Source organism: Ursus arctos, unplaced genomic scaffold (genome assembly GCF_023065955.2).
Source record: "Ursus arctos isolate Adak ecotype North America unplaced genomic scaffold, UrsArc2.0 scaffold_16, whole genome shotgun sequence".
Classification (NCBI taxonomy): domain Eukaryota; kingdom Metazoa; phylum Chordata; class Mammalia; order Carnivora; family Ursidae; genus Ursus; species Ursus arctos.
In genome coordinates, this window is record NW_026622830.1 from 46,158,156 (window position 1) to 46,230,244 (window position 72,089).

Here is a 72,089-nt window from a genome sequence, read left to right on the forward strand (position 1 = left end):
AGGAACAATGTAAGAAAGAATTTCCAGAGTTTCTTCCTAAAATAGATGGGCATGATCTCCAAGAACAGATCAAAACATAATTCATTTTTTTTTTAAAAACCACTTCAGCAAGTATTAGTTTCGGGAATCTGGAATGGCATATGGTATTTGATTACAGAATACATCGAGAATTTTGATTATCAGCTTGTGTGTGTGTGTGGACAAATGCCACAATCCACACAGACACGAGCAATAGGTTTTGCAGCCAGACAGGGACAGATGTTTTCAGGGATCATATCTCAGATTCCCATGCTAAATCTATTGTTTAAGGTGATGGAAATATGGAGGGGACATTACGCCATTTTGCAGCTGCTAGAAAGCCATGCTTTCCTGTTTTCCTGATTCAGACAATGGAGAAGCGAAGGAGAAAAATAATAGGAAAAGGCTGTCCTATATTTGCTTTTAAAATCTGCATTATTTTGAATTAGTACTTTTTTTGGGTCAAATCTCCCCTCTGTTCTTTTAGTTTTCACAGGAATATTTGTGAGAGAGAGGGTTGGATAAAATTAGTTAATGATCACATCCGTATTCTCCATAGGTCGTTCTGTGGTAAAACTCCAGGTTCCATCAGGATGTGTTCAAACTGGGGCTGCTGATTGGAAGGTAAAAACAGCAACACGCACGTGTGTGTTTCAGGGAGAGAGACTGATTTCCAACTTAGTTCTTCCTGTACCATGTACATAAACACACTCACATACATGTTTAACTCTTATTCCACCTTTTTGCCTAATCACAAGGAGGATGTCAGCCTGCATCCCTCAAGAACCCACTTGAGTCACCCACTTTATGCTGCTGGGAAAACACCACGCAGCTGTGTAGCACCAGATGTCATGATTATGATAATCAGGCATGTGGGTGAACCATAGGGACCCCAGCCTCGAGGTCACAATGCTGAGCAGGGGTGGGTTCACCCTACAAAAGGCCCCACCGGGTCCACCACTTCCAAGGCCTTTTCAGATAACTGCCCCACCTTTGCTTGATACACTCCTCAGATGCCAAGATGGGGCTTGTCCTGCATCACGCGTGCAAATGAATAAAAAAGAGCAGGGAGCATCCTTGAATTCAGGAAGGAGCATAGTGGGCTGCATGTTTTAGGAGACATCCTCCCCTTAAATGATCTGCCATGGAAGACAGAGAGAGGGGACAGGGTGGGTTTGTTCTGAATATAGTTTTTCCAGGAGCATCCTAGAATTATTGAATATGGGAAATTCTATTTGGACACAAGTCTCCATTGTCTTTGAGATTGTTGACAAGTGAAACTGTCTCCCTTTCACATTGCCCTGGCCATTCTGCTACTTGGCAGCTCACAGACAGAACAGTGCCCAGTCTTCCCCTGCCCAGCTCAGGGACACAGCTGGAGGAGTCTGTACATGGCAGAGCCTACCTCTCCCATGCTCCACCCCTTCCATTTCTCAGGCGTGTCATGGCCGAGGCACCTGGGGAGATTCTGGATAAAAGTACTGTTGGCCAATGGGCATTTAGTTAATGGCCACACGGACAGTGAGCATTTGTTTAACCACAGCTGTGGGCCCCCATCTCCCCAAACAGAGATTCCCATCCCCCAGACAAAATGACAGAGATATCAAATAGGAGAACAGCATCTGTTTGAGGTCAGTGGTTTTCATCAGATTCACTGCCTAATGTCATCCAGTTCTGAGACCTTGGCCGCTGGTCGGAGCGGCTGGGAAACAAGGTAGGGCTCGTCTACCCAAGAAGGGGCAGATTCTGCTGGAGGGGATATTGAGAAATTATTTACCAGACCATTTCTCCCCTTGCGTGTTTCATGGTGGGGATCTGCGGTCTTCATGCTGTCGGGGATAGGGCTTCTTACCCACAGAGAGATTCGAACACAGAAGCCAGAATCGGGGATGCACTGCAGAAGAAATCAGACTCTAAAAATGAGAAGGCACATTTGGGACCTCAGCCGGTACAAGGTCCCACAGATCCCCAGAGGGGCTTAGGGGAAGCCTAGAATAGGGATGCCTCCTTCCTTCTAGTTACAAGATGGAATTGTAAAAGCCTGGAGGAAAAGCTGTTGAATTTGCATTTATTTCATCTAAGTGCAGATATTGTCAGCAATGCATCCAGCCAACTCTTTAAAATCGTCCGAATAGTGGCATGGTTGGTTCCCACACAACAGACAACCAAGGGTCCTGTGGCCAGTGGATACAACCTTTGTCTCCTTGGGTGTTAAGCATCAGTATTTAAACTGAAATCTAAATAATATTAGATGTCTTTAAAAAGCAAAAGTTCCAAATACCTTGCTAAGTCCTCCAAAACCTTCATCTTTCCTTACACCCACCCATTCCATCAGTTACCCATTTTCTTAAAACAAAACAAAAAGACCCTAAAATATAGCATCTACGTTTCAAACTTAGCTGAAGGATTTACTCAACTCTGAGGGCCATGCACCTGGCAGCTCTTCCTGCCCCAGGTGTCTGCCTCTGGGGCAGATGTGTTTCTAACACAAAACCAGAAACAATAGGGCACCCTGGTTCTCAGAGGCAGATTTTGGAATCCCTAGAAGGAGACACACTCCCATTCTGTTCTACAAGGTGACTCAACAAGCCTGCAGATGACCTGAGGTCTCCCGGTGCTAGTCAGGCAGTTTTTAACAGCTCTGACCATTGATGAATCTCTGAGCTGCTTTCCAGTGACACAGGCAGAACTGTGTGGGGAGAGAGTACTCTCCACCACTACATAGGGAAGGGAAACCTTTGCAAGGGAGCATTTAAAAATAAATTAAAACTGCTTTGAGTGGTTTTTGTGGTTGCAAAAGATTTGAGCCATTCTCTTTTTCTCTCTCCCTCCCATCTCCCCCGCTTTTTTAAGAAATAGAGAAAAATGTGACAAACGTTCTTCAAACAGAATGGGGACAGTGTACTGACTGCCGGTCCCTGTGGTCCCTGACTTGCAAGCTACAGGCACAAGTCAGGATCATGTTCTTAAGAAGCAATACAGCTGTGAGCTATGTTAAAATTCCTTATGATGCCAACCTTTAAAACTCAGCATCTTATCCCGCTCACACAGCCTTAATAATCAGAATGAAAGACTTCTCAGGACTTCGTTCATTTGCGATCAGAACGTTTAAATTCGGAGCAGCATGCAGAGAAGGCAGGTGGCATGGGAGGTGTCTCGGGGCTGCACTAGCCCAGAGACAAGACCTCCAGCTTTTTTCCTTGTGTGCGTTCACCTCATCAATAGTATGTGTTAACGCAAGTGCATTTAGATGGATTCATTCAAGTATTTGTGAAACAAACCCCGGGGTTCTCTCTCAAGCTCTTCGGAGTACTTGCTTTCAAAAACACTTTCGACTCACTTCATACTTCTCCCACACTTTCCAGACTTCATTTACAAATAAATCCAAGACCATTAGAGACACTAAGAACTAGGAAATGTAATTTCTAAACTTCCAGCGTCCTTGCTACCTAAGCAGATCAGTGTACTCTGGTCATTCTGCAGGATTCCAACTATAAAGCTCAGCAGGGCTTATGATGAGAAAATGCATGAATGCAAATGTTAAGAAAGGTTTCCAGTCCTGAATATGTTCCTTTTGACAAAAAGGAAAAAAAAGTTTCTTATATAATTAAACAATTGATTTAGTCTCTGTTCTACCAAGAGGAACAAATCATTCCAATCCTAATTAGCATTAGCAGACCACCTTTTCTTCTTAGATGATTCCAGTGAGCAGAGAAGCAGTTCAAAAGGAGCCCTGTTAGCACCTGATTTGTAAGCCCCTAACCCAGAATCAGTGGGAGACTTGAAATCAGTCACATTTGCATTTGACAAGATAAGGGAGTGAGAATTGTTAATATTCACAAAATTCCCGAAATGACATCCCAACCCATTGCTTCCACTTCAGGAATACCACGCACATGTAGAAAATACCTGTATATTCCAAATGGCCAGGCTTTTAAGAAGGTTTACAACTGTTTGCTAAGATTCCAGTCCAGTCTTTTGGAAGGATGTGAGTCCCCCCTTCTGATGGGGTGCGTAAACTCTGAGGGAGGTGGTGGCCGATTGTCAGTGTCTCTGGGGCCGTCTCACCTTCAGCAGTCCGTCCCTGGCGTCGGACTACGGAAAACAACCACAACAGCATTGGAAGCTGCTGTGACCCGCCGAGCACATTGAGACCCTGGGAGAGACCCACGTTTTCCGCACCCCAGGCAGGGCCACTGGCTAGTGAACGCCTGTGGGCTGACAGCCTGCTCAATGCCTGCCCCTTGTACTCCACCTGCTTTGTGTGCTGGTCCCTGCCCTCCCGCCTCCCCGTCATGCCCACCCTCCCACCCCCTCTGGGTGACCTGTGTCCTCCTTTACCTGTACTGATTCTCCAAAGCCCTGCTCTCTGCTCGCTCTGGAGCCCAGGAGTAGCTGTCAGCCGCGTTCTGGGGCTTTTTTTCCTTCTCCTCTTCCCTCTTTGCTCTCCGCTTCCGATAGACCAGCAGCCCCAGAGCCAGAGCCAGTAAGAGTAAGATGGCCACCACAGTGCCCAGGATATAGAACAACAGCAGCTTTTGCCCATCGGTGCCCTCATCGCTTTGTTTGGCCACGGAATCCTCATCAGTATTCTCCGCTCTGCCAGTGGTAGCCATGGCTTGATGGGTGCTGGGCTCCATCCAAACACCAGGGGGCCCACTGGGAGCCAGCACGTCAGGTGCGGCCAGGGTGATGGGGGCATTGCGTGGGAGGGAGGGTCCCTTTGTGGTGGGTGCCTCCTTGGAGGTGCCCTCAGGGCCCCTGGTGGGCCTGGACACTGTGGCAGAATACACAAGCTTCCCCTCTCTATCTCCCGCATCCTCCCCCTGGGGAGACCCAGACGGTGGTGCCAGAGACATGGGGCCAGGGGTGCACGAGACCCCATCCGGGCCCAGCTCCCAGCCCGGCAGGCAGCCGCAGCGGAAGGACCCCTGTGTGTTGAGGCACAAGCTGTCACAAAGGCCGTTCTCCATGTCCGCACACTCGTCCACGTCCTGGCACTGGGTGCTGTCCTCGCCAGCCAGAACATAGCCCTTCTCACAGGAGCAGTAGAAGGAGCCCTCGGTGTTGGTGCACTCCTGGGCGCAGGGCGAGCGGCCAGGCGCACACTCGTCCACATCTTGACAGGCCCCCTCTCCAGGGCCGCCGGGCTCATAGCCCACCCAGCACTCACAGCGGAAGCTCCCAGGGGTGTTGACACACTCCTGTGGGCAGGGGGAGTCCTGGCACTCGTCCACGTCCAGACAGTCCCGCTGACTTGAGTCCAGCTGGTAGCCTCGGGGGCAGTGGCACATGTAGCTCTTCCCATGGGGTCCCTGCTCACAGGTGGCTGCCCCTCTGCATGGGTTGGAGCTGCAAGGGTTCCGGGAGGCACAGGTCACCAGGTCGTCGAGCAGCCGGAAGCCCGGCCGGCAGCCGCAGCGGAAGGAGCCGTCGCCCCCCTCAAAGCAGTCCTGCTGGCAGCCCCCGTTGTTGAAGCTGCAGCCATACTGGGCGCTGATGCAGAGGGGGCCCGAGTTGCCCCAGTCAAACACATCAGGGGCCTTCTCCCTGCACATGAAGTAATGCTCCTGACCATCTTCCCTGTCCCCACAGGCCACGGTAGCCGCAGAGGCGAAGGGTACGGCCTCCAGGGAAGAGCTGGTGGCATTGAACGGGGTCGTGTAGTTCACCCAGCCTGGGCCCCCCAGAGCCAGAGGCTGGCACATGCCTTTGAAACTGAACTTGCACACGAAGCCCTCGATTTTGCTTCCCGGAGAGGTCGGGCTCCCGCAGGGGCTCTCAGACCACTTGGGCAGATGGCTGGCATGGGATGGCTGGGACAGATACAGCAGCAGGGACACGCAGCGCCTGGAGATACAAGAGCTCCTGACCTCCTTGTTCCAGTTGGTGTAAAGCGTGTCCTCCCCGCCGCCCACCCAGCTGAAGCCTTTCAGCGGCAAGCTGGGGTCTAAGCACTTGCCCTTCTCACGCTGGAGCCCGATCCAGAACTTGCCCACCCAAGTTGCCAGGGTCACCTCTGACTCCAGGAGTTGGGTGAGGGCTCGCTGGATGTGCCAGGCCTCCTCCTCACTCCTCACCGTGGCCAGGTTGCCCCCGTTCTTGCTGCAGTGAAGCTGGGCCTCGGCAGCGCTCAGCCTGCCCCAGTGGGCCGTGTAGCAGGCGTTCCCCGCGCACACCACGGCTTCCCTGTGAGCGCCAGCCCCCGCTCGGGGCTGGCCCAGCAGTAGCAGCAGCAGCGACAGCAGCAGCGGCAGCCCAGCAGAGGTGGCCATCATGGCCCCGTGTTCCTCTTGGCAGGAGGCTGGTGGCCCTGCAGTGACAGCAGCAGGCGCAGCTGAGCTCCAAGGAGAACTGAGGGCTGGGACGCAGACGCTCTGGCACAGGGAAGAGGACAAAGACTGAGGGCTTTTCACATCCCCCTAACCCAAGGCGCATCCTGTACTGTTGTTCTTCTTATTTCTTACCGGATACTGGGGCTTCCTGCAGTGAATAGTTTTCTGACTCCTGTTGCCTTCATCACGGTTTTGTTGTTCATAGAAGAGGTCAGACGGCTGTGTTGGGTCTCTGGCTAATCGCTGGGGAAATGCAGCAGCGTAGGGGGGCAGGCGGTTCCAGCTCAGAGACGCCCGCTGCTTTATTTGGGCTCCCTTGTCTTTCCCATCTGCAAGAGGAACTTAAATGGCATGCTACGGAATGAGTGGAGACTTTTGGGGACTAGGAACTTGAAAAAGCTCACTTAGTAACCCATAATAAAATTCCACTTTGGTTTGCAAACAACCAGAAGAGGAAAAAAAAAATCTCAGACTTGAGACATGAGGACACGGATGGTTATAATTTTCAGCCTTTTTTAGAAGCAAACTGGATTTTTCTTCTGCCTATCTCATGTTCCCTTTGGCTTTGGAAGTCTTTTTTCTTTTATCCCCCCATCGTGAACTTTAAATAGATGGGCAGTTTTTAAATAGGAACTGGGCCGTGGGAATGACTGATTGTCTAACACAATGCCAAGCTCCTAAAGAACATTAAGCCAAATGGGATGAAATTTGGCAGTTTTCTGGGTTTCACAGTGCAAATATTGTGTTGTGAGGTAGCAGTGTCACAAAAAGCATCAGAAAGAAAAGAGAAAAATGTTTCTGGCCTCATGGCCCCGGACTTGCATTCTTGCCTCCCCCAGCTCAGGGTTAGCAGGAAGGGCTGGAGTTCTGAGAATCCTGACCACAGCAGGCCCCTTTCTCCCAGCAGCTCATCAAAGGCTCCTGAAGCAAAGGGTGCTTTTCCTGAAGTTACAGATGTGTTACTCACTGGGGCTATCCTCCCCCAGAAGTAGACCCTGAGACAAAGATTGGGACAAGTCATTTATTTGAGAGGGGAAGTCAGATGGGAACGGGGGGAAACCAACAGAGGGTGCCTGAGCATGCAGGTGACACTGGGTCTACTAGAGCATGGTCTCCAGAACCCTTAGGGTGATATCATCAGCTTTCCAAGCCAAGGAGATGGGGCTGTGGCAGCTCTCTTCCAGCTACCCTCCTCATTGGAAACAACAAATTCTTGGCACTCTGGGCTGACAGAGAGAACCTAGTTCACCAGAAGGAACACTCAGGAGGAGAATGGCTGGGGGCTGCCAAGGGGTTATGGGCATGGCACCCATGTCTGCTACATCGACCCTCCACAGAGATTTGAGTTAGGGTGTCATGGGGGTTATGAACTCACTGGCTTTCAACCTCCCCAAGGCATAAGGTGCCTCTCTCAAACTCTGGTTGGATACCCTGCAGAAGTGTCCCTTATGTTCTTCTTATTTTAATAAGATATTTGAGATAGTCCAGAAATCCTTTCTCAGAACCCCTAGAATCTCCCTGTGCTTTTTGGTGCCATCAGTCCACCTACTCACCTATCCAGCCAGCCAGCCAGCCAGCCAGCCACCCACTCATCCATCCATCCATCCATCCATCCATCCATCCATCCATCCATCCATCCATCTATCGATCTAACCACTCACTTATCCTTTCATCCATCCATCCATCCATCCATCCATCCATCCATCCATCCAACCACCCACTTATTTATCTATCTACACATTTAGCCAGCCAGCCAGCCAGCCAGCCAGTCAGCCAGACAGTCATTGTTATTTAAGCCTCTACCTTGCTGGGTTAGTAGGCACTGGGCTTAAAGGAGGGAACCCCTGCCTTCATGACCCTTGAAGTCTGTTAGAGTGGACAGATTTGAACATGTTGAACAGTTGTAGCTATGATTGGTACCACATGGAGAAGTTGAGGGTGTCAGCATTTGTACTACCCTGGTTGGGATGTGGGCAGTAGGACTGGCTCCTCTTATCGAGAATGCCAATGAAGCTGGAATCTAAAGGAGGAATAGTTAAGAGGGGGAATGATATCCATATGAGGGAACAGCACAGACAGAGGCCCTGTGGTGTGAGGGTTGTGACCTTCACAAGGATGTGAAGGATGGGCCATGAGACTGGAGCCTGAAAAATGGGAAGAAGGACCCAGGGGAAGAGGAGTTCTGTGAGCCCAAACAATGAAGATTTGGGGTTTTGTTCTGAAATCCATGGGGAAACTACCCAGGGGCCAACTTGCTGAGATCACATGTAAAGGATTGGAGAGTAGGCTAATGGACCCCAGTGGTATAGGGGAGAGAGTCAGCAGGCAACTGCAGGTTTGAAGGCATGGATGGCAGTGACTTGAGCTGGGCTGGTCCCCTAGATTAGGGACAGCAGATTCAGGAAATGATACAGGTCTAGAACAGGCTGTTCTTGGCATGAGTGGAGTAGGAGCGGATGACAGGGGAGGTATCCAGAAGGACTTCATCGCTTTCTGCTTATACCACCAAGGGTTGGAGATCCTGGAAGCCTGTGTCCACTGGATGTGGAGAAATGGGGCCTGGACCAGAAAACAATTGGAGGGAGTCTGCCTTTTGGGGTTGAGGATCTCCCTGCCTCATTAGGACTCTGCATTCTCTCCCTTGGGCAACTTGGGAAGTAGCCAGGTTCAAGGGGGCCTGGGAAGCCTGGAGTCCCTGGCTGCAGGCCACTGTAGCTAGGTGAATATTTAGCCTTAGTGAGAGGGTCAGTGTTGACTTCTGCCTGGGAGAAGAAGCTGCATTTCTAAAGCTTTATTTATAGGCAGGCAACTTCTTAACATTTTAGAAAATCAACCTGATGATGTTGGCCTTGGGTTGCAATAATGCCTGGCATACAGTCGTAGCAAAGAATCTTTCTCCTGATTTAGACTTCTGTCTGTGTAGCCCAGAACTAGATTCCTCAATTAACTGTTGCGATCATGCACATTTCACCTAGCATACTGCTTGGTTGGTGCTTAAGGACATGGGTTGAAGGAGTGACTTACAGCTTATGAACCAGTCTGACCCCCCAGATCTTTGTCAGGGTACTCTTTTGCTGGCAGTTCTTCATCTTTCACATGGGAACTTACAAATCAACCGCTCTTCACTTAGCCAAATGTTGACATCATAAAGAAGAAAATGGAGCAAGGACATGTGCTCAGTTTATTCATTCATTAACCCAGGGAATATTGTAAAGCACCGACTGTGAGAAAGACCATGTACAGTGCAAGAAGCTCCCTGCTCTTAAATTTGTGGATTCCACTTCATTATCTCCAGTAACCTGGTTATCTAAGCCTTGCTCTTGCTCCCCCTCGTCTGTAAGTAAGGACATGGGAACCAGGGCCTCTGGATGCCTTTCTTAATCTAGTGTCAACAACAGTGAACTCATGTAATTATATATCCTTCTCTCTTCTGGAACTGGGGAGAAAACAGACTAGTGAGAAAGCAGGGATGGAGACCACTGCTGCCCTCACTGTGTGGCACAAGGAACCAAATCATCTATCTAACCACATGGGTGCAGTTGGCCTCATGCTGACCCAATGACTGTTAAATACAGTGCAGTTGCTCTATTGATTATCTCCCCTCCCCTTGTGCTTCACAACTTCTGACTTGAACCTTCAGTCACCGCCTGCTGAGCTTGGCTGAGTTAACTCTCCTGGGACCCGATGGCCTGAGGTCTCTAGCTCCAGGTGTCCTGCTGTGCTCTTTCACCTATAAGGATCTGGTGGGAATATTTGGGGGGTTGGGTTGAGGGCACGATGCCTTGTGAGCTCAGCGGAAGAAGGAGAGCTTACTTTTACTGGGTAGGATTTAGGTAAGCTCACGAAGTATTGAGGATTGTTTGGATGCTGACTTGGAGGAAATTCTGAACCTCATGTACTGAATTCCTCCATGGATGACAAGTTATCACCTTTTACTTAGAATGTAGATTTTATCAAACCTCTCTGAAGATTGATAGTTAAAAAACAGGAATCAGCAGCAGGCAGACCAGAGAGCTTTCCTTGGCAGATTTTTGAGTGCAAGCCACATTAAATATTCTAGAACAATCATGATCCTATTAGCATGGTGTAAGCCTTGAGCCATAACCCCAAACTGTCTACTTTTATTCTGCAGTCTCAATGAGTATTGAGCTTTCTTTTTAAGTTGTCTAAAAATTTACTTCATACAAAAGAACAAATACTGTTAAAATATCTACACTACACAAAGCAATCTACACATTCAATTCAATCCCTATCAAAATAACACCAACATTTTTCACAGAGCTGGAACAAACAATTCTAAAATTCGTATGGAATCAGAAAAGACTCCAAATAACCAAAGTAATGTTGAAACAGAAAAGCAAAGTGGGAAACATCACAATATCGGACTTCAAGCTGTATTGCAAAGCTGTAATCATCAAGACAGTATGGTTCTGGCACAAAAACAGACACATAGATCAATGGAACAGAATAGAGAACCTAGTAATGGACCCTCGATCAATTAATGGTCCACAGAGCAGGAAAGACTATCCAATGGAAAAAAAGACAATCTCTTCAATAAATGGTGCTGGGAAAACTGGACAGCTACATGCAGAAGAATGAAACTGGACCACTTTCTTACACCACACACAAAAATAAATTCAAAATGGGTGAAAAACCTAAATGTAAGACAGGAATCCATCAAAATCCTAGAGGAAAACACGGGCAACAATCTCTTGACCTCAGCCGTAGCAACTTCTTACTAGACGCGTCACCAGAGGCGAGGGAAACAAAGGCAAAAATGAACTATTGGGACTTCATCAGGATAAAAAACTTCTGCACAGTAAAGGAAACAACAAAACTAAAAAGCAGTCTACAGAATGGAAGAAAATATTTGCAAATGACATATCAGATAAAGGGTTAGTATCCTTGGGGCGCCTGGGTGGCTTAGTCGTTAAGCGTCTTCCTTTGGCTCAGGGTATGATCCTGGCATTCTAGGATCGATCCCCACATCAGGCTCCTCTGCTGGAAGCTTGCTTCTTTCTCTCCACTCTCCCTGCTTATGTTCCCTCTCTCTATCTCTCTATCTCTGTCAAGTGAATAAATAAAATCTTAAAAAAAAAGAAGGTTAGTATCCAAAATCTATAAAGAACTTATCAATCTCAAAACCCAAAACCCAAAAAATCCAATCAAAAAGTGGGCAGAAGACATGAATAGACATTTTTCCAAAGAAGACATCCAAATGGCCAACAGACAAATGAAAAGATGCTCCAGATTCCTTGGCATCAGGAAAATACAAATCAAAACCACAATGAGATACCACCTCACACAGTCAGAATGGCTAAAATTAACAAGTCAGGAAACAACAGATGTTGGTGAGGATGCGGAGAAAGGGGAACCCTTTTGCACTGTTGATAGGAATGCAAACTGGTGCAGCCACTCTGGAAAACAGTATGTAGTTTCCTCAAGAAGCGAAAAATAGAGCTACCCTACAATACAGCAATCGCACTACTAGCTATTAATTGAAAGGACACAAAAATGCTGATTCCAAGGGGCACATGCACCCCAATGTTTATAGCAGGACTATCAACAATAGCCGCCTTATGGAAAGAGCCCAAATGTCCATCGACTGATGAATGGATGAAAAAGATGTGGTATATATATGCAATGGAGTATTTCTCAACGATCAGGAAGAATGAAATCTTGCTATTCGCAACAATGTGGATGAAGCTAGAGTGTATTATGCTAAGCAAAGTAAGTCAGTCAGAGAAAGATAAGTACCATATGATTGCACTCATACGTGGAATTTAAGAAACAAAACAGAAGAACATAGGGGAAGGGAAGGAAAAACAAAATAAAAGAGAGAGGGAGACAAACCATGAGACTCTTAACTGTAGGGAAAAAACTGAGGGTTGCTGGAGGGAAGGTGGGTGGGGGATGGGTAAGTGGGTGATGGACATTAAGGAGGGCACTTGTTGAGGTGAGCCAGGGGGTGGCTTATAGATCTTTCAACTTTCTTTGCTTTGAAGAGATAGAACACATCCATCCTCTGTTCAAATCCCACTCTGTCACTTAGTAGCTGTGTGACCTTAGGCAAGCTGCTGAACCACTCTGTTCCTCATTGTGTAACTCAACGATCCATGACTGTTTCCTCAACTGCAGTTCGAGACAATCAACTTCAGGTCTCCAGGGGCTTTGTGGAGATTAAATGGGTTCATACCTCCAGCTCCCAGAACAGCGCCTGGCAGGAGGTGAGCTACCATCACACCGGGAGGCTGAGGAGCTGAAACCACCCAGACTCTCCCTCTACAACTAGAGTTAGAGCCTTGGTTTGGGCATTTTCTGGCTCTGGGATTGGATCGATCTAACCTCCAGAGATGTTGGGTTCCTCGTCTGTGAAACGGGGAAAATAAGAGTCACGATTCCATCACGTTGTGAGCATTAAATTTAAGGAGACAATAGCTGTATGCACTTCCCTTGGGGGCTGAGGCAGAGCAGACCCTCAGGAGGCAAGAGTCCCTGTTACTGGAATTGCAAGGAAACAGAGAAAAGTCAGGCACCACACCTCCACACCCATCCCCACTGAAGAAAAGCTGAAGAGGACAAAAACACCCCATTGCATTTGGCAGACACTTGGAGCTTTTCTTTTTTTTCAAAGACTCCCCTGCCTTCAAGTCTTGTTTGGCTCCTTGGCTGATTAAACATTCTTCTTTAGAGCATTATTGATTTTTCCACATTTTGTAAATAGTCTCCTAACGTAATTTATCATGCACAATATTTATAGAAAACTTGACTGGGCTGCATGTTGTTTTTAAGGTTAACTGGTGTTTACCTCTTGGCAACTGGCTTTGAGGAGCAAAGGCCACTTGTCAGCATTTGGAAAGAGATAAATCACAAAGAGTAATAGTGCTTTTCGGCAGGGTCTTTTTACACTTTTCATCTCTAGCAACAGCTCTGTGCATGAAATAAAAGGTTGTAAATCACGCTTCCGTGGCTGAGCTGGGCGATTTGCGGGGTCCGTTTGGCATTTACAGCTTTCTTGGTGGTTCCAATAAGCTGTCATAACAATTTGGCCCTATTTAGACAATATAATTTTATAGAAATACAAATGATCTATTTGGCCTTACTTGCCAAGTTTTGATTCTCCATGAAATGAGAACAGTAACACAATGGCTGTTTGAAAGGAGGTCATGTAGGTTGAACAGATAGAATTTTATTGCTTTCGGGAAGCTGAGTGGGGAATCTTGGGGGCTTCCTAGAAGGATAGACTAGATCTACAGAAGCAGATGACTCAAGCATCCATTGAGAACCTGCCAGGTACCAGGTAGGTCCAGGCCCGTGCCCAGGACCTGGCAGGCGGGTGCCAGACCATCCTCTGCAGCTGGGAGCATGGGCTGCACAGGAACCGTATGCCCGGCTCCAGGAGCACACAGAAAAGCCGGGCCCTATCTTCCTAGGTCAGAGCTGCTGCCTGGCTGCAGTTGGCATCCTCAAACTCAAGCAATTTAGTACATACGGGAATAATAATTCCCACCTTATGATTGGCTGTGATTGCTAGCAAATGTGACACTTCCTAACCATGTGACTTTGCAGTTATCTGTCCTCTCTGGGCCTCAGTTTCTTAATGATGAGGCATGTGGATTAAATGAGATGACTTTGGGCAGTCGGTGCTTCCCCAACAATTACCATCATCAGCCACATGGATAGAGTCTCACATTCCCTGCGTGACAGTTTTAGGATTATTTCTGCTCTAGTTGGTTTCGGAAGCAGCCTCTGCATACACGGCAGTGGTAGCGTCATGCTCCATAGCACCGCACCGGACCCAGGGACGCCCGACAGCCTGCTGCAAGGGCCCTGGGGGGGAAGCGCAGGAGAAGGGCCGCCGCGGAGGGCACGGCCAGAGGTGTCCCTAACCCGGGAACCTGGGCAGATGTGTGTAGGGCAGCAGGGCAGTGGGTGTGTTTTCAAAGGCAGCCCTGTGACCTGAGATCACATCATGTGCCCTGCGAGCCCTGGGATGGCAGCATCCAAAGTTTTCCACTCTGTGTGGTCCAGGGTGCGCTTTATGCCAATCCATCATCACTCCTGCCCCTGGGGACACAAGCTGCTGTGGACACCTGGGACCTGCCACGTCCATATGTGTGCTGGGGGCTGCTTCTCTTCAAGGGCACTTTCGCTTCAAGGGCCCAGGCCCCTCTGGCTGGGGTGGAGAGAGAGGAGGCGGCAGGGGCGGGGGCTCTGGTGTAACTGCTCCTCCGCACCCCTGGCTTCTGGAGCAGAGCCGCGCTTGTCTCTCCTGGAGGTGAGCTAGGAGCCAGCCTGCCGGCTGTGCAGCATTCAGATCCTGCAGTCAACTGCTGGGTGTTCTACTCCACAGCCAGGGATTATGCAGCTCCCTGAGTGTCCTGGGGGCTCCCTAGAATCTGGTCTTCCTGATTGACCCAGACTATTCCGTGGAAACGTGGACTCCTTCCCATCCTCCTTAAGTATGAGGTGAGAGGTCAGAGCCCCATTCTAGATAAAGGTACCCTGTGAATACTCTGCTCCCTGGTCCAAGCTCCCTGACTTCAGGGGACTGACGCAACTCTCCTGTGCCCTTTATTTTTCATCTACAAAAGGCCACGGTGACACTCTGACCTTTTCCCACACAGTGGGGGGAGGTGAGGATAGGAGAGGGCAGACCATGAAGGAGGCCAGCAAGATGTGCCTGGCGGTCAGCCCGCGTTCGTCCCCTCTGTCATAGCATTTACTGGGCAAACAGATGAAGAAGACTCCTGTTTTCACATCTCATAAAAAACAGCTGAGTGAATTTAGTTCTACTAAGTTATTTTAAAAATAAACCAGGTTGCTTTTTAATATCCCTTTTTAAAAAGCATAACAAATAACTGACCTTTTTACAAGCTGCTTTGTTTCCCTCAGTGTCTGCTTGGGAAGGGGATGGGTGTAAGGAGAGGAAAGCAGGGCAAACAGGACAGGGTAGGGACACAGCTGTCCCATGGCCTCAGTGGCCAGGGGGTGCCTCCAGGTAACACAAGCAGGTGCTGGCCATTGAGGTCAGTGACATGATGAGGCTGTGGGTGTGGGTGGGCACCCCTGGCATGATGACAGAGAAAAGTCCTTATTAATCAGGCATTCCATCCTCGACTACATTGTCCTGGACAAGAAGGCCTGGTTGATATCCCAATACCAGCACCAAATCCTGTTAAAACTGACAGGGGTCAAAGCAGAGATGGCCCGTGGTGTGCAGAGAATTCTGCCATCGTGCCTGCCCATAACGTAGTTAGCTGCCCACGCTTGCGCTCATTTGTCTAATTTTATTTCACCTGTGGCGAAGTTTCATCACCCTGCTGCTTTTCCCATAAATGTTCTGGATTGTGTCTAGTTTCCAGCTGAAACTATGAATCACATGGTCCACGCCCTACCTTTCTCCAACACGGCAAGGGAAACATTCCTGTTGGCAGGACCCATCCCAGCCTATTTCCTATGAGCATCCTGGTTCGTCTCATCTCCTTTTCCCAGTTCTTTCTAGAAGATAAAAGTCGGAAAGTGGCCGGATCCCCAGGCCCAGGAGAATAAAACAGTGCTGTAATACTCGGTGTCTCTCAAGCCGGAGGTGCCACTCCCAGCCGGTGACAACTAGTCATGGCAAAGCCTCCTAACAACTTCTAGACGTGAACCTCGTTACCAGAATGAGAACTGTTGGTCCCAGGCTAGGTCCAGCTCTTGGACATTTATTACAGTCACAGTGTTCTTAAAATTTTGAATTAATTATCAATATTTAAGAAGTGTAAGATTTGTATAAAGATTTGGATTTCTGGCTGCACCTGACAAATCCGAGTGTGTAGCAATGCAGGCCTCATGCCAACGTGGCAATCAGTGGCCACACCAGGCTCACAGGGGCTGCTGTGCTGTCTCTCATAGCTCTGGGCCTCAGCGCCACTAAATAGCATCCCCGTAGCACACCTGTCTTGCACCTAAAGCTGGGATCATTCCTCAGCTGGAAGTTACCTGGGTTCTACCTAGAATTTCATGTGTCTTTTTCTCTCTCTCAAGTAGGGTGTAGGAAGTCCTTCTACTCATAGCATCTTATGACTCCTTGATGCCTAACAGGCGCTCTCTCTTACTTTTCCAGAGAGGAACTCAGCTGCGTATCTTTTGGCAGTAAGCTTCAGGAGATGCTAGGAGATTCCTTTGTCTAGTGGGTAAACCTGGACAGATCTGAGCTGATGATGACATGCCCATCCCCCTGGCCAACACCAGAACCTGGGCCGACACATGACACGGGCTGCCCATGCAGTGTGAGGGAGAGTGCTAGGCGCTTGCCCTCAAACAGAGATGGGAAAATGGTCACCCTGTCCTTTTGAATGATTGTCCGAGTGCTGGTTTTCGGGGCTCTGGGGTCAGGGCAAGCTGGCATGCCTGGGAAAGCAGAAAACAAGAGATGACAAGGAACCTGGAACCTCAAACGCAGCAAAGAATTGCTGCATTAGCCAAACCTGAAATCACCCCATCTGAGACTTCTTAAATGGAATGATCAGCATTTTTGATTGTTTGAACAAGTTATACTTTGGCTATCACTTGCAGCCAAAAGCATTCATTCTAGATTTTTGAGTCCTAAAGACTTTAACCTGTGGGACAAGAGCTAACCCGGAAGCCTTTCAAATTCTTCCCGGGTCTGCAGAGCTTTGGTCTGTTTGCCAAAGCACATCCCCACACAACAGTTCTAGGAGTCAAACTATTTCCCCAACCATATTGGAAGAGAGAAAAGTCATCTTGTTGGGCTATTTCTCATGAAAAGTAAGCCCTCCCCTGCCAGGCCCTGACAGTGAGGGAGGCAGCTGCTTATACCAGCAGATAATCCAGATGGTGGCGTGGAACACCCGGCAAAGACACATTTGGAAAGACCAGCTGTGGTCTGGTTGTCCATGCTCCAACCACCTGCCCGTACCTTGGGGTCGAGTGACAGCAGGGAGCAGTGGATGGCACAGAGGGAGCCGTGACACACATGCCTGAGCTGGCCAGAGACCTGGTGCCTGCACCTGCCATCACCTTCCTGTTTGGCAGGGGAATTAAGTGGGTGGCAGAGAGGAAGGTGAGACACCAGGCTGCTGCAGTTTCCAACATGATGGGAAGCAGGATTGGAGCCTGTTTGGGATGAAACACAATGATGTCACATCACACAAAGCTGGACAGTTCTTCCTGATTTCCTAAAAAAGTTAAATACAGAATGCCCAGGGGCTACTGGCACCTCACCTGAGGGGGGGATTCAGCAAATGTGTGTTGCTTCCTTTAGATCTTGTGTTGAAAAGGCAGAAGTGACTGGTGTGTTAGTGATTCATCTCAGAGCCCCCCAGACGAATGATAATTTTAAATGGTGACCACTTTGCTGGAGTTCAGTTGTCACATTGCAAAACCAGTTGGATCCATAGAATTCAATGCAACAAATGTATTTCCATTCAACTCAACATTTCAAGCTAGAGGTGGTAGGGGTGCAGAATGACACTAATTTGCTTTATTAGGAAACTGCATCATTCAAAAGATCAATATAGGGTCATAAAGGATGTGGGTCACCTGCTCTGATGGAGGTTTACTGTTGATTTTTTCTCCCTGTAATGCAGCAAACTGATTTGTAAAGACACAGAGTGATAGTAGACATCTCAGCTCCATGGAACGCCCTGCTCTGCCTGGGAAGGCTGAGTCAGCAGCAGTCAAGGCTGGCTTCACCAGGTCCTTGCACCTGCCTGGGACTTGCTGTGAAAATGTGCCTGCAGGACAGTGCATCCCTGCCCTAGCCAATGCCATTCTCGTCTCCTGCCACCACCATGCTCCTCACAGTGGTGCCTGTCACCTCTGCCTTCCCACCCTTCTCTCTTCTCTCTTTTCTGCCTCTTTGATGTCCTGAAGCTGCTCTCACAAAGGTCGGAACTCTATGGGTGACCACAAACCCATGTCAGTCCACAGTTACTAGACCTTCTGATTTTCCTTCTGGAATCCTCTTGACAAGGACATCAGGTAGTCCACATCCTCTAAGATTCTTCCCGTGGTGGCCATCCTCCTGGGTCCTTGTCCCTCCATGTTTCGCTCTCCCCTGCATGACCTCACCCACATCCAAACACTCCCATTATTGACCCAGCTACTTACTTCTCACCTGGACTGCTCCAAGTCACCAAGAGCAAAGTCATGTTCTCTTTCTGCTTGTCCCCATGAAGCACAGTTACACAGGACATGCAGGGAGCATCCTTACCTCCCACCTCCCCTGGCCTCTTACAGATGTCATTGAGCCCAAATTGGCCTTCTTCTCCCTCCCCTGTCACTTCCTGTGCTGCATATCCACCACTGCTCGTAGGGACCTCTGCACTGGGCTCCTGGTGGGACGCCTGCTTTGGCTCCTGCCTCTTCACTCTTGTGCTGGAAGGTGAAATCACTTTAAACTGTGAACTTGATCCTTTCTTCCCCTGCCACACACATATGCCACAATGAAATGCTGCTGAGGCTTCCCACTGCTCTTGGGAGAAAAACCAAAATCCTAACATGGTCTGGTTAGGTCTGGTACTTTTCTCCTTTCTATTCCCATCTCTGCGTTCTCCAGCTGCAGCCCTGTGGGCTGCAGGGCCCTCCCACAGGGCATTTGCAAGCTATATACACTGGCTTGCTTACACACACACACTCATACATGCACACATCCATACACGCTTACACGCGTGCCCCCACACTCCTATACTATACCTATAAACACGCCTATACACATACATGTGCATACACCCGCACACTCATATACACGCTTACAGATTCCTATACACACCCACACATCTACAACATGCTTACGCACACTCCTATACACATACCCACACACATCTACACACATACATGCATGCACACCTACACACCCTCCTATACCATACCTACACACACCTACACATACATACATGCGCACCTGCACATACACTCCTATACATGCATTCGCCCCTATATACACATACCCACACACCTATACACACTTACACATGTTCACATACACATTCTCCTATACATGCACTTACAAACACACCTACATACATTTCTATACACACACACAAATATGCACTCCTATACACACATTTATACAGACACATTCCTATATACACACACGCCTATGCACATACACACACACTCTTATGCACACATATACACACACGCCTACTCACAATACACACATGCCTATAGACACACTTGCACACACACACTCCTATACACACACATACACACACATACACATACTCCGATACACATATAGACATGCCCACACATACATAAACTAGGTAACTAGTTAACCCTTGTAACTTCTTTAGGTGTTGGTGAAGCTGTGCCCATCTTCCCAGAGTAGATCCAAACTCCCTGTTATTTGCTTTCAGAGCAAGCCTCCCCACATTGCACCTCTTCTTCCTGGAACCTCATACATTTGTAACTTCACTTAGGCATGGGGGACACGGTGTCTCCCGCCAGTAACTGTAAACCCATCAGAGCTGGAAACTTGTCTTTCTTGTCATCACTGGTCTCTGGTGCCTGCTACAAGGAGACGTGGTCAGTAACTATTTGTTGAATGAACTGACAAATCCCCAGGGTCAGTGTGGAAGGAAGGAAGATCAAGCAGGGGATGGCCTGTTCAGCTGGGAAATCCAATGGACATTTAGGATGCACATTGCCAGCTTGTCTGAGGTATTTACATTTCAGAAAGAGGAATGTTCAAACTTAAAAACAATGGAGGAGGGTTTGCTGGGCTGGTCCCTGGCCCCTTCTGCTTGCAGTCCCTCCATTCGTGAAAGGGAATGAAAGAGAATTCATGCCCGCCTTACACTGGCTTTCTCCATTGCTCACCAGACCCCTTCTGTTTGTGTCAAGCCCGCTTTCTCCATCTCCACCATCCTGTGGGCATGGCTATGTGAATCCTGGAGGACACGTCAAGGATCCCATTATGCTTTCCTTCTTTTGTTAACAACAGGGTTCTTAGATTTCTCAAGTAGGGTTGACATTGAGATATTATTTTCAGGGCCCACCACTTAAGTGTTCCTTCTTGACTTTCCTTCTCTTATGTGTCTTTTTGTAAAACATTAAAGCCCACTGTCTGAAATACACTATGAAATATTTTTAAAGGAATGACATCAACACAAAGGTGATGATTAGAACAAATGCAGAAGAAGGAACAGCAAGAGGAAAACAATCTGGTCATGCTCAGTTTTCATCATCCTTTAAGGCATCCCCATTTGGAGCAAAGTCGCTCTGATGTGACGTGTTCAGCTTGAATAGCCTTACCTTCAAAAGCAGGAAGGGCAGGGCAGAGACAAAGTGCATCCCTAAGGCTATCAATGAATCTGCACCAGGAGGAAGACTAGGGACTGGAAAGCACTTTTCATGGCTCCTGTGGTGACACTGGACATGAGGCTCATTTTCAGTCATTCATGATTATCACCATGGGAGTGTGACAACCTGCAGTGCCAAACCCCAGGCTGGGCCAAGTAAATCGGACTCACTGGGCCAATCGGCCTGGGCTGGGGGTCCCCCCTGTCTCTCTCCCTCTCTTTCTTCCACATGCACTCTCTCTCTCTCTCTCTCTCTCTCTCTCACCCAGACCCACCCACACAACATTGAGAAACATAAGGCTGGAAGAGTCCAAGTATTCAACATACACTCACTGAACAAAACTGTGGTCTCCCCTTCAGAGAAGAACATAACTGTAGCTCCAGTGGAAATGTCTTTACTACCAGCTAACATTTGCCTGGATACGTGTGTGCACTGTCATGCACAGGGCCCTTAGGCTGAGCCACAGGACATCTGAGCAGAGCACACATCTATGATAACTGGAAGTTCAAAGGACTTTCTTACACTTTGTCTCATTAATCCTCTTACTCACCTGCAAGGGAGGTCCTCCCAGGATCACATGTTGAGATGAGTAATGGCAATCCTCTCTGAGCTGGAATGCTGCACCCAAGATCAACTTGGAGGAGCCGGAAATCAGAAACAGTGGAGGATCCAAGATAGATGAAGGAGTAAAAGTGATGATGCAGCCAGGGGTGATGATGCACCCAAGAGTGACCAAGGAGCCAGGAGTGATGATGGCACCAGGTGTAATGATGCACCCAGGAATGATGATGCACTCAGGAATGATAATAAGACCAGGAGTGATGTTGGGACCAGGAGTGGTGGTGGAACCAAGAGTGATGGAGGAACTGAGAATAACAGAGGACCCAAGAATGATGATGGGAGCAGGAGTGATGGTGAGACCAGGGGTGATGATGGGACCAGGAGTGATAATGGGATCTGGGGACCAGGAGTGATGGTACAACCAGAAATGAAGGAAGAGCTGTAAGTGATGGTGAGGCCAGGGGTGATGGTGGGTCCAGGAGTCATGGAGAGGCAAAATTCTAACATAAACCTGAGAGTGGCAGGAGGGTGGCAGTCAGGTAAACATCCATCAGGGTGGTTTATTATCCATTTCAACCTGATGATCCACGGGTCCATGGAGACTATCGGGAAAGGGCATCCACAGCCAGAGCCCTTCTGCCTGTCTGAGACTCTGCTGTATTAATTCCATATTCACACAATAACCAGTACACACATGTTTATAGCAGATTTATTCATAATAGTCCCAAACCAGTAAGAACCCAAATGTCCTTCGACTAGTGCATGGTTAAATAAACTATGGTCCATCGATACCATGAATACAACTCAGTAATAACAAGGTAAGAACTGCTGGCACACATGTCAACCTCCAGATAATAATGCTGAAGGAGAAAAGCCAGTCCCCAAGGTCACATGCTGTATAGTTCCATGTATACAGTAATTTTGAAATGATGAAATTTTAGCAACAAGAGACAAAACTTTGGTTGCCAGGGTTGAGGTGAGGGTGGGAGGCAAATGGATGTGGTTAGAAAAGGACAAGGAGATGTCCTTGTGATGGAAATGCTCTGTGTCTTGACTGCATCACTGTCAGTTTCCCAGTTGTGATGTTGTATTATAGTTCTCCAAGATGTTACCATTGGGAAGGCTGAGTGAAAGAAACATGGGATCTCTCCATGCTATTTCTTACAAATTGTATGTCAATATACAAGGATCTCAAAATAAAAACTTAAAAAAAAATTTTAAAAGGAGCTGGTCTTGGCTACACATTTATTCACACACACATAAAACCTAGGTGGAAGTTGCTCCATCACTTCTTGGCTGCAGGGACGCCAAACCCATTCACACAGGCCCGCCAGCATCCACTGCTATCTCCGAACCAAGGCCAGAGTTAGTACCCTGGTGCCCCAAAGCTTTGTGGTAGCACCAAAGCTACAGCCCTGGGAAGGAAGGGGACCAGCCCCATATATGGGAAGTGCAGGAAGCCATCAAACGTGTCTGCGAGGCCACAGAAGGGCCAGTGAGCAATGTCACCTCCATTATTCGATGAGGATGCCCCAACTGTCAACACAACCACACAACACAGCCACACCTCTGCAGCCATTATTTCCATAAGGTTCTGGTAAAATGTTAACACAATACAAACAAATAACTCATCTATCATCATAATATCGAGGGTCACCTATGTTTCTTATAAAGGACCAGATGATGAAAATTTTTAGCTTTGCAGGCCACGCGGACTCTTACAACTGCTTGGCTCTGCCTTTGTAGCTCAAAAGCAGTTTACAATATGTAAGCAAATGGGCATGGCTGTGTTCCAATAAAACTTTATTTATAAAAACAGACAGGATTTGGTCCACAGACCATGGTTTGCTGACACCCACCATACCGACCTCTTACATCTATATGACATTTTTGCAATTCACACAGCATATCCACCACCAGTGGGGCGTGGGTAACTCTTAACGAGGTCAGGAGTGGACCTCTATCACAGGAGGGGAAGTCTGGGGCAGTAGATGGCCAGACAAGGGTCAGGGGGCCAGGGAAGGGAAATTGAAGGCCAGCTTGGACATCCCACACTGTCAGGAATCCTTAGACTAGGGTGGGGAAATGCTAGGAATGAGGTGTGTTGTTTTATCCATCAACAAATAACTGATGGTAAAGGAGTAACTGTCTCATTTTCTCCATCATGCCAGCTCATGAGATTTTTCTCAACATGCCAGAAGATATAGTCATTCATGCTGATTCTTTCCAGGCTGATACTGGGATTGTGGATCAGGAAAGGAAGACACTACTGGGGCAAGAAACCCAGAACTTCTTCCAGGTCCAACCCTTGCCAGGTATGGGAGCTCCAAGCACTCATGTCTCCCTTGGGATTTCTGGAAAATGGCGGGCTGTTTGAAAGTAACTTCCCTGAATCACAGGGTCCTTCATGTCATGAAAAGTGAGCTTTCATCTCTACACAGCACGACTCTTTGTCTACATTAGAAGATTCAGTGAAGTTGATCATACACAGAATCCTGACCTGCTGCAAACTGCACTTGTTGATTTCATACCTAATTTTCTCCCAAACTCATGCCTATATCTGGGTAGAAGGGCCCTGGAGAAACAAAGTGTAGAACTTACAATCCATCTTGGGTATTAAGTTCCTTATCTGAAGCAGACAAAACCTTGGGAAATGACTCAAATGCCAGGAAGGAAGTTTAAAAAAAAAAAAAAAAGCTCATTTAAAGCAAGAACAAAAAATAATGAAAGGCGAGCTAAAATAACAAGGAAAGCCTATGACATCAGCACCGTTTTTCCTATCCACAGTGCCAACCCCCACTCAGAGGAGTGCTGGGTGAATTTTGCAGTTGTGGGTGGGGGATAGAATGGGTGAGGTGCTTCCTTCGTGCATTACACCTCTTCTCCTTGATGCATAATGTACCTGTAGGAAAGAGCACGTATCATAACTCAGCAGCCTGATGGGTTTTCAGCAGCTGAACTCACTTACCAAACCCACTCCCAGGTCAAGAAAAAGAACATCCCCATGCCCTGGGATCCCTGGCACCCCTTCAAACACTGTCATCCTCAAGGGTGATCTCTCTTGACCCTGACAGCGTAGATGATCAGTTGGGACAATTTCATCTATGGAGGCATGTTGGGGTATGCTCCTTTTCTTCTGGCTTCTTTTGCCCAACGTTTTTGGTGAGATTCCACCGCACCACATGTGGTTGTAGAAGGCTTGTCTTCATTTCCTTGTTAAGTGTCCCCTGGGTGAATATGCCGCAATTTTTCAATCTGTTCTGCTATTGACGAGATTTGGGTGGCTTCTGGATTTTGTTGTACATGCTTAACATAGGCGAAGGTCCACCACTCTGAATCCTCCCTCTGAATTAATTGAAAGGCATCACCATAGCGGCATGCTGCTCGGCACTCATCTTTCTACTGGGCCCTCCTTAGAAAGTTACCAACTCCCTGGATGCTCTGAGCTGCAGGGGCCTTTCCTCCCAGCAGAAGGCAGAGGACAGGTAAGTGGCACACCTTTTGGCTCCTTCCTCATTTTGCATGGGACGACCCCTGTATCTGCTTATGTCTGAGCCATGATGTCTTTAAAACTCCCCAGAGGCCCTCCTCTTACCCCTGACTTCAATATAACTAGAATCAGGGAGAAGATAGGAAGGAGACATGTCAAGAAAAGTCTTGGGACCTTAGATCTGAGCTAGGTTTTAAAAGATAATGTGGTTTTGACCAAGAAAAAGGCTATGTTTAGACACCTGTCTTCTTCAGGACGAGAAACAGTATCTACAGATTTGGAAGCAAGGCCCCATCTTCGGAGTAAAAGCGGGGGTAGAACCAGATAGACTAACTTACATTCTTTTCACTCAGGTGCCTGACCAGGGCACTGTGCGCTCCAGGTTTCTGGTGAAGAACAGAGCGAGGTCCCAGGCAGACACCGCACTTTAGTCCTGAGAGTGGGGCTGGCACTCTGATGTGCCGGGCTCACCCCCTGCTCAGGACACAGCTAACAGGCTGCCCTGTGTGTCCACCATGAGTCCTTCATCTGCTAGGGGGCTGCTCCTGCCATTTTCTTTCCTTCCTGGAAGCTGCTCACCCACCCTGGGACCTTACTAGCAGGAAGGTTAATGCACATGGCTGGATTTCCAGAAGCTGCCCCCAAGGCCAGGTCTGTAGAGAGGAACCAGTGACTCAGTTTCCTGTGAGCTTGCTCTGACGTGGCTCAGAGGACAGAGATCTGGAGGGGCTTCCAGAGGCGCTTGCCAGCATGGCTCCAGTTGGATGGGAGGGCCTCCTTTGGCCTCACCAGCTCACACTGGGCTCCTTCAGGGACCACCCTCCTTTGACGGCGTGGGTCGTGTTGTCAACTTGGGGCAACTGCCAGTGGCCACTTGTTTCCCACAGACTTTCTGAAAAATTACCAAGTTTTAAAAATTGGATGTGAACGTTTGTATGTGATTTGAAATTCGAGCCGTATTTACAAAAATACAATGAAATTAGTTCCCTTCCTTTTCCAGAGCTCCAGGCTTCCTCCCAGAGGCTCCCAGTAGGGAGAATTCCCAGTACATCCTTCCATAGTTTTCTCTTCAAATATAAACATATCCATATATGTGCAGTCCTGTCGTGTGCACACTTTGTCACTTAGAAATATGTCTTGGGGATCGTCTCTTATCATCTCCTACGGCTCTGGCACTTTTTCTCAAGTCTGCGTTCAATAATCTAGTCATAGCTCATGCCATTAACCAGACCCTGAGAACTGCTTTCTCTGTGGGGGGGGGGGTGTAGATGGAGGGAGTTTATTTTCCTATTAAGATTTTGGTGAGTTTTTTCCCTGAAATGTAATACATAGCTCTAAAGTTAACCCTTTGTGAGTTGTGTGTGTTTGCACGTGTGTACATTTTTTCTCTCAGTTTGCAATTGGCCTTTTGACTTCATTTATGGTATTTTTTTTTTAATTTCCAGAGAACTCTATTTTTATCTAATTAAATTTTTTACCTATGTCCTTCCTGACTTCTGAATTTGTATTTTGCGTGGACAGAGCTTTTCCTATCCCACACCTACAAAAGAATGTTTGCCTGTTCTAGTGGCTTCACGGTTTGACGTTACACTTAACATTTTTTGTTACATCTGGAGTATATTTTGATCGACGGGGAAAGTTAAGAGATTTCATTTAATGTTATTCCAGATGGTTATCTATTTGCCTAATTTCATTTACTGACCAAATCTTCCTGCTGTATGTATTTGAAATGCCATTTTATTATAAATGAAGTTCTGATATTATTCAGGTATCCTCTGCACTCAGTGCTCTTCAATGGCTCCTGTGTCTACTCATACATCAAACCACCACGTCATTTACACCTCTGCAGTCTGTGACACTTACATCTGAATTTTATGCCCCTGAATCTCCTCTTGATACTTTTATTTCCCTCACTCTTCCTTTTTTGTAGGAACTCCCTACAGATAAAAACCAGCTTATCTAGTTGAAACTAAATTATCTATTTTTATGTAGACAACCATAAACATATGGATCAATTGGAGAAGAGGTTCGAGTCGATCATGTGAGGATTTTCAATTCCAGAAGAGAGAATATCTTCCCATGTAGCCTTAGCCTTAATTTTTTTTTCTCTTTGGTGTTTTAAGTTTTTGTCAAGAGGAATATTTTTTCTTCTTCGGTGTTTTTTAAATCTTTTTTTATTATTATAAATGGAATATTTTTTCCCATTTTATTGTCTGGTTTCTGTTTTTATAAAGTCATTGATTTTTGCAAATTAAACTTGTAGCCAAGCACTTGACTGAACTGTCCATTATTTAGAATAATTTTTCAGTTCTCTTTATTCTTTCATATAGAATACATTCTGTCTGCAAACATAATAATTCACCCCCTCTCATATTTTTGAACTCAATATTTCTCCTATGATTAATTGCACTAAATAACACCTCAAGAATATATTCTATGATGTGGCATTAGTTGACATCTTTGTTTGAGGCTTTTATGGGAATGTTACTAGCATTTCACCAAGAAACATACATTTTTTTATAATAATACTTTTTTATTATATTATGTTAGTCACTATACAGTACATCCCTGTTTTTTGATGTAAAGTTCCATGATTCATTAGTTGTGTATAACACCCAGTGCACCATGCAATACATGCCCTCCTTACTACCCATCACCAGCCTAGCCCATTCCCCCATCTCCCTCCCCTCTGAAGCCCTCAGTTTGTTTCTCAGAGTCCATAGTCTCTCATGCTTCGTTCCTTCTTCTGTTTACCCCCCTTTCTTCTTCCCTTTCTTTTTCTACCGATCTTCTTACTTCTTATGTTCCATAGACGAGAGAAACCATATGATAATTGTCTTTCTCTGCTTGACTTATTTCACTTAGCATTATCTCGTCCAGTGCCATCCATGTTGCAGCAAATGTTGAGAATTTGTTCTTTCTGATAGCTGAGTAATATTCCATTGTATATATGGACCACATCTTCTTAATCCAGTCATCTGTTGAAGGGCATCTCGGCTCCTTCCACGATTTAGCTATTGTGGACAATGCTGCTATGAACATTAGGGTGCATATGGCCCTTCTCTTCACTATGTCTGTATCTTTGGGGTAAACACCCAGTAGTGCAATGGCTGGGTCATAGGGTAGCTCAATTTTTAACTTTTTAAGGGACCTCCACACTGTTTTCCAGAGTGGCTGTACCAACTTGCATTCCCATCAACAATGTAGGAGGGATCCCCTTTCTCCACATCCTCTCCAACAATTGTTGCTTCTTGCCGTGTCAATTTTTGCCATTCTAAGATACCACCTTATGCCAGTTAGAATGGCAAAAATTGAAACATGCATTTTAACAGTTAAATCATGTTAGATAAACAAACAGTTTTATCATGTTGTAAAAGAAAATATCTATTTCTATTCAGTTGATTTTTTAAAAAAGATTTTATTTATTTATTTATTTGACAGAGAGAGAAAGCACAAGCAAGAGGAGTGGCAGGCAGAGGGAGAGGGAGAAGCAGGCTCCCCGCAGAGCAGGGGGAGCTCAAGGTGGGACTCAATCCCAGGACCCCTGTGACCATGACCTGAGCTGAAGGCCGTCGCCTAACCAACTGAGCCACCCAGGTGCCCTCAATTGATTTTTAAAATCAGAAATTTGTTGAATTTCATCAAATGTCTTGCTGACCTCTATGGGGAATGATTGTATGTCTTTTCTCTTTTGACTTGGTAAGAGATGCTGGTGGAGCCCACTCCTGAGCCTCCCAGTTGAGATCTGTGTTCAAGCTGGGTGTGCTTATCTGCCAGCTGCTGGGAGTGCAGGTTGTTAAGGGCTCACAGTTGCCACCTCTCTGAGAATTGCCCTCAGACCCCAGGGCCCTTTTCCCACACATCCCTTGGAGGTGGAGACAGCCCCACTCTGGCGGGGCTAGAACAGTACTGAAAGCCAGTACCCTGGCCAATATTCTATTTCTTCTGAAGTCACAAGTATTTTTTCCTAGATAAGGAAAAATACAGATAGTGAATGTTTCCAGGGTAACATCCATTCTATTTTACTTACATGGTTTTAAACAAAAGATCTTTCAAAATTACTTTTTTTAAATCTGGTTTTAGTGTCAGTTCTTCTTCTCATTTCCACTTTTGTGCTTTGTGCTTCCCTTATTTCCTTGTTATAAAAATAGTTTTGTTGGGTTTTGGGTTTTTTTTTTTTTTTGGTAGGTAAAAACTACAGATAATAATTTAAAATGAAGAATAAAGTAAAAAAAAATTTAAAATTAAGTAAAAATCATGCCAAGTTCCATTACTCTGAGATGACATTATTAATAATTTAGTGGCCTCCCCTTCATAATCTGTTTAGGTATCTATACATACAGACATGTGCGGTCAGCATAAGTTGGATAATACTCGTGTTATTTTAATCGTAGTCATCCTTCTTTATCTTAAAAAAAGTGGTGTTTTTGTTTGCTTACCTCTTCCCTTTGGCACACACACACACAGTCTTTCATTGAATTTAATAGCTGGTGATTTAGTCTCCAACCTTGTGCTTTGGAGTTCTTTGTACTTTAGTTTCTTCGGCGATGAAGTTTTCAGCTGTTCATCTTTCTTATTGTGTTTGGTTGGCTTTAAAGAGGGGGTCTGGACACAGTTTCCATTATGCTGGTATCTTTAAAGGAAAGACCATTGTATTAGCTCCCTATGGCTACTGTAACAAATTAGCACCAACTTAGTGGCTCAAGATAACACAGATATTTTATCTTATAGTGTTGGAGTTCAGAAGTCTGAAACTTCTCAAACTCAACACCCAAAAAACAAATAATCAAGTAAAAAAATGGGCAGAAGACATGAAAAGACACTTCTCCAAAGAAGACATATGCATGGTTAACAGACATGACAAAATGTTCAACATCATTAGCCATCAAGGAAATTCAAATCAAAACCACAGTAAGATACCACCTTACACCAGTTAGAATGGCAAAAATTGACAAGGCAGGAAACAAGAAATGTTGGAGAGGATGTAGAGAAAGAGGAACCCTCTGACACTGTTGGTGAAAATGCAAGCTGGTGCAGCCACTCTGGAAAACAGTATGGAGGTTCCTCAAAAAGTTAAAAATAGAGCTACCCTAAGACCCAGCAATCACACTATTAGGCATTTACTCCAAAAATACAGATATAGTGGAAAGAAGGGCCACATGCACCCCAATGTTCATAGAAGCAATGTCCACAACAGCCAAACTGTGGAAGGAGATGAGATGCCCTTCAACAGATGAATGGATAAAGAAGATGTGGTCCATATGTGCAATGGACTATTACTCAGCCATCAGAAAGGATGAATACCCACCATTTGCATCAGCATGGGTTGAACTGGAGGGGATTATGCTAAGTGAAATGACTCAAGCAGAGAAAGACAACAATCATATGGTTTCACTTATATGTGGAACATAAGAAATAGCAGGGAGGACATTAGGAGAAGGAAGGGAAAAATGAAGAGGGGGAAAGCAGAGGGGGAGACGAACCATGAGAGACTATGGACCACGGGAAACAAACTGAGGGTTTCAGAGGGAAGGGGATGGGGGGCTGAGGTAACAGGGTGATGGTTATTAAGGAGGGTATGTATTGCAATGATCACTGGGTGTTATACGCAAACAATGAATCATGGAACACTACATCAAAAACTAATGAAGTACTGTATGGTGACTAACATAACATAATAAAATTAAAGAAATCCTTTTATAAATGTGCCCATGCAGTTCAAATCCATGCTGTTCAAAGGTCAACTGTACTTTCCTCACATTCATGACTAAGGATCAGAGAGCTTCAAGGCCAGGCAATGATAGAGTCTGAGGTTGTAACTCACGTGCCCTGTGTTCCCTCAGCACCCAGGAAATACCCCAGGGACTTAACTCAGGAAGACATTGCAGTAAAGTGCTCCTCTCTCCCTTCATCAAGACTGTCAGCTGGCCTCTAAACATCACAGAAGGGCAAGGAAGTTGTTCCGCTTATAGACCAACAGGCTAGCTGAGAGTTAAAGGTGTTTTCCCTTACCAGAAGGGGAAGTTTCTTCTCAGATGGCTGGATCTCTGTTACAATACAATGGAGTAGCCGATGCTGCCAGTGCCTCCCCTTGTACCCCCGACTTCCCTCACCACACGCCATCCTGATGTCCAACTGCATGCACTGGTCCCTCTGTGCTCAGGGCAGGTCGGAAGTGCCAAGGCATCAGCCAGTGGTAACCTCAGCTCACTTGGCCCTCCAGCAGGAAAGCTCTGAGGTGTGTGCACCAGCCCACTCCCAGGTTTCCCAGCAGGACAAGGCTCCAGCTCTCACAGGGATCACCTACTGGTAGCCCTTTTTGCTGCTTCTTTTCCCCAGCAAATGAAGACACGCAGGACCTTTCAGACACCTGTGCACAAGGCCCCATGCCTGGGGAAAGAGAAGTCTAGGAGACTTGTCTGCCTCAGCAGCCCTCTTCTCCTGGCAGGCGATGGTTCCCCAGGGACAGACTCTTTCCAGAGCATTACGCTCTGCCCTGATGGAGACTTCACCACCTACTTTTTTTTTAAAGCTACTGATGTTTGTAGCTTCAATGCCAGACATTGTGCTAAAAGTGTCTCATTATATTCTTTAGTCTGAATAATGAAAAGGGGGGATTATTCCCACCATTTACAGATGTGAGAAAGAAACTCAAAGAACCTAAGCATCAGAAAGTGTAGAAAAGCTCCAGATCATGCAGGAATGGTGGCCCTCACATCTTGGAGGCACACTGCCTCAGTGAAAGGTTCTGTTCTTATTCACAAGGTTGACCTCCTCAGCCAAGTTGAGTGATGACCAGCCGGGTAGGAGCCTGTTTCCTGTCTCATTTCTGAGAAGTAAGGCTCATAAGTCTCACCCTTACACCTTTTTGTCCAGGGCCCCACAAATTAGGGGGCTGTGTTTTGGCTGTCTCCCCAAAGAACAAGGAGTCTACAGCTAAGAGCTGCATCCACCCAGAACCTGTGAGCCCTGCCTCTAGACCACACCCTGGATACCTGACATATCCAGTGTTGGTGGGCTCTTTCCTGGCTCGTCTGTCCTGTGGGAGGAATAGCCATTGGTGTGTGCACCCTGACCCCAAAGGGTGGCCTTGGCTGTTTTTAAGGTGTTTATGGGGTGGGTCTGCACACGTAGGCAGGCTGGGTTATTATGCATGTGCACACGAGACCCCTCGAGGTGCAGGACAGCTAAGCCGGAGGAGCAGGGAGGCAGCCATGGGCGGAGGGCCAGGAGGAGCTTTGCCCCAGCTGCCATGTTCCAGCAGGAATGTGGAGGAGTCTGAGAGTCCTAACTTCAGATTTCCAGGGATTCTAGGTCGTTAGGAAGGTATATTTGTCAAGATAGCAAGATAAATTGTGTTTTATTTAACAGTTTCTTGGCTTGACTTCGGAATTTTAAATATTTAAATCTACAGTAAACAGGCCTCTCATTGTGCTCTTGCTTTAGACCCCAACATCTCAGGGGCAGACTGGGAGCTGTGGGGGTGCGAATGGTAAGTTCAGGGAGCACAGAGAAGCTTCCAGGGCTTTCAGAAGCCCCAGTGCCCTGCCTGCCAACCTGGCCCAAGCAGGCTGACCCTGCCCACATCGGCAATGCTTTACCCATGCGTCTGTGTGCCCAGCTCTGGAAGTCACATTGGCTTGCGAACTCCCCAGTGACTTCAAGCTTTCTGAGACAGCACCGCTTTGTGAATAAGAAGACTGATACCCTGCAAGGCAAGGAGAAAATTGCCCCTTGCAAATCAGCTGAAGCTACTTTTTGACTCCAGGAAACCATAGCACACAGCATCGTGACACTGAACGAAATGATGAAGCTTTACAGACTATTTCCAGAAGAATAACCAGACTGAGGTTCTCAGAGTGAACTGGGCTTTGATTCAGTCCATTTCTAGTGAGACACTGGTCCCTCTCCCTTCTGGCCTTGCTGTTCCCTTTCTTAAAATGACTTCACAGGAGATTTTCTCTGGTGGTGGAATTCAGCCCCTAGTCTTAGCAGAAAGTGTACATTTTCTTTTGCTTACAGCAGGTCTTTTGTTATATGTGAGAGAAGGCTAGCAGGTGACAATCGACACGTTTCTCCCCAAGATGTTTCATAGTAAACTAGTTGTATGTCCCGAGAGTTAACTTCCTAAAAGAAAGATTGATTAGATAAGTACTCTGCTAGGTCTGGCTAAGGTCACATCTATTTGGGGGAATTGAATTTACAAATATCAACAAAACAGTCATATGTTTTTCATAGCCTCCTGCCTAACATTTTAGGAATGTTCACACTGGGGATTATTCTGTCAGAGGTTCTCAAATATTAGTATGCATCGGAATGACTGGGTGGCTCCTGCAAGAAGCAGATGCCTGGCCTCCACCCCAGACTTACAAGAGCTGATTCTTGGGGGCTAGAGTGGGGATGCCTGTCCTTCTAATTAGCACCTTAGCTGATTCTAATGGAAGCCAGGGAAATGCACAAAGATAGCACCATCCACAGTGCTTATGTCACATCCAGAGGGAGGTGGTGGGGGGCAAGTTTTGGGAACAAAAATCTGTTTTTGAAGTAAGGTGAAAGGAAGATGTTTGCACCAGGTAACAAAGAGTTCTTTAGTCAAATAGTAAGCATGGATGAAACATCAAAAATGTTAGGCATCTCAGTTCATAATGATACTAAACACAAACTGAAAACCAAAATTATTAGACACTGGTGGACAGACTCTAAGGTGACTCCATAGTTGCTTCTCCCTGGAGCCAGGCGCTCGGTCTTCTAACTCCAGGAAATGAGTTCTGCCAACATTCTGAGTGAGCTGGGAGGCAGGTCCTTCCCTGACCAAGCTTCTGATGAGACTGCAGCTCCAGCGAACTTTTGACTGTAGCCTGGTGATACCCTGAGTAGAGGACCTGCCGCTCAGACATATTATGAATTCCTGACCCACAGAAACTGGGAGGTACTGAAAGTAGGTTGCTGTAAGCTGTTAAGTTTGTGGTCATTCGTTACCCAGCAATAGAAACTGATACTTCTACCTTTGGAGAATTCTAGAGAAATACCTCCTTTAGAAGGAGAAGGAGAAGCAGAAGCAGAAGAAGAAGTGGGGGGGAGGAGAAGGAGAAGAAGAAGAGGACGAAGGAGAGGAAGAGGAAGAAGGAGGAGCAGGAAGGGAGAGAGAGGAGGGGGAGAGGGAGAAAGTGGGGAAGGAGAGAAGGAAGAGAAGGGAGAAGAGAAGAGAAGAGAAGAGAAGAGAAGAGAAGAGAAGAAAGAAAGAAAGAAAGAAAGAAAGAAAGAAAGAAAGAAAGAAAGAAAGAAAAAAAGCAAAGATGAATAAAAGGACAGAAGAAAGCATTTGTCCTGCCTTTCCTAGAAAAACTGTACCTTAGGGCAACACAATAATGGATGAAGCCAATTTTCTCTTTATGAAAATATTTCAGCTAATAAACTAGATAATAATAATAAAATTAAAATACAAATATTTGGCTGTCTCCCCATCAAGTAACGGCAGTGATCAGCAACGGCTGCTAACAGAGCAAAAAGAGAGATAAGTGGACAGTCTGTGTATCCTGAGAGAAGTACTCCACACCTCTTATGACGTGGCTTTACAAATCAACCAACCAACAAACCCATTCCTGAAGCTGACCAAGCTTCTAGATCTAACCATCAATGTGAAGACAATACACAGGATTAGGAGGACATGGTAAAAACACCACAGAGATGCAATCAGCAAAATCCAGACTGTAGAAAGCTCTACGAGACAATTAACTCGCTTCTTTAACTGTCAGGGGTGGGGGCGGGGGTGGGGGGAAGGGGGGAACCTATAGAGTAAAGGAGGCTTAGGAGACATATCAGCCAATTGCTATTTTGAGCTTTATTTGGGTCCCAATTCAAACAAGTCCTAGAGATCAGTCATAGGAATATTAAGGCAATAGTGATCTTAATTGGATATTTGATGATGATTATCCTTCTTTAAAGTATGTTACTGCTATTAGACTATATACTTCTAAAGTTTCTTTATCCACTAGAGATATTTTCTGAAATATTTGTAGGAGAGCTATCGACCCCCTGGGATTTGATGCGTGGGGTGCAAGCGAGATGGGATTGGCCATGCAGTTACTGAAGCTGGGTGATGGGCACATGAAGGTCACTGTGCTACTGAGTATTATTGAATTATTCCCTTGACTTCTATATGTGATTGAAAATGTCCAAAATAAAAAGTTAGAATTACAAGGGGAAAATTGGCAAAGGCACAGTCCTTTAAGACTAGAGTTTAAGGGACTAATCGTTTCTTCCCATGAAAACTCTACACGTCAACATAGAAAATGAACAGAGAAATCATATTTGCTTCAAAGAGACAGATCTACGTGGCCAATGGCACCGGAACGCGTCCATTACAAGAAATGAGGCGAGACCGACTCACGGCTGTCATGTGGAATTAGGTGATGACAGTGAAATATTTCTCTCCCTTCCCAGCCTGCTTGGAACTCCTCAGTTTCTGTGTTGTGCAATCATCCTGACTCTGATAACGGCCTGTCAGACAGCTGCACGTCTCTGCAGACTCTCACTTCAGCACGAAGGGCGCTTTTGTTGAAGTAAAAAGGTGTTTGGGAAACATTACGTTTGCTTGGCTTTAGAAGCTGAGTGCTGATTGAAGTGCTTGATTACCTCGATTACCCTGCGGATAAAAACGACCAGAGGCCTGGACAGATGATGGCTGCAGAGGCTGGAGGCTGTGAGGTGAGGCCTGGGTCTGGGGCAGGGGGCAGAGGGCAGGGCAAGAATGCAGAATGAGGGTCTCTGTGCTGATTTGGCTCCAGAGCCCTCAAGGGGTGGAGGCTGGCCCGGTCAGCCTGTGGCTTGCAACAGGAGTGGGCCTAGGACATTCAGATTGACGCTGCCCTCCCAGCTTTGTGACCAAACAATAACTTTTACCTCTGATATTATCCAGGCCTGCCGAGGTGTACCCTGGATGCCCCTGCAGTGTGCTGTACTGGCTTGCACACCTCCAGCACCCCTGTCACACCCTTGGAAGCCAGATAACACCTACTCAGAAAGGTTAAGGCAGCACCATTGAGGGGGCCAGGGCGTCAGGCCAGGGCTACTGTAAGACCAGTCATGACTACTCCGGTGATTTCTCTTTTATGTCTTCTTAGCTTCATGACAATGCTGGAAAGGGAGCCCTAAGATCGTCCCATTAACAGATGAGGAGACTGGGCTACGCAGCAACCAGGTGCCTATGCCAAGGTCATGACCGAGGCAGGCTTTGAACTCCAGGCCCTTTGCCTCTTACGCCACCTGGCCCATGACTCCTGGTGTACGAAGCCCAGCAACATGGAAGGGCAGGCAGGGCTGGGGACAAGCCGAAGCACCACACAAGCGACCACACAGGTAGAGATGGATCTGCAAGTATCTTGGCCTGGCCCTGCCCTCAGAGACACCCAGCAAGTTCTCCCAAGGTAAGAGATTCCAGAGAACCTTCAGAGGGGCTTCTCTGCAGAATGTTGTTCAGGAATGCCTGGCCTCCAAGTGCCCAACACTGTGCAAGGCGCTATAAGCCATAGTAATGACCTGCGAACACTCTTGCGAAGGGGTCCTGATAAATGACTAATTACATGCTCTCCGGGGGGGGAAACAGCCCCTACTTATAGCATTTGCCTCTGTCCGCGGTGTAAATACTTCTACTGTGGCTGGTTTCTGTCTGCCTTAATGACACCGACCAGGGAGCAGGGAAGGTATGTGAGGACACACTATCATGGAGCGTTTCCACCTTACAGGTGCAGAACACAGATTGTTGTAAAAATAACCAGACACACGTAAGTTTGAAACAATGGTTACAATTTATTTATTTATGTTTACATAGTTTATTTTTAATAATGGCCGTATTTAACAACCAGCTTGCAGGATTTCCCCCAGATTTTACAATCTGCTGCAGGCCCCAGCTCCCTGTGAATGAGGCACACAGCTCTGGAAACCTAGTTGGAAAGGGGAGTAGCATGCGAGCCAGAGGACCCTTAAGGGCTGAGCCTGTTCGGTGCTGGGTGCAGGGGGGTAAACACACACACGTGTGGACTGATGGAGTCTTAGTGCGAGGCCACCGTTAGTTCAACCTCTGCAGATGAGAGTGGGAAAGTACAGAGCTGCCCTTCAGCTCATGGGCTCCAGCTCGAGCCTAATATGGAAGTCGAGGGTGTTCTGCTGGTACAAAGAGAGGGATTGCAGGAAGCTTGTCAAATTGCTCATTCAATTAGAATCAAGGACCAGGAAACGGTGTGAGCCTTGCCTGTCAGTGATTATTTAGAGCACACACAATACATGTCTTTCAGTTTGTCTGCGGGGGCCAGCTTGACCTTGTGGGGGCCCTCGGGTTTTGCTGCCTGCGGACCACCTAAGCAATCAAACAGAAGCTGTTGCGCCAAGTGGTGACAGGGCTCCTCAGATACCCTGCAAAGCACATGTGTCCTGTGGCTTAGGAACCTCGTCATTGTCTCCGGAGCTGAAGCAGCTGTGGGAGCCAGGGGCTGTGTGGCTCAGGGTGAGTGCGCTGGCCCCTATTGGCCCCTAGGGACCGGCACTGCTCTAAATCACAGGACATTCACTCTGCATAATTGTTTTCTCGTCACACATCACTTGTTAAGAATCTGCTCTCGGAAAGATTATTAAATTAGGAAGCAGGAATGCTGAGTTATCACAAAGCTAATGGTGAGTTTAAAACTTTAGGGGAGACCCACTTGCCTTCAGAGCCTGTCTTCAGTGATACCCAGGTAAGATGTTAGTCAGATCTAACTCCATGAGCTGTGAGAATAGATGTAGCAAAGTATGAACAGGTTTTAAAACTGTGTTGTGTTAAGAGGGAAGAAGGTGGCCCAGGCTCTCGGCTCACAGAGCTGGTCACAGGGACAGTCAGTAGAGGGCCAAGGGGCTTCATGGTAGTTGGAGTCCAGAGTTTTGAGGGATTGCTCCAAATCCCTGGAGAATGGAAATCACCCACCTTTCCCAGATGTAACTGGAACGTGGGCTCACTGCACTGTAGCTGGTCAGTGCATCTCCCCAAATGAATATAAATCCACAACCACACAAGTCTGCTAATACTTCGTAGCTCCTGGACATTATCTGTGACTTCAACTGGTAATTTCTCTTCCAGGTTTAAAGCGAGGTATCTGGAGAATTTTGGAGAACTCTTGCATTTCTGACCCCTTAATTCAGGGCCTTGTGAGAAAATTGGGTCAAAAGAAGACAGAAAGGAGCCTAGAAAATATCATATGATCTTCTGTCATTCCTCCCACTCCAGCCACTAGTGTACCTGCTGGAAAGCCGCCTCACCAGGACAGGCAGAGCCACAGATGCCAGCCACACTAGATGGTCCTCATGATCTGAGGGGAGGGCAGGTTTGGAAAGGCCAGAACCGACCCAAGTTGGTCTTTATGCTCAAGCGTGTGTGACAGAATTGGGCTCTTGTTTGCATACTCTTCAGTTATAATTTTAAAGCCACTGCCTTTCCCATACCCTCATACCTGAATATTCAATCAGGGGAACACTGAGCACCACTTTGGGAAATTAGGAAGATGTCAACATAAATGGGGTCACCCAGCAGGGACCCCAAGCCAGTGACTGTGTCATTTTCTAAAAAATAAGGCAAAAACAAAACTTTACCAAATCTTCATATTAAATTGACCATAGTGCGTAATTGTAATTTATAAACAAATGCACATGTACTGGGGGGACATGTGAAAAAATGTTCAGGATAACAGATTTTATTCAGAAATGCTCAAAGAGCATAGGTGCAGACATACACTTACGTGCATCAGTAAATTCTACTATGAAAATACCCATGCAAAGCCATTTGTAAACAATCATTTTCCACTCCAGCTGCAAGGAACCTAGAGGTCATTTGCTCTGACCCCTCATTTCACAAAGGCAAAAAATTAGACCCAGAAAGATAAAGTAATTTAACCAAGCTGAAACATCCAATTAGCAGCAGAAGCCAAACTAGAATCCAAGATGTGTGTGGATATGTGCACATGCTTAAAATCACTTATGCTTTTCTACAGATGATCACTTTTTTTTTTAAAGAGAGAGTTAGCATGCCCGTGAGCAAGGGGGAAAGGGGAGGGGCAGAAGGAGAAGGAGAGAATCTCAAGCAGGCCCCAACGTCCAGTAGAGCCCAGCGCAGGGCTTGATCTCACAGACTGAGATCATGAACTGAGCCGAAATCAAGAGCCAGACGCTAAACCGACTGAGCCACCCAGGCGCCCCTCCAGATAATTAACTTTTCAGGGAATCTATCCTAAGGGAATAATCTGAATTACAAATCAGTGTTTTGCATTAATCGTTATTGAAATTTAAAAAACAGGGTTTGTATTAACCCAACAATAATATTCTGGTTAAGTAAACTATCATGTAACCACATTATGATTTATTATGCAAAAATTAAATTATGTTCACAAATTGCTTATGCACATAGAGGGGAATGTTTATCCTTTAACATTCGAGGTTTAAGCTTCTTTGCAGAGTGACCTCAGCATGTCTGAAACTGCACCCAAATCCACCATCTGCCACCAGTGACTCTCAGGGTGGTGGCATATGGATGACTTTTTTGTCCCAAATTCTTCTCTGTCTTCTCCAACTTTCTGTGATACATATTACAGTACGTTTTTAAACTGGAAAGAAAATGAGAATTTGTAACTGGAGACGTGTACTGGTGCCTCCTGACCCGGAGCGGTTTGGGGCGACCGTGCCTGTGTTCCAGCTTCTTGTCAGCACCGTGGGCCCTCCTCGGGGCACAGAGGCAGAAGGGGGGTCTCCCGCCTGACCTGGGCTTTTTACTTAGAAAGTCCTCAGTGTTTGTTCTGCACCTAGCACAAGCTTGGCATACAAAGTTGGTTCTGGGGTTCAAAGCCCCATTTTTCTGCAGTTGAAATTCCCACTTTCCTGACTTCTTTTGGTGGGTTCGCCCTGGCACACCTCAGGGACCACCTGTGGCCATGCCCGCTGGTTGTCAGGCAAACATCTATACATGCCTCAGGAGCAGATGGGGCTGCTTGAGACATCTGACCTTGAATTCCTCTTTATTTATTTCCCTAAAGCACCTCGAGATTTCACAAGTTTCGTGACACTCACTGTGACCTCCAATGGGCTTTGAAAATTCAGCTCACAGGAGAAGGGAGGTGGAAGCAGGGGTGACTCAGGCGGTCCCTCCCCTCCCCTCTCCTCCCCTCCCTTGGCCTCAGGCATTCAGAGGAAACTGGATTTTCTGCCCCCCACACACATGATTTTTCCCTTTAGGGCACATGAGTTTGATATGTGGTAGAAAGCGGCCAGTTCAGACTCCATGGCCACCTGCTGAGCAAACTCCATCCTTTCCTGAGGTCTGGGTGGGCCATGGGAAGCCGGGATAAGCCTCAGTCTCTGCTCTTCACGTTCATTCCTTGGAGGAATTGCTCAGGGCAGGCAATAGGCCCGAGTCACTCATTGGTCATCACGGCATGTTGCATGGTGGGCCCAGGCCGGTGGCTGGAAGGCAAGCCCGGATGCTCATGTCTGCTAAACCAACAGCACTGCCCAAGACACCAGTCTCTTCAGTAATAACTAGCCCTCACTGTGCAGACTGAGGGGGAAAACAGCAAAGGAGTTCTTTTAAGTGCCACGGAAGTTATTTAAAACAACCTTGACCCAAACTACTCTGAAATACTCTGGGAAAATGTGCCTGCTGTGTGTTGTGGAAAACACACCCTGGGTAGCAGCAAAGAGCTGGACAACTCTGGACACACAGTCCTTGATGTGCTCTCCTGGTGCTTCCAGCAACACTGACAAGTTTCCACAAGGTGCCAGGTGCTCCACCAGGTAAACGGGCTCCAGCTAGATTCCAGGTGGATGGGGAGGTAGGTGTGCAGAGAGTAAGACCGGCAGGTGTGGCAATGGCTGTGCTCAGTAGGTTCAATGCAGCATGGACCATGAACTCCATGGTGAAAGAGGATGCAGGCATGCTGTTCCAGGAGCTTGGGAACTGCACTGGATTTGAAAGTTCAGTTGGAGCCAGGCTTTCAGCTCTCAAGGCAACCCAAGTGACAGGAGCAGAGACCCATAGCACCTGCCACATTATGTTACTGGAAACTTACAAGAGCCTCTGTAGCTCTAAAACCTGCATCATTTATTGTCCTGCACTTTACATATGTTTGTTCGCAGGCTCAGGCATGATCTGGCCCCCACCACCTCTCTGACCTCATCATCCACCCCTTCCTAGCCCCTTTGGCTTCCTGGCTTTTCTTAGAGTACATCAAGCACATACCACCTCAGGGCCTTTGCACCTGCTATTCCCTCTGCCTGGGATTTTCTTTCTCCAGGTATTTTCATAGCTAATGCCATCAGCTCCTGCAGACGTTTACTCCCTTCACCTATTGAGGGGAGCCTCTCTTCCCCACACTATGGATAGGAATCCCATGACCCCACACTCCTGCTCACAGTCCCCTGCTATATCTTTCTCCATAGCACTTATCACCATATCGAGTCCCCAAGACAGGGGCTTGCCTGCAGTGTTCCTGGCTCATCCTGAGTACCTAGAACAGTAACTGGTGCACACGCCTCCTGGTAAACACATGTTAAATAAATAAACATCTAGGTCATCCCACTCCCCTCTCATCCCCAGCTCTTTTTGATGTCCTGGGTACACAGTAGGAGTTTGATAAGTGTCGACGGATGGACTGGCCACCTTAGCTCAAGATTCTGCAAAAAAAATATTAATAATTCCAGTTAAGGTAGACAGTTAAAGCTCTTTGTTGAATCTCCGGCTGGTGGCTGGAATGCTGTCGCTGTTTGAAGGACTTGGAGACATGGCTTGTGAGATCCCCAAGAGAAGCAGGACCTGGCATGCAGCCAGGCAAGAGGAATAGTGCAGAGAACAGCCAGGATTGAGATTGGGATTTGAGATTTGTTCGGGGAGTTGTGTTAGGCTGTGAAAGCAAAGCACCATTTCAATGACTTCAGAAAATCGTGCCTAGGTATTACAGCCTTCAGAGAGCTTTCAATTTTTAAAAATCCAGAATAGTTGTAGTAGGACATCTCACAGAGCACTTAATTCTCCTCCTGCCTTGACCTCCCTCCGCCACTTCTGTCCTAATGAAATCAGATTATGTGCAACCACGAAGAGGACGTGCCATTCCCAGTGTTCAGGGTGGGGCCTCAGGCTGTGTGCAGAAGCCAGCGTGTCCTGCTGCACACCGGCAGGTCGGGCACCAGGGGGCCGAATGGCATTTGCTGAGCACCGACTCTGTGCCACACCCCACTTGCATCTGTGGGAGCATTGCCTCCTTACAACCAGCTGGGCAGTGAGCTTTGCTGTTATCATGTTTACATCCCCATGGCACAGATGAAGAAACTAAGACTTGCTCTGGGAAAGAGACTTCCTTCTCCACATTCACACTCTCAGTGAGTAACAGAGCAGAGAGTCCTTCCTCGCTCCCCTCTGCCATTCCAGAAGCTATTCTGGAAGCTGCTTACCACCTCTTGCCTTTGAGCAGGTGTCCCGAGGTCAACCTTCTCTCTGGTTCCTGGATCAAGGTGAGCTCCTGTGTCTCCTGGTCTAGAGTGCTGGAAGCTAAGGGAAGGGAACTCCCTTGTGTGGCACTGCTCCTTGTCCTTTCTCACCTGCCAAGAGTGTTCCTGCCTGCCATGTTCCTGCAGTGAGGGCACTTCCCCCATGCGGGCTGATTGCTCCAAGGATGGGCACTGACCTAAGCTGGGTCCTTCAGTCTTCAAACCAAGAACACTTCTTATTTATTTATTTATTTATTTATTTATTTATTTATTATTTTTTTTAATCTGAGGGGCCAGGCTCTTTTTGAGCCACTTTTAAAATATATGCCATAGTATTTGGGCTATAGGAGGTCATATTTCCCACCATGTACTTAAATAGGTGCTTCCCCCATCACTGTATGCTTTACTTCTCATGTAACTATCAAACCAAAATATTTACAAGTAAGCTACAAGCAGGACTCAAAAGCCAAAATGGTTTGATTTAATGACATTGACTTAATAGGACAACAGAGGAACTGTCAACTTGCTAAAATTAAATTTCAACCAACAGCATGCCTGCAAAGGACTCACGGTGCAAGTTCTCATGAAGGTGGGAATTGGTGTCCTCTCTCCTGCTTGAATCACTGGGAGCACCCCTCTGCCAGTATTGGCTGCAGCCCCATGTGGCCCTCGCTTGGCAAGAAAGCACCACAGAACTGGAAGGACGCCCTCTGGTTTCGCTGGCACCAGGAGAGCAGTCCTGTGTGAGTGTCCCAAAGGAAATGCAGCTCCAAGGGTCCTTAGCAGTTCTGACCTGCGCTGCAGCCTCCAGTCCAGAATTTTTTTTAAAGACTTCATTTATTTGAGAGAGGGGGCGAGAGAGAGAGAGAGAGAGAGAGAGAGAGAGAGTAAACAGAGGGAGGCAGAGGGAGAGCGAGAAGCAGGCTTCCCACTGAACAGGGACCCCGATGCAGTGCTCGATCCCAGGAGCCTGGGATCATGACCTGAGCCAAAGGCAGATGCTTAACTGACTGAGCCACCCAGGCACCCCTAGAACTAACAGGCTTAACTCCTATTCCTACTTCTGTCTTTTCACCAAAAGCTGGCCCAAGGCAGAAACATTCTTGCAGGAAACAGAACCCAAGACTGAAGTCTCTGAGACGTTGATCTAGACTTTTAGATTTCTTAGTATTTTTGAATTTTTAACCTCAAGCTTTCCCCCAAATATTTGTTATGTCACTTTGGGAGCATTATATTTAATACAGGGGGGGAAATTCAAACCAAAAACATCAACTTACCTCTACTAATTTCCAAACGAAAATAAAGGGTCATCCAAATCAAATAATTCTCCAATAAGTTACTTATGTTGATATTACTAATTTGACTAGAAAACTCAGTTTTCTTTGAAAAATGGCTACATCTTTGCTGTTGTATAAGAGTAATTTCTAGTCATTTCTCCAAAAAGCTTTCTCTCAGAATAAATCTCAAAAACCCTAACTGGGTGAAGGTTCTGCTTTTGAGTTCTCTGACATGGTGATCTTGGCTATGGGATAATTTACGGTCGGGGCCACAGCACTCCTGGGCACCCACATAAACACTGCAGCTTTAAATCCAGGAGAGACATCTTCCATGAAGCACTCCTGGGTTTCTTTGACCTCTGATTATACTTGAAGGAAACAGTATAGTTTACAAAGCAGTGAAGGTTCAGCATGGTCAAGCAAGCCACTCAAGTCATACAGCAAATGGATAGCTTGGGTCAGGATCCAGCTCCAGTCTACTGATTCCAGTGTAATGTTTTTCCCTGAACTAATTGAGAGGCCAGGGTTTACAGAAGCAAGGAGCTTCTTGCACAAGAAGCTGCCATCATTTCCAAAATCCTGCCATGCTGCTGGGTCATCTGGCCATGCACCGGAGAGGCCAGCTGGTGATTCAGTGCACACCCCACACTGTGGCCACCCCTACACCTGGGTCCCAGGCACACCTGGTTTATCTGGCATCGTGAGTCTTCAGCAACTTTCTCTATTTGTATACACATGCATTCCAAGGAAGTAGTTTCTCTGGAGTTGCAAACAGTATGGGCTCCGTGGCTTAACGATCTGTTTCAAATCCTAGCTCCACCTCTTGATAGCTGTGTGACATGGGTCAAGTGACTCAAAATGAAGAGGAAAGCATCGGGGGCCACGATGACCCCAGCCATGGAGCCCTCAGTCTTGCTTCGGATGGAAGTAGCTTGGGTTCACTTCCCCCTGTTGTGGATTCCAGTGCCTGTAGGTTAGGTGGAGGGGATCCCAGGAAGCAGCATGAGGGGGCGTGGAGAAGTGAGGTAGGGAAGGGACAAGCCAACACAGATGAGCACATCTAGACCGGGTGTGGAGCATGCTGGAGCTGTCCAGTGAGCCAGACCACTCCAAGTTCCGTTGCTGTTGTTTATGCATAACTCACTTATTGGCCCAAGTCTCCTGCTCTGGCCTTGGGCGTAGAGCCTTTGTCCAGTCATCCCTCCTACGTGGGCCAGGCACTCAAACAAGGGATACTGGGTTTGTGTGATTTTGAACTGGAAACTTGACCTCTCTGGGGCTAGTTTCCCCACTTGGAAAATAAGGGAGTAGACTCAGATGATCCTCTAATTCCAAAAATTTCAAAGCTTACCTTTCCACTTATGTTCTAAAGCTTTGCTGATGTGCTCTTATAGTGCTTCCCTCCTCAGTAGTGGGGGTCATGGCTGACTTTGAACACCCTGCGTGTCAGTGGTGGGCTGAACTTGGTTACGCTTACGTGATCATGTTACGTTTGGGCTGGTGTGTAGACACGTGAATCCATGGGGACGCCTGCCCTGGGGCATACACAATTAAATTGAGCGGGCCACCAACCACAGGCAGGCATGCCTTTCATGTTCTCAACCATGTTGCCACAGGCATTTTCCTGTTCAAGTTTGGCCTTTCCATGTCCCTAGGAGGTAAGGGTAGCATAACTGCATTATGTGTTGGATTTGAAGGGAACAGCATTATTTTAATGGTGGTCCTGGGGAATGTTGCAGAAACCATAAGTGAAGGCTTCCATTTGGGCGTCTGTCTGGAGCAAAGTGGAAATGCCTTCACTGCCTGAGCTGGGGTGGTGGGCTGCTGTGAGTCCGAGGGAGTTCCCATTAGGGAATCCAGTATTTTGTGGTCATGGCCTTGCTGATGTCCAGGAGTCCGTATGAAAAATAATCACCTGTTGGGCGTGAGCATCTTCCTCAGAGGAAGGGCTGGAACAAGGTCCGAGCCCCACTGGGCTGTAGAGAGCCCTAGGGGAGAAGGGAAGGGATCCAGAGGATATTGCAGTCTTGCCCCTCAGCACGGCAGCACCAATGCCTCCCAACCACACCTCAGTCCGGACTTTACCACAGGCCGCAGCCCATGGCTTCCAAATAACCATGCCTGAGCCTCACTCAGACTGTGATTTTAAGAATGTTCTCTAGCAGGGCTTGCATCCTATTGTGTGATGTCTTAACACAAACAACATGGTGGAGAAGAAGCAGGTTTTGCCCTGGCATGGGGCCTGCCTGTTTTGCAGCCGTCACTCACCCTCTGGTGGGGTCGTGGGCTGAGTGAGGAGCAGGCAATGTGGTGCCCGAGACAGATCTATGCCTAGCATCTCGAGGCCACATTAGGTGCGAAGGTTGGTGGCCAGGTGAGTACAGAATGTGGAGTGAATGGAGCTTACTTGAGAATTGAAAAGCAGAACGTCTGAAATAAATATGTTATCAGTTTAAGGGGAGAGCAAAGAAGAGGCTCTCATATGGGAGCAGGCCCATGGGAAACGGTGAGCAAGAGGACAGTGAGCAGGGTCCCCAGGAAGACTGACCCCTGAGCCTACTAGGTGTGACGCTTTTTCAGAAAAGCTGCAGCTTGACCCTGGGCAGGAGGGAGCCCCAGATGGCACTGAGTGGAGGTGGACAGCCATGGAGGCCGAGTGAGAGTTTCAGAATAGCTGTCCCATCAAAGGAGGCCCCAGCTTTGACCAAAACAGGGATATGCTCTGGGCCAGCCTAGGAAATGTTGGGAAAAGCAAAAGCAATGTTTAGGTGAGCAGACTCCTCCTGCTCTTCTCCAGGCACCCACCGCCTCTGCTTTGGAAAGATCACCTCCACACTCAGTTATGCTGAAGTGTAAATGACTTGCTATACTTTTGGGGGACTGGGACCAGAATAAGGTAAAAGGCCCCAGCCTAGTGGATGAAATTCTGTAAGTTATTAAAAATGCATCAACGAAGGCCGGTAGAGATAATATTTTAATGCCAGAGACTTCCCCCTCATCCTTCAAATCATACACCACACTATGTATGTATGAAGTTGGCTTTAGGAAGAAACATTCTATGTTGGCACATTAGAAACCCATTCGCAATTTTGCCTCTGAAATTCCTTTTTTCCCAGTCAGGTATTGCTGCCTAACAAACCTCTCCAAGTCTGATATATAAACAACAACATTCACTTTGTTCAAATATGAAATTTGGGCACTCAGTGGAGACCTCTGGTGTCTGCTCCACTGGGCTATGATGGGGGCTGGGCTGCAGGGATCCTTCACCAGTGCTGGGCTGGGGGTGCTGGGCATCCCTCCACGTAGTCTCTGGAGCTGGAGCGTGGCAGACTTCCTACAGTCACCCAGGGCTGTTGCTCAGGGCTGCCACCCCAGGCACATGACCCAAGAGGTACAGACAGAATTTCATGTCCTTTCACAACCTAGTCTTGGAAGTGTTGCAGTATCACTTAGCTCCACCACATTTTGTTCACTGAGATGGGCACAAAGGCCCACTTACAGGGCAAGGAGAAGGGACATGGGCTCTGGCTTATGATGGGCAGTGACGAGGAGGAGTCGCTGGAGGAGCATGTGGGACCAGAAATACTGCTGGGGCCAATTTTTGAAAATACCGTCAATCTTTCTCTGCATTGCCAAAAGAAAATTCCGTGGCTTAAATGTTTGTGTTTCCCCAAAATTCATATATTGAAACCTCATCCCCAATGTGAGAGTGTTAGGAGGTAAAACTTCTGGGAGGTGATTAGGTCATGAACCTGGAGCCCTCAGGAATGGGACTAGTGTTCTCATAAAGGAGACCAGAGAGCTCTCTTCCCCCTCCTTCCATGTGAGGATGCAGCTCTCTGGGGAACCCCTCCTAGACTATGGAGCTTGGATCTGCATAGGCTGAAATGCAACCCCATGGCCTCCATCAGAAACTTCCTCTCCTTAATTTCTGGATGCTGAAACAGTCTCTGGAAAGCCGAAGCTAATAAGCAGTAACTATGGAGATAATAAGCCAAATTTCTCAAAATAGTGCTTTTGATATGTGCCAGGGCCCATCCTCTAGTTCTGTTCCGTGGATTTTAATATCCAGCTTCCCTCCACCAATGGGAGAATCTGCAGACTTCGATGACCCAAGTGAGAATCCTAGCTTCAAATGTCAAGTGATAGACACTTGGATGAGACCCCAGGACGCAGGGTGGGAAAGCCAGACAGCATCTCCTCCTGCTATTCATTCCCATTCTCTTCCATTTCACTCTCCATCACCCTGCCAATCTCGTCTTCCTAAAGCACCAGTTCCCCGTCGTTCTTGCCATGTGGATTCAAGAGCAAGCCAAGCTGCTCAAACAAGACTCACAAGGCCAGTGTATCCACCAGAACAAAAGTCCAGTGCTCTCCCACACGACAGTGTGGTCCAGAGGGCCAGGGTGGCGGGCAGTGCTGCTCCATGGGGTCACCTTGGGTCTCAGTCTCCAGGACCCAGGGGCCCTGGGAGTCCTCTGGACACCGAGATGCATCTATCTGGATGTATGCATGTCCTTCCTCACCTCTTCCATCTGCTGAGCTCAGTGCTCCCCACTAGTCACTGCATGCTGAGGTCTCTTTCCCTCCCCTAGAGTCCCGGCTGGCCATGGTGATTGGCCTGGCCAAGAGAATGGCTGAGGTGATGTTAGGGGACTTCCAAGGTGAGGTCTTAGGACCCTACATCCAAATATGGTACATTTTGAGGTACTGGAAGGTAAGACTCCAACATGTGAATTTTTAAGGGGTGGGGGACACCATTTTACCCATAACTGTGTCAATCCCATCTTGGTGTCTGCTTCTCAGAAGAACAAACCTCTCTCAGATGCTGAAGCTTAAAGTGAAACCAACATCTGCACAGTCCTGGAGGTGGAACAAAGCACCATGTCCCGGATCTTTGGGGGTCATTGCCAAGAAGCTGTGGCTAAACCCAGATTGCAGCCAAAACCAGTCACCCAGTGAACCCCAGGGGAGAGGCCCCAGGTAGGGGCTGAGAAACAGAGAAGGCTGAGAATAACCAAGGCAAACGACAGGGCAAAAGAAGGAAGGACCCTTGAATCAGCTCAGGGCCTGGGCCTGGGATCGCAGATCTAACTAGGGGCCCGCCGTACAGAGAGCAGACAACACGGGTTATCAGGGGGAAGACCAACCTGCCAGGCTACGCTGAGAGGCCTGGCCTTGGTGGGCCCAGGTTTTCGTCTGTAAATGGGGCACCACCAGGGTCACTTTAGGCTGAGAGAATTTTCAGCTTTAGAGCTCCCATGTAAAGTGGACATCAGCTCCTGGGACTGGGTTGCGCGGGGCCCGTGGCTGCTCACGCAGCAGGACGGGACCACAGCTGAGAGGAGGCAGCATTGATTTGCACAGCCACTGGGCTACAGACTCTCCTTGTCTCCCCAGCCTGGACTGTCCTGCTGCACAGGGCACTGGCCATTTCATCCAGGCATGGGAGAAGCTTCACATACTCATTTATTTATATGATACCTAGATGCCCCTGGACTGCCCGGGGAACAAAGCAGACCAGCCCCCACTTCCCAGCCCTCATCTCATTCCCACTAGCATTTGGGATCAATGTGCCCATTTCAGGCAGAGGCAGGATTAGCAAGAGGACGACAACAAGTCAGTCACACCCAGTGCCAAGAGGAGCACTGGGAGGCAGGAGGAGACAACATGGCAGATGCCAGCAGGCAGACTCCTCGGTAAGATCACATCCTTCCTTCCTGTGCCTGGAACAATAAAGCTGTCTCCATGCTGGGTATATGATCCCAGAAGGCTCATCTGTCAAAGCACTGAGTTCCACAAACTGTGAATGTGTCAGGAGAGAGGGTACCACCCAGCACGATGGTGCGATAGCCTCTGCCCATCATCCCTCCTCCTCCAGAGCCGAGGCTGTGTCTGCATGCACACGCCGACCCAGCGGCCAGCCACCCACCCGCCGTAACCCACCAGAGCATGCATGTGGGACAAAGCAGAGCTGGTTTCCCGCTCTATACCTCAAGGCTTTCCCACCTCCCCGGGGTCAAACTCAACTCTTACCTTGCCAACCCACCTGAGGCTGCTCTCCCTCTGGCGTGCCCGTTCACCAAACTGTCCTCTCTCTCCCATTCACCTACTGGCAGCCCAGTCCCTCCACCCTGCATGTTCAATCCTCTCCAGCAGCCCTGTTCCCTTCCTGCCCAGGCCACCTCCATGCTGGCCCAGATGGTGGCCATGGACACCTAATGGGTCACCCCATTCCCCCTTGCCCTGTGGCTTGTGTCCCAGCAGCATGCAAAGTAGTCCTTTCAAAGTACCTCTCAGATGGCCACACAGCCCTGTGACAAAATTCCCCGGCTTCTCTCACACTTGGGTCAGAATCCCAAGTCCTTTTGATAGCCTCCCTGGGCCACCCCAAGTCCCTTTCCTGCCCCACCCGCCCTCCACTTCCACAGCACACAGGGTCTCCTCATTGTTCCTAGAATCCTCACAGCCTTGCCCCACCACCTCCTGACACAGCCTGGCTCAGCACCTGCCCAAAGGATTCCATCTCCTGCCCCTACACTTCTTTGCTTTCCTACATAGCCCTTATTTTCTCTGCTTACCGTCTGTTGCCATCCTAGAATGAAGACCTCTCAAGGGCCAAGATTTTTGTTCCACCCATGATATTTGCAGCACCCAGAGCTGTCCCCAGCAGGGAGGCACTGGTCAATGCTGTTGGATAGTAAGTTCATTAATGAAGTATATGAGTTAAGAGCACGGAGATGTGGTAGCTTCAGGAGTTGCTCCCAGATGCCCCACGAGGGGTGATGGAGGATGGTCACGGTCTCGTCTCCCTCAGGGCCCCACCAGCAGTGACGGAGGGTGGTCACAGCCTTCTCTCCCCATGCCTGCAGCACACTCGCAAGGAGCTTGAGAGCAGACTTGCCCTGCAGTGTCCGTGGCTGTGAACACCAGAGCAGTTGCCATGTGGCCTCACCCTGAGGTCCTCCACCTGCTATGGGATGATGTGAGATCGTAGAGCCCAATGGTCAAGAAAGAATTCTTGAGATTTTTTTTTTTTTTTTGGTGCCAACAGGTGATTTTATTATAGCACGGGGACAGGACCCGTGGGCAGAAAGAGCTGCACTAAGGTTGTGAGGAGTGACGGGTTATATACTTTTTCATTAGTGGGAGTTAGGGATAGCACAAGTCTCTAAGGAATTTGGAAGCAAGCCTTTCTCAGGACCTTGAGGGGCTAGCTACCATTAAGATAAGGTTACTTTTAGTCTTTAATAAAACATAAGCATTAAGGGACTAAGGCAGCCATGAGTTCCTTGACGAAGGTCACACTCTGCACATTTCAGGTTCTCTATCAGTGGGCAGTAAGCTGTAAAGAGATTTAATTTAAGCTACATTCTCTTGCCTTTGTTTCCCTCATCACACCCAGTGGGTGTCTGCCCACCAGCCACTGTGATGGAATCGGGAGCCAGCCTTCTCTGAGGCCTTCTGCTTGGGGCTTGGCTCAGCCCCAGGGCAACACTCACACAAGGGCCTGGGATCAGTAGAGGCCACCCCATCACTGAGATGACCCTGAGATGAGTCCCACCCAGTTCCTTAGAGGGACCTGTGGCACCCATCCCAGGAGTAACGTGCTCATTGACACACTTGCACCACATTCTCCCTCTCCAGGCCGGCTTCCCTCACCTGTGCATCTGGGGACCACCTCCCAAGTAAGCTACCTACACCCAAGCCCTTGTCCCAGGATCTGTTTTGTGGGGAGGTGGGTTGATGGGTGCTAAGAAACCCCCAGCACTAGGCTATGCCCAGAGTGCGCAGGGCTCCTTGTGGCCTCAGGGTTCTTGGTAGCTCCAACGTGAGCCTCTTGTGGGCAGAATTCAGTTGTTTCAACATCAACTCTCTTAGGAAGGTCCCTGCTATGCTGCCATGTTTTGCGACTGTTTGTGAAAGGAAGAAATTCCCAAAGGCTCTTCACCTCCAATGGAACAGGGAGAAGTAAGCGTGCAGGAGTGACCAAACTCAGCTGCACGTTTTCAGCGTGTATCCCTTGGCTAGGAGCACATGGGCGGGCTATGCTCTCTGCTCCACACTGGGCAGCAGGCACAGGGACTGGCATGCAGCCGGCACTCAGGAAACATCGGCTGCTTGAATAGATGAATCCCACCACCTGGAACTGTGGGAGGCAAACTTCTGGCATGATCTATAGAGGCTGCTCCTAATTCCTCCCTTCTCTTCGCAGCACTCCCAGACCCTGCCACAGTTAGGGCTCTGTGCCCTCTCACTAGGTGTCCTAGTGTGAACCACTGTGACCTCCCCCCCTCCCCAGGATGCTGTCTTCTCTCAGCTTCCTGGATCTGCTCCTGATTTCCCCCCAACTCCCTGGAGCCCCTTCTCCATCTATCAAGCTGATGGGAGTAACCAGCTGATGGAGAAACAGACACGAGAGCAGCTTTCCCCAAATCCTGGAAGCCAAATTTTCCTCCAGGAAGCAATGGTCTGCCTATTGGTGAAGTGAGTAGGGAGCTGTGGTGGTGCTGGATGTTGGTCCCAGCAGCCCTGGATGCTGCCCTGAGGACAGGGCTTGAAAGGGCTGCACTCAGAGACAGTGAGAGGTAAGGTAAAAAATTCCCACTCCTTCATGGCCCCTCCCCTTCCTCCCAGCTGAGCACATGGGTGCCCAAGCCCCGTGCCTGCAGAATGGTTGTCATCCCTGTCCTGCTCCTCACCATGACCTCTCCTACATGTCCTTAAGGACAACTCCAGAGATTCTTCCTCCATGATTTCTAAACTCGATGGTAAATATGTCCCCCTTTGGAAACTCAGGACCCTGCTCATTTTCTCCCTCATAATACAATTGCACACGGCAATGTCTTATAACTCTGTTGTATCAGTTAGCAATTGCTGTGTAACAAACCCTCCTAAGACTCCAACAGTGCTCACATATTATTGTAATCTGAATGTCTGAGGGCCAGGGGACATTGGCCAATATCTCACGTGGCTGGGCTCATGTGTGCTTCGACAGGGTCAGAAGCTCTGCTCCAGGCTGTCTGGCTGAGGCCAAATCCAAGGGCACATGTCCATCCTGTGCTTTCTGTCACATCATGTTTACTAACACGTCTCTGGCAAAGCCAGTCTCATGGCCAAGCCAGAGGTCAGGAGTCAGGACAGTCACTCTGCCCAGGTGGGAAGGCCCAGCAAAGTCACCTGGCAGAGGGGGTCCAGGGAGGAGTATAGAATTTGGCCAGGAATGCACCCACCACATCTATGAACCTATGGTTCCTTGAGGAGTGGAGACAGTGCAGCTGACCTGCACAGCTTTTTATAATTCGCACTGGGCGGTCACAGACTGTTGGCAAGGTAGGAGTTCTTGTGTTACTTTGTTTTGGTCTGGTCTACTTTTGGTTTCTTGTGTTGTTTTACCATTTTATAGAGGAAGCCACTTACATCCAGAGGGAGAAGGTGTTCTGACCAAGGTCTGTAGCGAGGAGGTGACAGGGCCTTGGAGTTGGGACAGGAGGCTAACCTCTCCCTGGATCTCAGGAGTGTTCCATGTATTCTGATATGCTTTGGTAGCTCGCCAGACATCACAGTGTGGTCCTTGGATGAGTGACCCACAGCTGCCTCAGTGTTGGGAATTCATTGCCAATGATAAATTATGAGCAAGACTTTTTGACGTTGTAGGCTACAATGGGGAAAACACATCTGTGTTTCTATGATAGATTCCAAAGATTTGAATGTTATCTAATTTGATCTGTGTTAACTTTATCTTCAAAACTGGTCTGCAGTGATAAAGTTGTGGAAACGTGTGTGGGGTAGGGGTGGACTGGAGTATTTACAGATAGCTAATGTGCTTGATCTTAGTTGTGTATCTTATACGCAGCTCTACAAGGAAATACCGTGTAACGTGGTCCCCTTGTTAAGTTTCAGCATCTGGCATGCATAGGCCAGAGGCCACTGCTGTTCACTGCTCACACAGCACCCCGCTGGGCACGTCCACCAAGGCGTGTTAAAGACCAGGCAAGGGCTGTGCTGTGGCAAGAGCTGTGTGAGGTGCTGGAGGTGCATGTGGTTATTTTCACAAGAAAAAACAAATAACACTAGTTGTGTGCATCCGAAAGTCAGGAACTCATCCATTTCCCCAGCTATCTGGGTGGTTTCAGCTGGGGTGGAAGGTATATGTGTAACTAGCAAATGGTGTTCCAAAGAGGCTGGACATCTGTCTGTACATCCCCACAGACATAGAGGAGAGACCTGCTCCCTAGTCCTGGCAGCACCTGGGATGGGCAATCTTTCAGTTTGAGCCATGCTTCTGGGTATGCTGGTATCTCACTGTGAATTCCAGTTTGTATTCAGGAAAAACAATAAACGAACTACTTATCTTTAAGAAATGTCAGTCCAGGGGCGCCTGGGTGGCACAGCGGTTAAACGTCTGCCTTTGGCTCAGGGCGTGATCCCGGCATTATGGGATCGAGCCCCACATCAGGCTCCTCCGCTGGGAGCCTGCTTCTTCCTCTCCCACTCCCCCTGCTTGTGTTCCCTCTCTCGCTGGCTGTCTCTATATCTGTCGAATAAATAAATAAAATCTTAAAAAAAAAAAGAAAAAGAAATGTCAGTCCATTTAGGGTTGAATATTAAACCCCAACTGCAAAAAAAAAAAAAAAAACTTGTGTAATCTCTTAATAAAAAAATACAACCGAGTAATTAAAAAAAAAACAAAACTTCAGTCCATTAGGGCTACTCTAGCAAAATACCAGACGCGGTGTCAGAGGGAGGCTTATAAACCACAGAAGCTTATTTCTCACAGAGCCAGAGGCTGGAAGTCTGAGGTCAAGTGGCCAGGGTGGTTGGGGGAGGGGCCTCTTCCGGGTCAGAGGCTTCTCCTTGTATCCCCGTATGATGGAAGGGGTTAGGGATCCCTCTGGAGCCTCTTTTACAAGGTACTAAGGGGGCTCCAATGCCAGGGTTCCACCTCATGACCCAAGCACTTCCCAAAGGTCCACCTCCTAAAACTGTCACACTGGTGTTGAGATTTCAATATATGAATGGGGGGGGGGGCAGGAACATTCAGTCCATAGCACCACTGACACACACACCACCACTTTGGATCTCAAAATCATTACACAGAGTGAAGTATGTCAGAACAGAAGTGCACATGTGGGGGCGCCTGGGTGGCAAAGCGGTTAAGCGTCTGCCTTCGGCTCAGGGCGTGATCCCGGCATTACGGGATCGAGTCCCACATCAGGCTCTTCCGCTGTGAGCCTGCTTCTTCCTCTCCCACTGCTTGTGTTCCCTCTCTAGCTGGCTGTCTCTCTCTGTCGAATAAATAAATAAAAAAAAATCTTTAAAAAAAAAAGAAGTGCACATGTGATTCATTCACATAGAATGAAGACTAATCTCTAATGACTAAACACTGGTCAGCGGTCACGTGTGCCTGGAAATGAGAGGGTCTGGTCTCCAAAAGGACGGAGAGATCTTCTGGAGTTGATGAAAATGTTCAGTATCCTGACAGGGCTGGTGGTACCACAGGTGTATGCAGCCATCTGAATTCCCTGAATGATACATTTTAAATGTACACTTTAAATGGATGTAGTTGAAAAATGCCATTGGTATTTTGATTGGGGTGGTGTTGAAAGTATAGATTGCTCTGGGAAGCATAGACATTTTAACAATGTTTATTCTTCCGATCCATGAGCATGGAATGTTTTTCCATTTTTTGTGTGTCTTCTTCTATTTCTTTCATAAGTGTTCTGTAGTTTCTAGAGTATAGATCCTTTACCTCTTTGGTTAGGTTTATTCCAAGGTATCTTATGGTTTTTGGTGTTATTGTAAATGGAATCAATTCCCTAATTTTTCTTTCTACAGTTACATTGTTAGTGTATAGGAAAGCAACTGATTTCTGTGCATTGATTTTGTATCCTGCCATATTATTGAATTGTTGTATGAGTTCTAATAATTTGGAGATGGAGTCTTTTGGGTTTTCCACATAAAGCATCATGTCAAGAGCTGGAACAAACAATCCTAAAATTTGTATGGAACCAGAAAAGACGCTGAATCACCAGGGAAATGTTGAAAAAGAAAAACAAAGCTGAGGGCATCATGTTGCCTGATTTTGAACTATGTTACAAAGCTGTGATCACCAAGACAGGATGGTACTGACACAAAAACAGACACATAGATCAATGGAACAGAATAGAGAGCCCAGATATGGATCCTCAACTCTATGGTTAACTAATCTTTGACAAAGCAGGCAAAAATATCCAATGGAAAAAAGACAGTCTCTTCAATATATGGTGCTGGGAAAATTGGACAGCTATATACAGAAGAATGAAACTCGACCATTCTCTTACACCATACACAAAGATAAACTCTAAGTGGATGAAAGACCTCAATGTAAGATAGAAATCCATCAAAATCCTAGAGGAGAACACAGGCAGTAACTGCTTTGACATCAGCCACAGCAACTTCTTTCAAGACACATCCCCAAAGGCAAGGGAAACAAAAGCAAAAATGAACTTTTGGAACTTCATCAAAAGTCTTCTGCACAGCAAAGGAAACAGTAAACAAAACAAAGAGACAAACCATGGAATGGGAGAAAATATTTACAAATGATACTACAGATAAAGGGCTGGAATCCAAGATCTATAAAGAACTTCTCAAACTCAACACCCCCCCCAAAAAAATAATCAAGTCAAAAAATGGGCAGAAGACATGAACAGGCACTTCTGCAAAGAAGACATACGAATGGTTAACAGACATGAAAAGACGTTCAACATCATTAGCCATCAGGGAAATTCAAATCAAAACCACAGTGAGATACCACCTTATACGAGTTAGGATGGCAAAAATTAATGAGGCAGGAAGCAACAAATGTTGGAGAGGATGTACAGAAAGGGAAACACTCTTACACTGTTGGTGGCAAAGCAAGTTGGTACAGCCACTTTGGAAAACAGTATGGAGGTTCCTCAAAAAGTTAAAAATAGAGCTACCCTAAGACCCAACAATCACACTACTAGGTATTTACTCCAAAGATACAGATATAGTGGAAAGAAGGGCCACTGCACCCCAATGTTCATAGCACCAATGTCCATAATAGCCAAACTGTGGAAGGAGCTGAGATGCCCTTCAACAGATGAATGGATAAAGAAGATGTGGTCCATATGTACAATGGACTATTACTCAGCCATCAGAGAGGATGAATACCCACCATTTGCATCGACATGGGTTGAACTGGAGGGGATTATGCTAAGTGAAATGACTCAAGCAGAGAAAGACAATAATCATATGGTTTCCTTATGTGGAACATAAGGAATAGCAGGGAGGACATTAGGAGAAGTAAGGGGAAAATTAAGGGGGAGGGAAACAGAGGGGGAGACCAACCATCAGAGACTATGGACCACGGGGAAAAACTGAAGGTTTCAGAGGGGAGAGGGGGTGGGGGGGATGGGTTAAGCCCAGTGATGGGTATTAAGGAGGGCATGGATTGCATGGGGCACTGGGTGTTATATGCAAACAGTGAATCATGGAACACTACATCAAAACTAATGAAGTACTGTATGGTGACTAACATAACATAATAATAAAAAATAAATAGTTTATTGGCCATCAATTATTTCTCAATAAAGTTGATAAGAAAAAAAACCAACTCTGCTCTAGACACAGAAAGAGCAGTGCCCATCTTCCTATTCTGTAAGCAGACTAATATTAGTGATTATAATAATAATAATAATAATAATAATAATGGCAAAAAGCTAACTAGTTCTTATTTTGTCCCAGGCATTGAATATATTTTGTACATGTCACCTCCAGTTCTCCTAGCAACTGATGAGGAAGCCTCTGTTATCAGCCCTGTTGTACAGACTGGGTAAGTGAGGCACAGAGACATCATGTGACTTACCCAAGATCACACAGCTAATTAGCACCAGAGCCAGGATTCAAACACCAGCTTCCAAGCTCTGAATTGGCACTGCTCAATAAATACTCAGAAGACAAGCATTTGAGTCCAGACACTTGGAAGCCTAGGTGGACCCCACCTTCGGATGTACTTCTCTACGTTGGCCCCATCAACTAAGACCACTGCCTGGGATGCGTTTCCTCTTCAGAAAAGCAGGCCCCCTGGTGCAGGTGAACACTGGGGCTCCTCTCTCTCCTCTTCTCTCAGTGAGCTGATCAGGACAGAAGGACAGACGGAAAAACAACACTCACCCTCCACCATGTGGCCGACTGTCTCTCTCACTTGCAGGGGAAGGGTGGGGTTCACCAAGGATGCAAGGGTGGCTGCCCTTTCCCCATGTGATGACCTTGATAGGACTCTGAAAGCTGAGGATGTGGAGTGTCCTTGACTACACTTGCAGCAAAGAAGGACCCCAGTAAGAGTCCCACTGTGTGGTGGGTGCCGGCCCTAGGAGTGGGGCGGTGAACACGAGGACTGGAGACCCTCCTTGTAGCACCCGTTAGGACTGGGTTTCCAGGAGTAGGCCACATACAAGCATCCAGGGGCCATGGAGGGCCCTCTCTGTCCCAGGTGCCCACTGTCTGCCCCTGTCTAGGATGTGTCCCTGAAGTAAGGGTGACCTTGGAAGGCAGAGGTGAGCTTGAAAATTGGAGACAGAGGCAAGGAAGGAGAAGGGCCCTTCTATGGCCATTCACAGAGGCCAGGTGCCATGGCCTGCAGTCACCCTGCAAACGTAGGGTCTCCATCATTACATCATCCAAAGAAGACACAGTCAACATGTCCCCTGACTGCAGAGAAGCCACCGACTGCCCTCAGCCTCCTCAGCCCGTTCAGTTCTCTCCATGCACTGAGCTCCAGCATGGGATATTTTCCTTCTCTACTTTTATAAAATACATACAGGAGGTCGAAGTGTGGGGTTCTCAAAGTGTAGTTTGCCCCAAAATGGACACAGGCTCTAGTTAAAATCCCAGATTTCTGTGCCCCATCCTGCCCCCATGCCTGATCTGATTTGAAGGGAAAGTGGGGAGCCCAGAAAGGGGTCTTTGTAACTGACTTCCTGGTGATTCCTCTTCACGTGCCCTTAGGCCACACCTCAGGAGTCAGACTCAGACCATTAGGACCTGGTGGGTCCCGGGGTCTCTGGCTGTGCCGCTCAGACCCTTGCAGGGCCTAAGCTGGGAAGAAGGTAAGGGGGGGTGGGCAAGAGCAGGGCCCCCCTTCTCACCCCAACCAGATCATGTTGTTTCTGTGTTTTTATACTGGATCTCTGCAGATATTAAGGTAAACAAGTATGAGATTAATGATTTAAAAAATAAAAAGTATGGGGGGCGCCTGGGGGGCGCAGTCGTTAAGCGTCTGCCTTCGGCTCAGGGCGTGATCCCAGCGTTCTGGGATTGAGCCCCACATCAGGCTCCTCTGCTAGGAGCCTGCTTCTTCCTCTCCCACTCCCCCTGCTTGTGTTCCCTCTCTGGCTGGCTGTCTCTCTCTGTCAAATAAATAAATAAAATCTTTTTAAAAAGTTTGGAAAAAACAAATCCCATCCAACAGTGTCACTCTGTGGACAAGACACCAAAGCTCAGATGTCAAGGCAGGTGGTGTGGCGGTGAGACATTGGGCATCGTGGGTCATTCTGCAGCCTAGGTATATGGGGCTCACCTTGGAGCCTGAGTCCTGGTCCCTAAAGGGCAGATAACACCGCCTGCCTCAGTGTCAGGGGGTATGTGCACAGTCTGTGTGGCAGGCCTCAGCAGACTCCATTCCAGGCCTTGCCCGCAATCTGGAGGCAGCCATTCCCCCCGTTTCTCAGCCCAAGGCTTGGTCCCCCGAGTACTGTGGGAAGCAGAAGGAGGCTGAAGATGCAGTCCGCCCTGGAGACACTTCTGCATAACTCAGGGGACAACACGCTGCCTGGCCCTTCTCTAGGCCATGCCGTGGGAGGGCTGATGAGGGCGGGGCAGTGGGCAGGCTTTTTGAGGAGATGAGGCACAGTCTTTCTGAGCAGGGCAAGTTCTTGGGGTGGGATTAGGGAAATATGTGGGGCACAGAGCGTGGGGTGTAGAAGCTCTGGGTCAGCGGAGTTTGGATGCAGTTAAGCTTCTCAGCCCGTGTTTTAGGTAAAGCTGAAGCTGGTCTGTGGACAGAGGGTGACACTTGCAGAGTGACCTGTGATCAAGAAGCTCTGACCCAAAGACGCTGGAGATGATGGGTGTCACCTCCCTGTTTGGGGCCCCATCTGCAGCCCCTCAGCACTCCTCACCCAGAGTGCCCTGGGCTCCCTGAGGCTAACATCCCTGGCAAGAGGCCTGAGACAGTGAGAAATGAGGGCCTGGGCACAAATATCCCAACCTTGTCACTGCAACAGAACTTAGGCCCAGCAAGACCGAGCCCCAGGGGTGCTCTGCTCACAGAAGCAGCTGTTCGAGCTCCCTTATGTCCCCACCTCATCCCTTTGCTTCCCAGCAGACACTTCCGGGGTTCGACTTCCAAGCTAACTTACCTCAGGGGAAGCTTAGGGGGTCCCAGCCTGAGACACAGGTCCTCTGTGAGTCAGGCTCATGCCCCAGCCTGCACCCAGCCCAGAGGATGGAATGGGTGCCGATGTGGGATCCATCTTCTCGCCCTTCAGGGAATGAGGCCCTTCAACTCACACGCAGGGGAGGGGCAAACATTGTTATCAGCAGAAGTAAAAAGAACTAGGAAGGCAAATGGTTTTTGCCAAGACTTCCACACGGCTTATCAGGTCCTTTTGCTTCTTCAGTGTTTTCAGCTTCCTGTGACACACTTTCCCCACAGCCCCAGAAGAGCAGAAGCGTGGGGGACAAAATTCAGAGGGCCATCTTCAAGTGGCCCAACATTCCAGGCTTCCCACATCATAGGCTTGGAAAACGTAGGCCGGGCTTGGTTTTCTGAGCAACATGCAAGTTAGAGAAGTCAGAAGATGTGAATCCCGACAAAATTTCCTTTGACTCCATTTCCTTGACAAGGATCTGAATACAACGAAATAAACCAGGCCTACAAACACTATAACTAAGTGTAAAATGGTTATCTTTCACTTTTCTGGCACTGTTGGGCAAGATGTTGTCCTTGAATCATGTATTTCCCACGGTAAGTCAATAGATAGTCCATTAAAAAAAATTAAAGTTTCAGTATTTTGTCAAATAAATGTGTGTGTAGTTGCATGCTCCACTGGCTGATTAAACACACATTACCATATTAAACTCACTAACAATCCCTAACTCAAGACAACTGTTTCGTATTAAAGTACTGTTTTCCAAACTCAGTGAACCATGGCATCATTTCCTTTTTTAAAATAACACTTTTTAAAAACTGAAGTGTAATTGGCACATATTATATTAGTTTCAGGTATACAATGTAATGATTCAATATTTGTATATGTTGTTCAGTGATCATCTCGTTAAATCTACCATCATCCTCCTAAAAACTTACACATTTTTTTCTTATGATGAAAACTTTCAAGAAAGTAACACCGTTAATGTCCTATAGGACACTGGTGTTCCGAGAAATGCAGTTTGGGGAACCCTGGGCTTCACAGGTCATGCCGTCGGTTCCATCAACAGACCGTGCGTTGAGTGCCCCACGTGGTGCGCCTGTGGCTCGGCTGGCTGGGGATAACTGAAGCCATCTGCAAGTGCTCGGACTGATTCCCCAGTCTTAATCCAGATGTTTGGCATCCTGACCAGCATGGAGGGGCTAGCATCCAGCATTTGTGCTATTGCGGGTCGTGCAGTGACCTCTTTTAGGCATTCCTAAAGCACACTAGAGAATAGCCCAATTTTCTACTTCTCCACGAATTGGTGAATTCCGTAATTGAACAATTCAGCCACACAAGCATTGCGTGTGTCTGCTACAGTGGGCAGCTGTCCTATTCATCAGATCGACATGGCGTCCATGAGCTTAAATTGACCTTAACCCTCAGGACCCTTCTGATAATCTCAGAATCTCAACACAGCCAACAATTCCTTCAACACGTAAAAGGACTGGTCAGGCCTTCCGAGAATCACCAGGAGCTGACAAGTGACCGACTGCCCTCCTAGGCAAGCACAGATAATGCTACCGTGGCCCTTTCCTTTTCTGGGTAAGTCCCTGCTTCTTGTCATTATATTGTCAGCACAATGACTGTTTATTTTCTGGTTGTGTGGATCATGCACTATTTAATTTCCCGGCTCTTATCTTCTTTGTCCACACCCAAGAGAAACAGCGCATACATCAAGTCAGCCTCAGTTCAGTGTGGATTGATTCTGCCTGGAAGTTGGGTCCCGGTGAACTCATACAGAGTTCATGTGTGATGTGTGTTCCGCGCCTGGACTTGCAACTGAATCTAGCCTGAGACACAGTCTTCCCATTCATTCCTCAGGGAGCTGCTCGCCCCCGCTTGCCTCCCAGGGGAGGGACAGGCCTGGAGTCAGTGCATCGATCCTCCAGCAATAGCAGAACCAGAGCTCTAGACAGGGATGCCGGGCTAAGGCCACAGTTCATCTTTCCTGCTCCCATTTGCACTTTGCCTCAGGATAAGTGCACTTTGCACTTACCGAGCACCGGCCACACACTCCCAGTTAAAGTGTTTCCTAACCCATTTTCCAAAGAGAATCAGAAAACTTTTCTTTCAAAGCTTGAATAACCAGCAGCTCTGAGAGTGTGGGGAGGTGTACCCATGTTTTAAATCTGGACCCAATCTGGAACCCTCTGGATCCCATTCCAGGGGGGAAGGGCGAAGCTGAGGTAGGAACGCTGAGGAGGGCAGGCTCCAGGTCCTCTAACAGGGAGCCTCAGACTTGGCAGGCCTTAGAGGAGCAGCCAAACCAAGGATGGGGGAGGAGAGTTCCCTCACTGCTTCCCATGCTGCCTTTAGCCCCAACTCAGGGGGCAGTGTTTGTCAAATGAATGACAAGGACTTGAAGAGTGGGAGGCTGGTGCTGAACTTGCCTTGTCCCTCAGTTTCTCATCTGTAAAATGAGGGTGATAGTAATAGCAATCTCATAGATCATTGTAATAATTCAGTAAGACAATTGAATGTTGTCCTTTGCATGATGCCAGGCACATAATGACAGCTGAAAGGTGCTGACTTTTAATATTTTCTTTATCCTTCCTTCCTTCATTTCTGGGTTTCATATTGAAAAGGTGGGTGGGTTTTCTAATGAGGTGTATAGGTCCTCACCTTAAAGTTTCCTCTTTGGAGGGCTGGGGGCCAAGAACATGACAACTGTCTATATCAGCAGGGCCTGGGGTCGCTTCCACATTCTGGGAACCACAACCAGCAGAAGAAGACAGAACCTTGGCCCCTTCCCCACAGGACCCTGTGAGGGGTGGTGTTCCAGGGTCACAGAGCCCCACAGTCAGGCCAGACCTTTCCCCTTTCTCAGCACACAGCAGCAGCACCAAGGGACCCAGCTGTCCTCAGTTTTCCATGGGGATTTTCTGACAATTCCAGGAAGTGGAAAGTCGGTGGGAAGGTCATGGGTGGAGCAGGGTCACTGGCCTGGCTCCAGAAGTGTGGTCACAGATGAGGCCTCTTCGGGCAGGGACTCACCAGGCTGCATGCCCACCCAGCCTGTGCTCAGAGGCTTCTGTGCTGGGCTGCAAAGTTTTGAGAAGTAGGGACATGACAATAGAGAGTGGGTGTCCTGGAGATAAGGCCTCTGAGGATACAGGAAGTGTGAGCAGCCCAAACACTTTCCATCACAGCAGAAGCATGGCCCTACAGAGCTCAGCTTGAGTGCCAGGTGAAGCCACTAGACCCATGACCATCATCATCTTTGGGATGGAGTGGGTGGGGGTCTTTTCTATGGGGCCACACCATGATTTCAGCTAAGGCTTTTTAAAATGTCTGCTTATCTATCAATTTAATTTATTCCAACCAAGGCCAAGATTTAGGGAACACCAGAATCCATTTATTGTATTTATCTTACACAGACATCATTGCTCCAGTGCAGATTCGATGCCAGCAGACATTGGCCAGCGTGGACAGTAAATTTTCAGTACCATTATTCGGAGGGCCCAGATGCTGAGCAGGGTGTGGAGAGGACTGGGGCCAGGACCCTGCCCTTGTGGCATAGGTCAGTGGATGCACTCTGTGAGCAGTTGACCTCCCTGGGTGTGAGTCCCTTCTCTGGAGAAGTCTGAGCCCTAAACCAAGGCTGTTTGGGGCTTTTCCAGCTCTATGAAGGCAAGGTTCTAAGATCTCCTGGACATTGCCAAATCACACTCTCCATGCCCATCCCCAGACCCATCCACACAGAATATATTACCCAAAAAGGAAATTAAGAAAATAATTCAATTTACAATGGCACCAACAAGAATAAAATACTTAGGAATATAGTTAACCAAGGAGGTAAAAGACTTAACTCTGAAAACTAAAAAATACTGTTCTTTCAGAAACAAAAGAAGACAGAAATAGAAAAACATTTTGTGTTCGTGGATCAGAACACAATATTGTTAAGATGTCAGTACTATCCAAAGTGGTCAACAGATCCAATGCAATCCCATCAAAATCCTAATGGCATTTTTCTTTTTGGAGAAGTAGAAAAACCCATCCTAAATTTCATATGAAATAAGGGATTCTGATTAGCCAAAACAAACTGGAAAAAGAAGAACAACATTGGAGGTCTCACAATTTCTGATATTAATATCTACTTCAAAGAAACAGTGTAGTACTGGTATAAAGATAGACATGTAGACAAACAGAATAGAATACAGAGCCCAGAAAACAACTCTCATACATATGGTCAAATGATTTTCAGTAAGGGCTCCAAGATCATTCAATGGGGAGAAGACAGTCTTTTCAACAACTGGTGTTGGGAAAACTGGATGTCCACATGCAAAGAAATGATATTGGACCCTTACCTCACACCATATATAAACATCATTTCAAATGGATCAAAGACCTAAAACTATAAAACTCTTAGAAGAAAACCCAGGGGAAATGCTTCATGACATTCTACTGGGGCATGATTTCTTAGATATGACATCAAAAGCATAAGTAACAAAAGTAAACACAGATAAATTGGACTACATCAAAATTAAACGAAGTTGTATATCAAAGGACACAATCGACAGTGAAAGGACAAGTTACAGGGTGAGAGGAAATATTTGTAAATCTTATGTCTGGTAAGGGGTTAATACCCAGAATATGTAAAGAACTCCTACAATGTGAATATACTGAACACTACAGAACTGTACACTTAAAATGGTTAAGATGGTAAATTTTACATTGTGTGCATTTTACCACAATTTAATAAGATAAAAAAATTTAAATAAAAAAAAAGAACTCCTACAACTCAATAACAACAACAAACCAATTAAAATATGGACAAAAGATGAGAATAGCCATTTCTCCAAAGAAGACATACAAATGGCCAAAGAGCACATGAGAAGACACTCAGCAATACTAGTCATTAGGCAAGTGAAAATCAAAACTATAAAATATTACCTCACATCCTTTAGGTTGACTACTATTAAAAAAATGCAACAATGATGGAGAAGATATGGAGAAATTAGAACTTATGCACTGCTGGTGGGAATGTGAAATGGTGCAGCTGCTGTACAAAACAGTATAACAGTTCCTTAAAAAATTGAAAATGAAATTACCCTATGCTCTCACAGTTCCACATTTAAGTATATATATTCCACTTTGGGGTATATATCTATAAGAACTAAATCATAATATGAGAGGTATTTATACATCCATGTTCACAGCAGCATTAATCATAATAGCTAAAAGGTAAAATCAACCCAAGTGTCCATGAACAGATGAATAAATTAGCAAAATGTGGTACATACATACAATGGAATATTATTTGTCATTAAAAAGCAAAGAAACTCTGACACCGGCTGTAACAGGAATGAACCTTGAGGACATTGCGCTGAGTGAAATAAGCCAGGCACAGAAGGACAGATACTGCGTTAACTGGGCTTACGTGCAGTACCTAGAGCAGTCCAATTCACAGAGAGAGAAAGCAGAATGATGGTTTCCAGGAGCTGTAGGGAAGGGGAGGGGGCTTGTTTAATGGGGACAAAAGGTCAGTTTTGTGCCCACGTCTGGGGCCCGTGGGAATAAGGAAGCAGTAGTTGTGGCTCCCCCTGGGTACTCACTTACTCTGGCTGGCCTGCAGGGTACTGACAAGGAGACAATGAGGAAGTATCCAAGGACCCTGTCCAAGGTCATGGGCAGCTTGCAAACCCAGCCCGCTAAGCCATCCATTCCTCTGCTCACTACCTGGTAGTGCTGAGGGGCCACTGGGGACCACACAGATCATTCTGTGCAGAGCACAGCACACCAGCTGCCTGGATATTTGACAGTGCCTCTCAGGGATGGCCGACTGCTGGCAAACCTTCCATGCCCAGGCAGGAAAACCAGCGCGCAGGAGGATGTACAGGAAAAGTCCGGCGAAAATTCCAGGGAAAGCCTGAGCAGATTCTAAGAGTGGGAAGGACATTGCCCAGATCCAAGGTCTGTCGCTGGGAGAAGGAGGGAGGGCATTCTCAATGGGGGTGCTAAATAAAGGATAACTGGGAGGAATGCCTAATTTGGGGAAGGGAGGGTGTGTGGCGTTGAAGCCAGTGGAGATTGGGATCAATGTAAATGTCCTCCCACTGGTCCTTGTTTAGAGTGATTCTTCCCTCACTCTGCCTTTTAAAAGAAAAGTTTTCCCTTATGTGGAGAAAGGGGAACCCTCCTATACTGCTGGTGGGAATGCAAGCTGGTACAGCTACTCTGGAAAACAGTATGGAGGTTCCTCAAAAAGTTAAACATAGAGCGACCCTATGGCCCAGCAATTGCACTACTAGGTAGTTACCCCAAAGATACAGATGTAGTGATCTGAAGGGGCACCCGCACCCAATGTTTCAGCAGCAATGTCCACAATAGCTAAACTATGGAAAGAGCCCAGATGTCCATCAACAGATGAATGGATAAAGAAGATGTGGTATATGCATACAGTGGAATATTACTCAGCCACCAGAAAGAATGAAATCTTGCCATTTGCAATGCTGTGGATGGAACTAGAGGGCTAGTGCTAAGTGAAATAAGTCAGTCAGAGAAAGATAATTATCATATGATCACGCTGATATGTGGAATTTAGGAAACAAAACAGAGGATCATAGGGGAAGAGAGGAAAAAATAAAACAAGATGAAATCAGAGAGGGAGACAAACCATAAGAGACTCTTAATCATCAGAAACAAACTGAGGGTTGCTGGAGGGGAGAGGAGTGTGGGGATAGGCTAACGGGGTGATGGGCATTAAGGGGGACACGTGAGTAATGAGCACCGGGTGTTATATGCAAACAATGAATCACTGAACTCTACCTCTGAAACTGATAATACACTGTATGTTAATTAATTGAATTTAAATACAGTAAATTTTATTTTAAAAAAAGAAAAAAAAAGGAAAGTTTTCCCTTGGTCATGAGGCTGCACACATGGTGTAAGTGGGTGAGGCACTGTATTGCATGCTGGCTCTTTGTGCCCTGGGGAAGCTCTGAGAGACAGCCGCAGGCAGGATGGGGGACCAGCTTTCTGTCTCACTCCCAGTTCACTCATTCCACTCTCAAGTCTCCAGACCAGTGTCTCTGTTCTGGTGAGCTGGCCGCTTCCTGCATTTGGGTTCTCTGACTGATATTTCTTTCTGTAGTGGCCAAAATCATCAGAGTTGGACTGAGGAGACCTGCATGCATTCTTTATGATCTAACCAAATAATAATAATTTGAAAGAAAGAAAGAAAGAAAGAAAGAAAGAAAGAAAGAAAGAAAGAAGAAAGAAAGAAAGAAAGAAAGAAAGAAAGAAAGAAAGAAAGAAAGAAAGAAAGAAAGAAAGAAAGAAAGAAAGAAAAAGAAAGAAAGAAAGAAAGAAAGGAAAGAGAAAGAAAAACAACACTTAGGAATCAAGACAGACAGATTTGCAACATCAATGTGTAAAATGTCAGCACAGATTTTCAGAACTCACATTACGAATATTTCCTGCACCCCCAGAGATCTGCCAGAGGCTTCCAGCTCCCGCAGACGCACCCAGCCACACCTGGCTCACTTTGAGTCTCTGGTTTGTCCAGAATCTAATTTCTAAGCCTCTCAAGCTCGTGAGGACCACCCAGCTGAGACTGGAGCTCAGCACCACCCTTGCTGGGTAAGGGGGGAGGGCTGGGCTGCTGGGGTGACGTGGCGGTTGTGACATCTATAGACTAATCCATTTCTCTTTCCTGGCAAGTATACACTAGCTTGAATGGAATAGACCCGGCTGCCACAACATTGCGCAATCTCCAAATGCCGCTCAAATCCTGTCTGATTAAAGATTTCCAAATGCGTGGAAACCTAAGTCAAGCGAAGGAGAGGGGACGTGCACAGCCTTGGGGCATCCGTGGGAGGCCAGAATGTGCTCCCCCTGTGCCCTCCAGCAGGGCGGCTTCTCTAGTAATAGAAATCCAAGCCCTTGATTCTTACAGATTCATTCTCTTTCTGTCTGACCTTATCCTATAAACCAGAAACCAGGACACCCGTTTGGTCACCTCCGTGTAGCGTAATACTTGCATAACATGCGGCAGGATGTTTGGCATTGGGAGGACATAGGACATGGGACATGTGACTGTGGGGCGCGTAATCACGCCTGCCCCGCCCTCTGAAGGGTGCTTGTGACAAGGGATTGATTAGGTGGTGTTTCAGAGTTTAGGGGCACCCCTCCTCAGCTGCAGTGGAGGCTCCTGGTGTCTCATTTACGCACATAGACACAGAACAGTCTCTCTCTGTGACTATTACACAGACACCGGTCTTCTTGAGACTCCACTCCACACCTGGCTTTTCTCTCTGAGCAAACAGAGCCCGTGCTCTTCATGCTGCCGGTGAGGCGACCTCTGGGCAGCTCCGCCATGATTCATGCAGCCCTGGCCTATAAACTCGACGCCGTGTTGTATGTTTGCTGTTGTAAGCACACAGACCCATGCGCACGTACATACAGGCACAGGAAACACGCCTCCGTGGGGGCCTCAGGCAAGTGGCATTAGCATTTTTAGGTTCTGACAGAGGCTGCTGATCACTCTGGGTAAAAGTGGTGCTGGGGCGTGCAGCCCCGGCCCAGCCTCCTGTGTGTGAGGCGATGGTTTCTCTGCTTCTGTCTCTGACCCCGGCCCATCCTGCTAGGGGCTTACTGGGTTTTTTTTCCTCGTTGACATGTAATAATGAAATAGGAAATAAGGAAGCCCCCCCCCTCTGAATTTGATATGTGATGCAAATATATTTCACACTTGGTCATTCTTTTTAAATTGTATTTGTCTTTTCTTCTTGAACCTATGATTCCTTCCAGCTCCATACAGTCAGTATATCGACCATTTGCTTCATGGCCTCTTGTGCCTTGGTTGCTCTTCTCCTCTCGGATCCAAAATCACTTATTCTATAGTTTTCTAACTCCTCCTTATTTCCTTCTAGAAGTTTCGTGGTTCAACTTTCCGGGGGTTGTGTTTTATATTTCAATGCTTAATTCAGGCCAGACAAATCTTGGAGCCCCTTGGTCTCAGCTCTACCTTCCTGCTCTCTGTGTGCTTTCTCTTTTACTGCCTGTTTCTGTCCTGTGTTTCTTTGTTTGGGGGTGCATGGGTCCTTCTATTATTTCCAAGCTGCAAAGTTTATTCTAGTTCTCCTCGTTCTCACTCTCATGACTACATTGCTCCACGAGGTGACATATCTTCCATTTAGGCAGAACAGATCACTCCTCTCCGAGCTCTGCCACTTTTTCGACTTCCCTTCATTATCCAATTTTAGTTTATTATACTATTTATATAAAAAAAAATCTTCTGGTGTTTACTTCCGCCCTTAACTATTCCTTGATTTTCTTAGCTTTTAATGATTTCTTTTGAAACCAAGACTCAGTTCCGTGATCTCCAGGGTGTTCAGCTTATAACCAAGAGCTCAAGAGGTTGTGTATTTAAAACGAAAATCCAAAAACATACATACTTTAAAAATGGTTAAGCTGGAGACATGAGGCATTATGGCATAAACTGAATGACCTAATGTTATTACCTCAAGCTGGGAGGTGGCCTCGGGGTGAGATTTTCCAGGAACCGGCGCTGGCCTGGCCTCCCCCCACCTAGCAGGACGATCGCTTGGAGTTCTGGGTCAGCCCAAGCTGACTGTCATGATGTGTGGGCCCAGCCACGGCCAGGTACTCTGGGCTTGTCCACCCCCTGAATTCCATGACCGCTCGGCACCCAGCCTGATGGCTGTGCGTCAGCCCAAGACAGCTTCGTCACAGAGCTGTCCAGAGGTCCTCAGAGCCACAGAGGGGAGAAATTCTGGGACACTCAGACCAAGGCTCTGCCCTGCCTTAGTAAATGACGCCCATGCCGCCAATGCTCACAGAAAAACTGTCCTAGTGAGAACCCCTCCCTTCCCTCCATCCTGCCTTCCCGGCATCAGCCACCCACTCTTGTCCAAGGACAGAGTGAGCCTGTAGACGGTCGCGTAGCCTCCGTGTCCTGGGCCTTATAGTCACAAAGACAAATGACACAGGCCTCTGCCCTCTCGGGGCTCACAGTATTTTGAGAGAACACCTAAGTGAGTGACAACAAGGCAAAAGGGCAGCAGCAGGTGCAGGGTGGGGACATTGCTGAGACATGACTCTGCTTAGGGGAAGGGAGGAGCTGGAATCTGAGCTGAGGCCTGACGGCCAATTGGGCAGAGGACCGGGAGGTCCTGGTGGGGGCTGGGCTCTGCCGCCACCTTCCCCTGCCTGAGCCCCAGGACCACAATTTTCCCACTTCTTACACCTGCTGCTGCAACCCTTTGAAACAGGGCACTAGACAAAAGTGTTCAATCAGCCCTTGAGGGCTTGGATCCTCCTTTCTTCAAAGTCAACAGACTCGGAACTGCAACTCAAGACAGCTGGGAGCAAAGGGAGGGGCCCTGTCTGACCGATGCTTTCACTCCTGCACCCATTTCTTCCAAGTGCATGGCCCAGTGCACACTGCGAAGGGCTAGAGATGCAGCGATGAACAGACTGGACCACTCCCACCACTCCTCGTGCAGGGCTCACCTGCTAGCAGGGAGTAGCCAACATTCAACTAGACATGGGTACTGGAACAGGAAGGTGAATTCTGTGAACCAAAATGAGAAAAGGCAGGGGGTTCAAGAGGAATGGGCACTGATGTTTTGGATCAGGGAAGGCCTGAGAAGGGGGCGTTTGAGTTCTAGGTGTCCAGAGGTGATAGAGCAGGTTTGACTGGTCAGCCTCAAAGGGACCCGTGATATGACTTCTTAGAGTGAATAGCAAAACTTGCTAAAAGTACTAAGTCTTAGGTTCTTTAAATCAAGTTTTGTGAAATATCTGGCTTTCTAAGGCAGGAAGTGGTCACAAAGAAAGAGCAGGCCAGGCATAGAGACCCTTGGGGAGGGGTCTTAGGGCAACACACAGCATTCCACACGTTAGAGCAGTGACCCCAGGCAGGGCCAAGACCAGCAGGGGCCCTGTCCAGCCCGGCGAGGACAGCCCACCGGCCCCAGGCCAAACAGTGTTCAGCCCCAGATTTTCCCAGGGGTGCTGCCACAAGACTAGGGGGTGCTCCAGGTGAGGGCCAGAGGCACAGGGACCGGCCTGCCCCCACGGCCTGACAAGGCATAAACGCCCTCAATAAATATTTGCTGGACAAGTGGCTGATAGGTGTTTTCCTTCCTCCTAATAGCATTTATTCCCTACATCATGAGTAAGAGTGTGTGTCAGCTGAACATTGTGTACGGTGGTGACTTGCGTTGGTTTCTGGTAGCAAATTGAGCCAATAAACTGTGACCACTCCGAAGGTAACTGGGTGTTTTTTGCTTCAGTAGCACTGATTATAAGCTCCCAGTTTCTGTCTCTTGTTAAATGACAAAGTAGTATCTTACTTTGTGCTGTGTACTTTTCCACATTATTTGAGATTTCATTTCAGCATGTATCATTTCAAGGCAAAGCGCTATTCCTCAATGCTAACACTCCTGATTTTCATAACGCAAATTCCCGAAGCAGAAGTAGGCAGCTCTGGGTTGAATGACCAGGAAAACCTCAGATGACTTAGCCCTGCTGAGACCAGGCTTTCTGCCATGCTGCGGCAGATTAAGCTCCTGCTCGCCATCCCGCGTGTGGTGACACAGGCTGTCGGCTAGAGTCAGGGACCATGCGGCATTCTCCCAGGACAGATGCAGGAACCCAGACAAAAAGCACCGGTAGGCAGAAGGGAACACCAGGAACTCATGGCGTAAGGAAAACCTTACAATCAGTATCTTGAAATGAAACTATTTTGACTCTTCAGAAAGCTTCAGTTGTCCTTAGGATTCTATCACCTGGTAAAAGGACAAATAAAAATCCATATCTTTGCATGTATAATCTATTTTCCTTTATGAGTTGCAGAACCAAGTCTGATGTGCCAAATTGTAGGTGTCCATAGCAAGTCCACGATTTATGGGGAACAGGGATGATCCTACCAAACTAAAGGTCAAGTAGGCAATAAAAATCTAGGAGCTTTTGGATTCTTCGAAGCTAGTAATGCTAGAGGAAATTCCATTTTGAAGAAAGGGAGAGAGGGAAGGAGGGAAGAGAGAAATAAGAAAAAATATATATATATATGTGCTTATAATATGTGTATATATGTGTGTACATGTGTATATTTATGTATGTGCATATTGCGTGTGCACGTGTATAT

At 47.4% G+C, this 72,089-nt stretch overlaps 1 protein-coding gene and 1 long non-coding RNA gene across 2 annotated transcripts in view; one reads left to right on the forward strand and one right to left on the reverse strand.

The window, feature by feature from the left end:
• The window catches only part of CD93 (CD93 molecule), a 7,320-nt gene extending 422 nt beyond the window's left edge, over window positions 1-6,898 (reverse strand). The window contains exons 1-2 of the mRNA XM_057312711.1: window positions 4,360-6,898; window positions 1-4,113 (exon numbers count right to left, since the gene is read on the reverse strand). The exon at window positions 1-4,113 is cut by the window's left edge and continues 422 nt beyond it. Of these exons, the coding sequence (XP_057168694.1) occupies window positions 4,089-4,113; window positions 4,360-6,296 (1,962 nt within the window). The 5' untranslated portion in view covers window positions 6,297-6,898 and the 3' untranslated portion in view covers window positions 1-4,088. The remainder of the gene's footprint in view (window positions 4,114-4,359) is intronic.
• A 28,324-nt stretch (window positions 6,899-35,222) lies between these two features.
• LOC130543796 (uncharacterized) lies at window positions 35,223-58,955 on the forward strand. The gene is made up of 3 exons (XR_008959419.1): window positions 35,223-35,424; window positions 35,841-36,143; window positions 57,243-58,955. It is a non-coding gene; the product is annotated as an uncharacterized LOC130543796 (long non-coding RNA).
• Window positions 58,956-72,089: the final 13,134 nt, after the last annotated feature.